At 42.7% G+C, this 71,894-nt stretch overlaps 5 protein-coding genes across 6 annotated transcripts in view; 3 read left to right on the forward strand and 2 right to left on the reverse strand.

Moving 5' to 3' along the window:
- Window positions 1-22,243: 22,243 nt before the first annotated feature.
- Window positions 22,244-23,290, reverse strand: LOC105055142 (uncharacterized protein At1g76070). The gene has a single exon (XM_010936879.4). It carries the CDS (start codon window positions 23,078-23,080, stop codon window positions 22,385-22,387), a length of 696 nt encoding a protein of 231 aa, XP_010935181.1. The 5' UTR covers window positions 23,081-23,290; the 3' UTR covers window positions 22,244-22,384.
- A 1,557-nt stretch (window positions 23,291-24,847) lies between these two features.
- On the reverse strand, window positions 24,848-34,927 carry LOC105055141 (DNA-directed RNA polymerase II subunit RPB1). The gene is made up of 14 exons (XM_010936878.3): window positions 34,648-34,927; window positions 34,272-34,535; window positions 32,463-32,765; window positions 32,210-32,368; window positions 31,928-32,089; window positions 31,632-31,852; window positions 31,386-31,527; window positions 30,973-31,308; window positions 30,578-30,864; window positions 30,231-30,489; window positions 27,060-30,142; window positions 26,801-26,872; window positions 25,357-25,410; window positions 24,848-25,270 (listed from the first exon to the last, which is right to left on the reverse strand). The coding sequence occupies exons 1-14, from the start codon at window positions 34,729-34,731 to the stop codon at window positions 25,168-25,170; spliced, it is 5,529 nt and encodes a 1,842-aa protein (XP_010935180.1). The 5' UTR covers window positions 34,732-34,927; the 3' UTR covers window positions 24,848-25,167.
- A 17,720-nt stretch (window positions 34,928-52,647) lies between these two features.
- LOC105055139 (uncharacterized) lies at window positions 52,648-54,539 on the forward strand. 2 transcript variants are annotated; one of them, XM_073246738.1, is made up of 2 exons: window positions 52,648-54,299; window positions 54,450-54,539. In XM_073246738.1, exon 1 carries the CDS (start codon window positions 52,690-52,692, stop codon window positions 54,286-54,288), a length of 1,599 nt encoding a protein of 532 aa, XP_073102839.1. In that variant the 5' UTR covers window positions 52,648-52,689; the 3' UTR covers window positions 54,289-54,299; window positions 54,450-54,539. The 2 variants fall into 2 exon arrangements, with proteins under 2 accessions (XP_073102839.1, XP_029123443.1); XM_029267610.2 differs by having other exon boundaries at window positions 54,475-54,539.
- An 8,681-nt stretch (window positions 54,540-63,220) lies between these two features.
- Window positions 63,221-66,159, forward strand: LOC105055140 (serine/threonine protein phosphatase 2A 57 kDa regulatory subunit B' beta isoform). The gene is made up of 2 exons (XM_010936877.4): window positions 63,221-64,589; window positions 65,642-66,159. The coding sequence occupies exons 1-2, from the start codon at window positions 63,543-63,545 to the stop codon at window positions 66,092-66,094; spliced, it is 1,500 nt and encodes a 499-aa protein (XP_010935179.1). The 5' UTR covers window positions 63,221-63,542; the 3' UTR covers window positions 66,095-66,159.
- A 3,326-nt stretch (window positions 66,160-69,485) lies between these two features.
- Window positions 69,486-71,894, forward strand: part of LOC105055138 (probable hexosyltransferase MUCI70) — a 6,232-nt gene continuing 3,823 nt past the window's right edge. Inside the window, exons 1-4 of the mRNA XM_010936874.3 lie at window positions 69,486-69,821; window positions 69,919-70,086; window positions 71,555-71,626; window positions 71,709-71,894. The exon at window positions 71,709-71,894 is cut by the window's right edge and continues 11 nt beyond it. Of these exons, the coding sequence (XP_010935176.1) occupies window positions 69,740-69,821; window positions 69,919-70,086; window positions 71,555-71,626; window positions 71,709-71,894 (508 nt within the window). The 5' untranslated portion in view covers window positions 69,486-69,739. The remainder of the gene's footprint in view (window positions 69,822-69,918; window positions 70,087-71,554; window positions 71,627-71,708) is intronic.

A 71,894-nucleotide genomic window follows, 5' to 3' on the forward strand; every position in this document is an offset into this window, starting at 1 on the left:
CCCGATCTTCGGCTTCCACCCGACTGTTCTCGTTTGGTTCGGTTCGGAGATTCTCCCAACGGACAGGGAACCCCCAAGGAGTGGAAGAGGATGCGAAGAAGAACTGGTTCTTCCATCCGTGAATAGACGACGGAAGATCAGTAATGAAAGAGAGCCCCTTCCGAGGATTGAAGTACCACCACCCTCGGACTTTAGGGTGGGGTCGGAGGACGAAGAAAGCTCGAAAGAGGGAGATCCGAGGATCAGTCGGCAAAAGCCGACACAGAAGAGCAAAACTAACTATTAGCCGAACTGAGTTCGGCGCGAGTTGCACCGGGCACAGCCCGTAATAGTCAAGCACATTTCGGACGAACTCCGGGATCGGGAAGCGAAGGCCGGCCTGAAGGTCCTCAACGTAGAAGGCCACCTGGCCCTCAGGCGGGCTGTTAATCCGACCGTCGGCACCAGGGGCGAACAGCCGAAACTGCCCCGGGATGCGATATTGCTCCCGGAGCCGATCGACGTTCGGCCCCGAAAGTGAAGAGACCTCCACCTCCGGGGTCGACCGAGTGTCGTCAGTCGGCTCTCCCGACCGACTTCCTCGGGGGGATGTTCTGGCCATGGATTAAAACAAAAGAAGAAGAAGAAGTAGATTGCGAGAAGGCAAAGGAGAAGACGGTGAAAGCGGTGGTGGCCCTCAGAAGGAGAAGAGAGAACCCCTAAGGAGAAAGGAAGCGAAAAAGAGTACCTGGAATGAGGGATTACGCGGGCAGAGTCTCGACAGCAAAGTGAGGGGGGATAAAAACTGAATATGGACGACCCTGTATATATAGTACCCCCCGACGGTCGAGATGAAGACACGACCAACGAGGAATCCCCAGATCTCACCACGTGGCATCATCCGGGCCGTCCATCGGCCCGACGGTTCGACACACCTATCCTCAGATCGAGCCACATCACCTCCATCCACTCCAACGGACCCGTCCCAATGGCCACACGCCACGTGGCGCAGAGGCCGTGACGTTTCGTATCCCCGAAGGGGCGGCGGGAACGACGGTTTTCCTTCCCGATGGGACGAGACGTCTGGCGCCGACAGGACGTCCGACACCGACAGGACGTCCGACACCGACATGACACCTGACACCGACAGGACGTCCGACACTGACAGGACATCCGACATTGACATGACACCTGACGCCGACAAGACGTCTGTCACCGACGAGACGTCTGACACCGACTAGACATCTGACGCTAGCGAATCGCCCGGCATTCATGAGACGCCTGACATCATATCAACCCATGGTACGGTCGGAACTTGATACACAGAGGATCCACTCCTTTTCGCCCGATGCTACTGCCCAAATGAAGACATCGGCCAGCGCGCCGTCCGACTCAGGAGTGGAGGGGGCAACTATTGGGGAATACCGACCGACCCCGTTCATGCCGACTTATGATCGGGCATACACGACCGACCGATCGATCGTCGGGTGCCGTTACCGACCGATCGACGGCTGTCTACCGACCGAGGATATGTCGGTCGGACAGACCTTTTCCGCCCTCCTGACCGACTGCACCAGGGGGTCCGATGCCCGACTCCCGCGACGTGCCCGACTGACCGTCGGAGGGGTCCGAATCTCCACCCGACGCCCCTCAGCTGGCCACCGATCTAAGGTCGGTCGACTCCTCCAATCACCGTACTACTGTCAGAGACTGTCAATCCTGACAACAGCATGCGGCATTGCCGCCTAGGGGCATTATCCCGCCTATGGCATTGTCAACCCTAGTGATTTGACGGTCCCACGGTAATTTGACACCTTTACGGCGACTCTGACAGTCTACAGTGAGTTGATAATTCTTCAATTATCCGCGCCATTAATGACGGCGCCATACCATGCTCCACTATATATATCGGGGAAGGCAACAGTGCTAGGGGTCTTTTTCCGAAAACTCTCAGGCCTGCTCCCTCTCTCTCTCTTTCCCTTTCTCGTTGAGCTCCTTGTTTTCTTCTCACTGTTGCCTAGTCTCCTCTCTGACTTGACCGTCGGAGGGTCCCCGCCGGAGCTGCCTCCGGTCAGTGCGGACTTTCTTTTACAGGCGCTCGTTCCCGACGACCAGACGACGAGGGGATTGGCCGCAACAACTTCCTTCTCTTTCCCTAAAAATTCTTCTCTTTTCCTAAAAATCCACATATCAACCAGAGGCCTCTTCATCAAAAAATCTCTATTTTAATATATATATATATTATATTAATTTACGTGTGGTAAATGCATGGATATGGTGGTATGATTTGGATGCCGCGAACGAGTTTCCCCAGCATTAGCCAAATAAAAATGTATCCATGCGTTCATGAATTGTATCATGTAAATTTACAAATTTGCCGCCAGAGAGAGAGAGAGAGAGAGCACGCTAATGCTGCCGTAGCGTTGCACATTTTTTGAGCAATCCAAAAAGAAATGCAGATTCTTCGTCAAACAAACATAGTAATTAAATAAAAAAGTGACGCAAAGCATTAAGATAAGAAAAGCTTTGCAACTCGAAGATTCTTTTGTTAAATTATGTATTATTACATTAGGATAAGTAAAGCTTTCCATTCGATGATTCGTTTATTAAATGATCTACTATAACATAGCAGTGACTCTTCGGTCAGCTCGCTCCGAGGTTTCTTAGATTATATTTGGGTTGGTATTATAAACCAACATGCAGCCCTACCCCTTTTTTTTTCCCCTACCAAATAGGGCATAAAATCTTACCAAAAAAAATAGGGCATAGAATAAAAGTAAAATCACCTGCAATTAGAAAATTATCGCATCCTAGTATTACTCTAAAGTCAAACAAAAACTTCGCTGTTGCAGATCCTAAACTGCCGACACCAGGAGCAAAAGCGCCCAACAGATTTGTTGAATCTGTAGGCCGATGTGAAAGCTCTGCTGTTGTTAATGGACTCGTCAAAATCTCATTTGGAGCATCAAAAGAAGATAAAAACAGGTTTATGTACATATACCTGGAGGATTTTTTAGGGTTGTTGAGGTATAATGGGCATCAAAAGCCTATAAGCACAAGACCCGATTTGGTAACAGATCAGGCTAGGTCTTTAGTTCTTCCATCAAATTATACCCTCAGGCATGGCTTGGTATCATTCATAGATCCGCATGGGTACTTTCTATCTGATCTTTTGAATGAAATTCTAGGTTATCACACGAAAACTGAAAGAATTAATGAAAAATTTTGACGATGGATGAGCAAAGAGCATAAAAAAGTGAGCGGAAAACCACCACTCCATGGTATATAAATGACTACTTCTGAGATACAGGAGACTGGACCCGTGTTCTTTATTGTGCATCACACGGTGCAGTGCACAGCACACCGTCCATCGCACGATGGATGGCCACGCATGGATGCGTATTCGTTGCACACGGTCGTGTGCGCCGTCTATCGCACGATGGACGGTGTGTGCTGTGCACCACACCGTACGGTGCACTGCAGACGATCCGTGCTCCCGGAGACTCCAATGCAACTAGAATAGGACGTGAACTATTTTAATCCATTCTAAAACCGTAACATAATCATCTCCCATTTTGGTTCAAGTAATTCTTCTTCGTGAGAAGATGTAAAAGTTATAAAGAAGTTACATGTGATTTTATAAAGTTTATATTCTTACAAAGCTCAAAATAATATGTAGGGCTTTTAGCACCCTCCAAGCAAGGGCAACTAAGAACGCATGTGCTATTTCATTCCTTAAAAGGGAGAAACGGACATCGAACAAATTATTGTTTAAGCTTCAATCAAAACTCGCTATTGATGAATTACGAATGCATAAATCCAAACACTCCACATGGTTTTCTTTGAAGGGAATATGTTTGTAAGGGAGCTAAGGGCATGTGTGATATAATGAGAGGAGATGCCCAAGTTAACCTTATAGAATGAATATATTATTATGAATAAAATTTATCTTAGCTGTAAGCCTTAAAGCTCTCAAAGCTCTCACGTAAAGCGCATGATATTGCATGAAGGTTTATGTGTGTTTAGCATATACGGTGCAACAGAAGCATCGGTGTACAACACTCAATACTGCCAGCTCCCGGGTTCGTGGGTGAGGGAGGTAATTATAACATGTAAGTAGAGAAGGATCTTGGAAGCTTGTTTTCTAACTAGTCGAAAAGCCAATTACCAAGTCTTAGTTTTGCCCAATCTTTTATTCTGGTCATGGATAGATTATCCAAGTTCAGGTGCAAAGTAGTGACAATTACCCTATAAAGATGCACTTTTATTGTGGCTTTGATAGTCCTTGTCTATGAATCGTACGCTCATTTTTCAACAGATATGTGATCAGAGATGATATTTTCCTTCTACTACTTGTGAGCTCATGATTTTATGTTCTATTTCATTCTCCGATGGAGATTCTTTTTATCTTTCCCTCTGAGTGTTATTTCGCTGTCGATTACCTAATGGTATCTAGCTTTGTAAGATGATTCTTGTTAATTCACACAGGATTCCACATGCTTTATTGCTTGAGTCAGGTTATAAGCTAGTGATGCTTTCGACCGGTGGACCATGCATTGAGCTGTCCTCTTGTGTTGGGTGAAAAAATTTCTTCGATGATAAGGATTGCTGATGACATACCAAGGAATGAGGAGGTGAAACCATACAAGCTGATGACAAGATCCAAGAGTTTGGAATGAGAATGCACCAAGGGATTTGTCCAAGATGAGTCATATACGGGTCATCTATTGGTTGGGTGGGGTCGAGGAAATTTGAGCCAAATTCAGCCTGGCATCGGTTAGAAGGAAACAAACATTATAATTGGATCAGGTACAGGCTAGGTTGGATTGCTTAGGCCTTCATCCTGAACTCAATCCAACTTCAATTCAAGTTGGTATTTGCCGGCCAACGCTTAGTCCATTTGACAAATCTTTAGACTTAATCCAATAAAAATTTATACCTTAGATGGGCGTCGTTTCAGCTTAACCCATCCCAACTTGCACTTCCAGCAATATCTTTATTATTATTATTATTATTATTATTATTATTATTATTATTATTATTATTATTATTATTATTATTATTATTATTATTATTATTATTATTGTTGCGGCCAATCGCCTCGTCGCCCGATCGCCGGGAAGCGTGCACCTGCAAAAGGAAGTCCGCACTGACCGGAGGCGGCTCCGGCGGGGACCCTCCGACGGTCAAGTCAGAGAGGTGACTGGGCAACAGTGAAATGCAGACAGAGAGCTCTGAGAAGGAGAGAGGGAGAGAGAGAGAGAGGAGCGAGCCTGCGTATGTGGGAGAGACGAGCGGATCCCCCCTGCACTGTTGCCTTCCTCGGTATATATAGTGGAGCACGGTATGGCGCCATCATTAATGGCGCGGACAAGTGAGGAACTGTCAACTCACTGTAGGCTGTCAGAGCCGCCGTGAAAATGTCATGTCGCCGTGTAGCCGTCTAATCACCAGGGTTGACCCGGCTCTCGGCGGGACAATGCCCCTAGGTAACTGTGCCGCATGTCCGTGTCAGAGCTGACAACGTCTGGCGGCCGTACGGCGGTTGGTGGAGTCGGCCGACCCAGGGTCGGTGGCCAGCAGAGTGGCGTCGGACTCCTCCGTCGGTCGGCGAGCTTCATGTGGGTCGGCTACCGGACATCTGGGTTTAGTCGGTCGGGAATGGACCGTGGAATGGCCGCAGTTAGCCGCTGATGGCGTCCGTCGGCCTGTCGCTCGACTTACGATCGGCCAGTCAGAGTCGTCCGTCGGGCCGTTGGTTAGTCGGTCGGGCTGCCAGCCGGTCGAGCCCTCCGATAGCCGGTCGGTCGGTCGGGCCGCCAGCCGGTCGGGCCCTCCGATAGTCGGTCGGTCGGTCGGGCCGCCAGCCGGTCGGGCCCTCCGATAGTCGGTCGGTCGGTCGGTGGGTATCCCCCAACAGTTGCCCCCCTCCACTCCTAGGTCGGGTGGAGAGCTGGCCGATGCCTTCATTCGGGTAGCAAGGCCGGACGACTGGGAGTGGATTTGTCGCATGTGCAGATCCGACCGTACCGTCGGCTGATCCGCTGTCAGACATCTCACGAATCCCAGCGATCCGAACGTCTAGTCGATGCCGGAAGTCGCGCCGGCGTCAGGTGTCAGACGCCACGCCTTGTCGTTGTCAGCCGTCACGTCGGTGTCAGAAGATCGGGTTCCGGACGATACGGCGTCAGTCGATCGGATATTCGGCGCCGATTGCGGGTGGAGCGTCTCATCGGGAACGTGGACCGGCGCGGGCGGCCGACTGCGGAGCCAACCCCCGCGCGCCGCGTGTCATGGTGGTTGGCCGGCGTCCGCTCCGGCATTTAATGAGGGCGGTGCGGGCGTCCCGGGACGAAGCGCGCCGAATCCCCGGCCAACCGGCGGGCGCCACGCGTCGCGCATCTGGAGGTCTTCGGTCGGCGCGGAAGGATCTCGGCCGTCGGTCGGTCCTATATATATAGGAGCTCCCGGACCTCGACCTACATTTGCCATTTGCTGGGGGAAACTCTGTCCGGGCGATTTCTCGGTCGTCGCGGGCAGAGCTCTTCTCTTCTTCCGGAGGGTCCATCGGGTTCATGGTCCTCCTTCCCCTTCTTGCTTTCTTCTCTTCTTTCTCTTCTTTCGGTCCCTGCACAATGACCAGGAAACCGACTCAGGGAGCTCGGTCGGGGAACCCGACCGACGACACCCGATCGGCTCCGGAAGATGAGGCCTCCTCGCTTTCGGGGCCGAACGTCGATCAGCTTCGGGAGCACTATCGCATCCCGGAGCAGTTTCGGCTCTCCGCCCCAAGGGCCGGCGGTCGGGTCAACAACCCTCCGCCTGGCGACCTGGCGCTGTATGTTGAGGACCTTCGTGCGGGTCTTCGACTTCCGATTCCGGAGTTCGTCCGGAATCTGCTGGATTACTACGGACTCTGTCCGGCGCAACTGGCGCCGAACTCTGTCCGGTTAATCATTTCTTTCGCGCTGTTGTGTCAGCTCTTGCCGACCAACCCTCGCGTTTCCCTCTTCCGGGCATTTTTTGTGCTCCGACCCCACCCTAAAGCCCGAGGGTGGTGGCTCTTCAACCCCCGGAAGGGTCTTGCCTTCATAACCGGTCTTCCATCGTCCATTCATGGATGGAAGAACCAGTTTTTCTTTGTTTCCTCTTCCTCCTCTTGGGGCTTTCCTTCTCGCTGGGGTGTACCCCGAACTGAGGCCAACGACAACAGTCGGGTCGACGTGGACGACCGGGAGGACTTCCACCGACTCAAAGATATGTCGGTCCCGAAGCAGAGGGAGCTTGTTACCGAGCAAGCTCTCTATGATGCCGGCCTGAGTCTGGTCCCCCGAATAGGTATCGCCCGATCCCCTAGCTTTTCTTTTTGTTCGGCTTTAGGGCAGTTCTGGTCCGGCCTTTGACACTGGTTGGTTTTGCAGGGACACCGCCGAGGATGAGGCCGACCGATGCCGAAATTCGCCAATTTGCCGCCGCGAGGAAGAGGCCAGCGCCGAGGGCAGGCCCTTCGCGCCCTTCCAAGAGACCGGCCCCAGTCCCGCCGACCGTGGAAGCGTCGGCGACCGAGGGGTCGGAGCCGGTCATAGCCCTCGCGGCTCTGACCGTCCGAGTCGAGGAGAGGCCGACCGAGGAAGTGGCCGAAGGAGTGTCGGCGGTTTTGCCGCCGCGGGTGGAGCCGGATGTCGTTCGGGAAGCCGAACATCGTCCGGAGGTGTCCGCTGGCGCAACGGGGGGCGCCGGGTCGAACTCCAGCGTCCCATCGCTGCCAGCCCCGTCGGTCGGGGCAGCTGATCGGGGGAAAGCCCCGATGGAGCCCTCGGAGGAGGAGAGATCAATGCCCCCCAGCGCATACTACCCTGAGGGTGCGTCGGCCTTGGCCGACCACAACCTTGCGAGGAGGTTGTGCCAGGGGATCCTCCTCCCTACCGACGTTCAGTCGTTGCGGTCTCGGCAAGTGACCGAAATGCTGTCGCGGTTCTACCCGACAATGGTGGAGGTAAGCTTCGCGTCACCTTTTTCCTTAGAAAAATTTTTGCTTGCCACATAATTCTGACAAAGCTTTTTTCCGTCGGCAGCTGATCTTCACCATGTCCGAGTTGGAGGCCGGATACCGAAGGTTCGGCGACGTTCGGGCAGCCTTCAAGGAAAGGTCGGCGGCGGCCGAGGCCGAAAGAGGGAGGCTGGTCGACCAACTGCAGGAGTCGGTCGACCGGGAGGCCAAGTTGACGGACGAGGTCTCCCGGCTTATGGCCGAACTAAAGTCGGCCAAGAAGGAGGCCAAGCACAAAGGTCGGGTCGTGCGTCGTCTTCGACGCGAACGGGACGGTGCCACCTCCGAACTCCAAGGGGAACGCGAGCAACTTCGGGCCAGCCTGGGGAAGCTCGCGGAAACCGAAGAGGATTTGTCCATCGCCCAAATCGACGCCGAAATTGCCAGGGCCGAGGCGGAGTTGGCGAGGGAGGAGCTGGCCCACACTGAGGACGAGGCACGGTCGGCGAGGGAGTCGGCCGATCGTGCGGTTGAGGACTTCCGGGCCTCCGACCGGTACAAGGAGGAGATGCTCGGGTCGGGCTTCGCCTCCTACCGGGTCGGGTTCGAGGATGGTCGGGATGCCGTCCATGCCTTGTACCCGGAGGTGGACGTCAGCCGAGTCGTCCCGCCGTTCGCCGAGGAAGGAGCCGAAGAAGAAGGAACGGAAGAGATGGCCGACCAGCCGTCGGGAGGCGTCATCGTGGTGGAGGAAGCCGTCCCGGAGCAGGTGCCGACCGAAGTTCCTTTATCGACCGAAGCCCATCTCTCGGCGACCGATCAATCGTTGCTTATGGCCGAGACGCCGATCATCCCCGATCCTCCGTCGGTCGAAGAGATCGATCAGGACGGGTGATCGGCCCTGCCGACCATCTTTATTTTTGTCTTTTTGAAAATACATGTAATCGGGCTTCGGCCCAACTTTGTAATGTTTTTTGATCAATGAATGAAATTGTCTTCTCTTTTGCTTCTTGTTTGTAACGTTTCTTATCGCTGTAATGTCGAACCCTAGTCGCCAACTTAGAGAAGTCGCCAACTTGGGTAAGTCGGTAGGACTTAACCGGCTTGCACAGCTCCGAAGTAGCTTGTGTCCCGACTTTAGGTCGGTTTCCAAAAATTGTAATCGCCGTTCGGGCGCATCTGTCAAGTAGGGAGCCGACCGAACCTAGTGAAGGTTCGGCGGCCGGACCTCCGTAGATGCACTTAGCCGGTCATCATCCGGCGCAGTGTCGGGGGCATGATAGTAAGTCGGGTCCCCATGCTCTTGCGTCGGGTTTCGTGTCTTTTGACAGACGGTGGCAAGCCGAGTGTCGTTCAGCCGGCCGTAGGTCGGTCGGCGAGTAGTGGGTGCGACTAAGGTCGCGTCATGTGATAGACGGTGGTGAGCCGAATATCCCTCGACCGGCCGTAGCCTGGTCGGAATGTCGCGGCGACAGCCGCGTGGGCTTTTAGCCTTTCTTCGGTCGGGGCCCGATCGACCAGTCGGCCGATGGATTCTGCCCGAAAATTCGACCGTAGAAGGAGTATAAACTCCCGTCATCGTAGATGCATCGGTCCGTGTAAGGGGCCGATGTGTCGTCGGTTCCAGATCCGCGTCGATGCGTCGGGGCTGAGCGCCGATCAGTAGTCGAAGTGTTAGAACTCCGATTTTTCAAACTGAACTTGTATTCCGATGATTGAATTACAGAATTCACTGGTAATACAGCTTCAAGTTGTCGGCGTTCCAAGTCCGGGGAATGGTTTTTCCCTCAAGGGTTTCCAGCCGATAGGCTCTCGGCCCGAAGGTGTCAGCAACCTTGTAGGGTCCTTCCCAGTTGGGAGCCATCTTCCCTTGGTCCAAGGGCTTCGACACCTCCGCCTTCCTCAAGACTAGGTCGCCAGGTTTAAAGAGCTTTGGTCTGACCTTGGCGTTGTAGTACCGGGCGACCCTCTGCCGGTATGAGGCCATTCGGATTTGAGCCTCATCTCGCAGTTCGGGGAGGAGGTCTAGGTCGGCCCTCCGGCTTTCGGAGTTGTCCGGCTCGCGGTACTGCTCGACCCTTGAAGATGGCAGGCCAATCTCGAGCGGGATCATAGCTTCTGTCCCGTAGGCCAAACTGAACGGCGACTCTCCGGTCGGGACACGGGGGGTCGTTCGGTAAGCCCATAGGATGGAGCCCAGCTCGTCGACCCAGAGACCTTTGGCTTCGTTCAGTCGGGTCTTGAGTCCATGGAGCAGGGTTCGGTTCGTCACTTCAACCTCGCCGTTGGACTGTGGGTGCCCGACTGAAGTTAGTCGATGACGGATGTGGAACCTGGCGCAGAAGTCTTTGAAGCCTTGGTTGTCGAATTGCCGTCCGTTGTCGGTGATGATGGTGTGCGGCAATCCGAACCTGAAGATGATGGACTTTTGGACGAAGTCCTCCATCTTACGCTCGGTGATCTGCGCCAAGGGCTCGGCCTCGACCCACTTCGTGAAGTAGTCGATGGCGACAACGATGAACTTCCTCTGGCCTGACGCCGGTGGGAAGGGGCCGAGGATATCGACTCCCCACTGAGCGAAGGGCCACGGAGCGACAATGGGAGCGATTTGGCTGGCCGGTTGGTGCTGAATATTGGCATACTTCTGGCATGGCTCGCACCTTCGGACCAACTCGGCCGCATCCTTCCTCATGGTCGGCCAGTAGTAGCCCTATCGTAAGACTTTGAAGGCTAAGGACTTGCCCCCCAAGTGATTCCCACAAATTCCCTCGTGAACCTCTCGGAGGGCGTAGTCAGCGTCGGTCGGTCCCAAGCACCTAAGCAGAGGGAGGGAGAACGACCTCTTGTAGAGTCGGCCGTCCATGATCACATATTGCGACGCCGACCATCGGAGTTGCTTGGCCTCCGCGGGATCTTCGGGACTGGTCCCGTCGGACAGGTACCGGACGATCGGGTCCATCCAACTTGGTTCGGACGTTAGCTGCTGCACTTCTTCGACCCGATCGATGCTCGGCTGCTGGAGGTTTTCGACAAACGTCCGACCCAAAGAATCATAGGCCGACGTTGCCAATCTAGAGAGAGCGTCGGCACGGGCGTTCTCCGTCCTGGGGATGTGGGAGATCTCGAAATGCTCGAGGCGGGCCACGAGATCCTTTACCTTCTGAAGATACTTGATCATGGTCAGATCTCGCGCCTCGAAGTCGCCCTTGACCTGCCCCACGATCAGCTGAGAGTCGGAGAATGCCCGGAGGCTGTCGACGCCCAGTTCCTTCGCCATCCTCAAGCCCGCGAGGAGTGCCTCGTATTCAGCTTGATTGTTGGAGGCCTTGAAGTCGAACCGGAGGGCGTATTCGGTGACTACCCCATCCGAATTCGTGAGCAGGAGCCCGGCCCCGCTTCCCTGAGCGTTGGAGGCTCCGTCTATGTGAAGTACCCAGGTGGAGATCGGGTTTGGCTCAGAGATCGAATCTCGTCCCGGGCCTTCAGCTCCCGACGGTAGGTCGGTCGTCGGGCATTCAGCGATGAAGTCGGCCAGGACCTGAGCCTTCAAGGCAGGCCTCGGTCGGTACTGAATGTCCAACTCGCTAAGCTTCATTGCCCACTTAGCGAGTCGTCCGGATGTGTCGGGTCGGCGCAGTACGGCCCTCAGGGGCCGGTTGGTGAGTACCACGATGGCGTGGGCCTGGAAGTATGGTCGGAGCCGTTGTGCGGAGACGGTCAGGGCGAAAACCATCTTTTCCGTCTCCGAGTATCTGGCTTCGGCGCCGTGGAGCACTTTGCTGGTGTAGTAGATGGGCTGATGGGTTCGGCACTCGTTTTCCCGAACGAGCACCGAACTGATCGCCTCAGAAGATGTGGCCAAGTAGAGATACAAGGTCTCCCCGACCTGCGGCTTTACGAGCAGCGGCGGGGAAGCCAAGTACTTTTTCAGGTCTTCGAAGGCCTGTTCGCACTCATCCGACCAAGAGAAACCGTTCGCCTGGTGCAGGGTCTTGAAGAACGGGAGGCACCTTTCAGCTGATCGGGAAATGAATCGGCTAAGAGCGACGATTCTTCCGTTCAGCTGTTGGACCTCCTTCTTGGTGTTCGGATGACGCATGTCGAGGATCGCCTTAATCTTCTCAGGGTTGGCCTCGATCCCTCTCTGAGAAACGAGGAATCCGAGGAACTTCCCCGAAGTCACCCCGAAGGCGCATTTGGTCGGGTTGAGCTTCATTCGGTGTCGTCGAAGGGTGCGGAAGGCCTCCTCGAGATCCTGAACATGGTCCGGGATCTGCGTGCTTTTCACCAGCATGTCGTCCACATACACTTCCATGTTACGCCCGATCTGATCTTTGAAGACCTTATTGACGAGTCGCTGGTAGGTGGCGCCGGCATTCTTCAATCCAAAGGGCATCACCCGATAACAGTAGAGGCCCTTGGGGGTCACGAACGCGGTGTGCTCCTCGTCTTCAGGCACCATCCGGATCTGATTGTACCCGGCGAAGGCGTCCATAAAGCTGAGCAGTCGAAATTCGGACGTCGCATCCACCAGCTGGTCGATCTTCGGGAGTGGAAAGCTATCCTTCGGGCATGCTCGGTTGAGGTCGGTATAGTCGATGCAGATCCTCCACTTCCCGTTGGCTTTCTTGACCATGACGATATTGGCGAGCCAATCGGGATACGTGGATTCCCGAATGAAGCCCGCTTCGAGCAGCTTGTCCACTTCCTCGTCGATGGCCTTCTGCCTTTCTGGGGCGAAGGACCTTTTCTTCTGCCTCACCGGTTTCATCGTCGGGTCAATGTTGAGTCGGTGAGTCATTATTTCCGGAGGGATGCCCGACATATCTGCTGCCGACCATGCGAATATGTCGGCGTTGGCCGTCAGCAGCTCCGTCAGTCGGCGGCGTTCGGTGTCGGGCAGTTGAGACCCGATCCAAACTTTTCTGTCGGGATTTTCTCCTATCGGGATCGCCTCGAGCTGCTCGGCCGGCGAACCCCGCTCTTCCTCCTCCCGTTGATCCAGCTTGTCGATTGTCAGGGGATCCTTTGTCTCGTCGCTTTGGGCGGAGATTTGGAAGCATCATCGGGCGAGCTGTTGATCTCCGTGCATCTCTCCGACTCCGTTTTTGGTCGGGAATCGAACAAGGAGATGGTACGTCGAGACGACCGCAAAAATGAGGGAGACTGTGCTTTGCCGTGGTTCGGTACCGACCGTCACGGGCAGGGTGATTTCTCCTTCTGTCGTGACGGTATCTCCGGCAAAGCCGATCAAGGGTGTGGAGACCCCACTAAGTCGATCAGTCGGTAGTCGCATTCGGGAGAAGGTCGAGTAAAACAAAACATTTGTCGAACTTCCATTATCAACAAAAATTCGTTTTACATCGTAATTGGCTATTGTCGCCGACACAACAACAGCGTCGTCGTGGGGAGTCTGGATGCCCCGAACGTCGTCTTCCGCAAAGGTGATTACGTCGTTCGGTCGTGGCTTTTTCGTCGGCTCCCCCCCTGTAGACGTCCCCGATCCCAGCCGCTTGGAGATCATATTGATGACTCCAGCCGTCGGCTGGTTAGTCGGCGCCTTTTCAGTCGGCTGGGGGCGTCGATCGGCAGTCGGTCGGGTCGGCGGACCCTTTCGAAATTTGCCGAGATACCCCCGGCGGATGAGATTTTCGATCTCATCCTTCAACTGGATGCATCGCTCGGTGTCGTGGCCGTGGCTCCGATGGAACCGGCAGTACTTCCGATGGTCGAGGCCCTTTGCCTTCAGAGGCGGAGGCCGTCGCAGGTATTCTTCCCCTTCGATCTCCATCAAGATCTGCGTACGGGGAGCGGAGAGAGGAGTGTAGGAGTCATACCTGGGACGCACTGACCTCGGAGTCTGTCGGTGGGGTGATTTTTGGATCCGTCGGGGTGGAGAAAGCCGACTATCGGTCGGGGGCCTGCTTGGTTCGGCGGGCTCCCGACCTTTTCTTCGCTTCTCCTTCGGACCCCTGGGCTCGACCAAGCGTCGGTCGGACGCTCCTTCGTCCGCGCGCATATACTTGTATGCGCGCTCCAGTAGCTCGGCGTATGTTCGGGGGAGGGTCTTGTCCAGAGAATAAGTAAATCGGGACGACCTCAGGCCCCGCTTCATGGCTGAAACCGCCATGTCCTCGTTGAGGTCCCGGACCTCGAGCGTGGCCGCATTGAATCGCGCCACGAAGTGTCGGAGCGTCTCGTTTTTCCCCTGTTTGAGGGAGAAAAGGCTATCCGACGTTCGCGGCGGCTTTCGGCTGGTGCTGAAATGGGCCACGAACGAGTGCTCGAGCTGCGCGAAGGAATGAATACTACCCGATCGGAGACCGGAGTACCAAGCCCTGGCAGCCTTGCGAAGTGTGGCGGGGAAGCCGATGCAAAAAAGAGCGTCGGTTGTCCCCTGAATTGTCATGAGAGCTTTATAGCTCTCGAGGTGGTCGACTGGGTCGGTGGAGCCGTCGTATGGCTCCACGTTCGGCATTTTGAACCGACTGGGAATCGGCTCATCGAGGACCAGTCGAGAGAGAGGCTGGGCGGTCTGGAAGTCGACGTCGTTCGAAGACTTCTGGCCGTCCATCTGCAGTTGGGCGAGTCGGCGGTCGATCTCCTCGAACCGTCGCTCGTAGTCGTCCGCTCGTCGATGCTGGGAGACCCCGGGAGTGGAGCCTCCGGAGGATTCTGAAAGAGAGGCCGACGGTGTGCGCGGCCGCTTTTCCTTCCTCGCCCGTTCCAACGGGGAAGGAGAGGGCCGCTGGGACCGTCGGTCGTCGCGCCGAGGTCGCCCCTCCTCCTCTCCGTGGGAGCGATGTTGAGAGCGCTCGCTTGGAGGCGACAGGGGTCGGCGCGGCCGTCGGCGGCTGCTCCTGGAAGGCATAGGTCGGGCCGCCGGTTGTTGCTGGAGGCTTTTGACTGCGTCGGTCAGTACGGTCATCTGCCGTACGATGGCCGCAATCTGGGCCTCCGTGGTCACTGCAGGGCGCGGAGAGCTAGGCTCCGCCGCCGGTGGGGGCGGGGAGGCTTCTTCCCGGCGGGAAGAACGCCTTGCCGACCCAGTGATTCTCGATCGTTGAGCTCTTGTCTTTGTCATGCTGTCCCCTTCCTGGCGCGCCAATCTGTTGCGGCCAATCGCCTCGTCGCCCGATCGCCGGGAAGCGTGCACCTGCAAAAAGAAGTCCGCACTGACCGGAGGCGGCTCCGACGGGGACCCTCCGACGGTCAAGTCAGAGAGGTGACTGGGCAACAGTGAAATGCAGACAGAGAGCTCTGAGAAGGAGAGAGGGAGAGAGAGAGAGAGGAGCGAGCCTGCGTATGTGGGAGAGACGAGCGGATCCCCCCTGCACTGTTGCCTTCCTCGGTATATATAGTGGAGCACGGTATGGCGCCATCATTAATGGCGCGGACAAGTGAGGAACTGTCAACTCACTGTAGGCTGTCAGAGCCGCCGTGAAAATGTCATGTCGCCGTGTAGCCGTCTAATCACCAGGGTTGACCCGGCTCTCGGCGGGACAATGCCCCTAGGTAACTGTGCCGCATGTCCGTGTCAGAGCTGACAACGTCTGGCGGCCGTACGGCGGTTGGTGGAGTCGGCCGACCCAGGGTCGGTGGCCAGCAGAGTGGCGTCGGACTCCTCCGTCGGTCGGCGAGCTTCATGTGGGTCGGCTACCGGACCTCTGGGTTTAGTCGGTCGGGAATGGACTGTGGAATGACCGCAGTTAGCCGCTGATGGCGTCCGTCGGCCTGTCGCCCGACTTACGATCGGCCAGTCAGAGTCGTCCGTCGGGCCGTTGGTTAGTCGGTCGGGCTGCCAGCCGGTCGAGCCCTCCGATAGCCGGTCGGGTGGTCGGGCCGCCAGCCGGTCGGGCCCTCCGATAGTCGGTCGGTCGGTCGGACCGCCAGCCGGTCGGGCCCTTCGATAGTCGGTCGGTCGGTCGGGCCGCCAGCCGGTCGGGCCCTCCGATAGTCGGTCGGTCGGTCGGTGGGTATCCCCCAATAATTATTATTATTATTATTATTATTATTATTATTATTATTATTATTATTATTATAAAGTAAAATGGAGGGTGAACCCACCACACATTCAATAAAAAATGAATGATGGGATACCGATATTCTTCCCATGCCAAGCATACGGGCTTATTCTTGGATGGCATGATCAATCTTTGTGACCATGGCAAGAGGAGGTGTTGATCAGGCATGGAGTCAGCGTGGGACACTTGCAATTAATAAGATGTGACACTGAAGTAGCCCATTTGAAAGCATCCCCCAACCACTTGTTCTTGCTGGGCCAAGGTAGCGATGGGCTGCCATGGTCATGATCATTAGGACATTAAAGTCTTTGTGCACTGCATGCCTTATAATAAATTTGATGTGAAACACATCATCTAATTATTTTAAAATAAATAATATATTTAATAATAAAATATATATTTAATATTATTTAATTTTTTTATTAATTTTTAATCATAAAAATATTTTTTTCTATATAATAAAAAAGAAAAAATATTATTATTTTTTAATATCTTGCATGACTTTTCGTGAATATATATGACGTTCTGAACCATATATATATATAACGTTCTGTATATTTATAATATCCTGAATAATATATATGACTTTATGGTGTCTTGTATGACTTTCTATAAATATATATGATATCTCGAATAATATATATGACATCCTGTGAATATATATGACATACTGAATAATATATATGGTTTTCTAACATCTTATATGCTTCCTGTGAGTATATATAATATTTTGAACAATATATATGACTTTATATGAATAGATATGACATCATGAATAATATATATAGCTTTCTAACGCCTTATATGACTTCGTGTGTATATATATGATTTTTTATAAATATATATAATATCCTAAACAATATATATGACTTCCTGATATTATATAAGATATTAAGAAGAAAGTCATATATATTGTTCGGAATATCATATATATTCATACGAAGCCATATAAGATATTACGAAGCAATATATGTTGTCCAAGATGTCATATATATTTATATCATATATATTTACAGAAAGTCATATATATTATTCAAAATATCATATATACTCACAGAAAGTTATATAAGGTATTAGAAAGCCATATATATTGTTCAGGATGTCATATATATTCACAAAATGTCATATATATTATTCGGGATATCACATATATTCACAGAAAATCATATAAGATGTTAGGATGACATATATATATTGTTCAGGATATCATATATATTCATAAGAAGTCATACAAAACATCAGGAAGCCATATATATTATTCAAGATATCATAAATATATAAAAAGTCATATATATAGTTCAGAACGTCATATATATTTATAAAAAATCATGTAAGGTATTAAAAAATAATAATATTTTTTTTTTATTGTATAGAGGAAAAAATATTTTTATTATTAAAAATTAGAGAAAAAAAAATCTGAACGGCATTAAATATCTGTTCCATCTAAATATATTACATGCCCTAATATTATTAAGTGGTACATTATTATTGCACTGCATAAACCCAAAAAAAAATTGAGCAAGCTTGACTTGTTGGTGCTTGAAGAGTTTGGGCTTGACCCTTGCTAGATTCAGTACCAACAAGACAAAGAATGAAAGATTCGGTTTGGGTGTGACCCCTGCTCTTTAGAAGAAGAAGGCAAGCTAGATTCACTTTCCTTGGAGGACCAAAACTTTATCTAAATTACATGTGCAGCTGTACCGGGTCGACACTTGATGCAGATGGGAAATATAGTTAGCCATTTGGAATATATTTCAACAGATCTACTTGGCAGAATTTTTGTAACAATTATTTTCTTGAGCTGGTTTAACCAAAAATTTGATACACAATAAAATAAATCGTGAACCCATTCTAAATGGAAAAGTAACATGCTTGGATTCGATCTTTAGCTCGATTCAAATACAGATTAAGCTCACGTCGTATGAAACCCAATCGGAAAAAAAAAATGAAATGAGAAAAAAAATGAAAAAACAAACTCCAAAATCAACAATCCGAACAAATCAAGATGACCAATTCTCCAATGGAAATGACATATTACTCACCAAGTTACACAAAAAAGCAACTAACCCATGCATCACTACGTGCCTCTAGAAAATAAAACAAAATATGCACCATCTGACGCACATGAACACACAATTTTGATACATCAAACGAAGACCATAGTCAATGGGGTTAACAAAAACTTCAATTACCAGAGGCATGGCTTATTCTCACTTTGAAGGTATTGTAATTAAGGATTTAAGTCTTATAGGAAATTGGGGTAGGATACTATCCCATATATAAGGCTGTAAATGGGTCGGTTGCTTGTGACTCGATCCAACCTAACTCACTTGGATCCAATCGATCTATTCTAAAGGATATATGGGGTTAAGTTCGAAAATTGAATTTGTTCCATTTTTTAGATTGGATATCGGTTTACTGAATTTGAATATGATTTTATCGAAATAGTTTAATTTTTGGATCAATTTTGGATCTTTTATTCTGTGACCTGAGCCAACCCGAATTTAGTAAACATAATTGGCTATGTTTGACCTAGATCTAATCTCGATCCAATCTAGACTTGAATTTTTTGAATTGAGATTAGGTTATACATAGGCTCAACCCAATCCGAATGACTCATTAGTTTAAAAATTTGGATCATGGACCCAATCCAATCATCTATTAGGTTGGATTTGGATCCAACATTATGAACCAATAAAAGAACTAGATCGAATCGGAGTTACTTATGACTTCGTCCGACTCGATCCATTTGCATCCCTACCTATATATTGGGTAGGACTATCCCGCTATCATTTCAGCATTTCAATTACTATGATTTGGGATGTCTCCTATTTCAAGTGTTGAGATGAAGTAGGATAATGACATATCTCATTTCATAGAAAAACCCGGATAATCCCATTTTTTTGGAATTTAAACCTAGATTGTGACCATCCAAGCTTAAGCCACTATGGTCCAGTAAGGTATGAAACTTTTTGAACCCCATGAGAACCTTGTGCTACGATCCTTTGATATATTTTTATATTTTGCAATGTATATCTAAGTTAATATACGATAAGTCACATGTTTTCCAAGACCACCGTCCTGCTACTAAATCATCCCTAAAATTTAGGGGTGAGGTTCCTTTCCATGTGCTCAAACATGGTATTAAAAATTTAAAGGTGTTTGGTAAGGTCATATCCAGGCACATGTTGCTCAAGAGGTCCCACCAACAGATAGCCAGCACCCAAAATAGACTTGACAGTTGAAATCTACATTTGTATCTTGGTGATGTGTCCAAGTAGAGCGGTGCAGTGCACTACATCAAGTAGAGCGGTGCGGTGCACCGTTGAAGATCCACGCTCATCCAAATCCATTCCCAAAGAGGTCCTTCGCTTATTACTATTAGTAATTTTACTAATAATACTTTAAAGGAGTAGCAAACGAGAACATGGCACAGCTAGAGATGCATCAATCTGGACTATTCAGCTGTAATGATGGAGAATTAGGGGAAAAAAAAATCAGAATATTCGTCAAAAATTTGGATAACAAAGAATTAAGAGAAAATAAAAACAAAATGTGGGTTTCGAAACATTTTTAAGTATGGGAGAGGTGAAAAAAAGAATAAAAAACATCATTGCTAGCAATGGAACATGGTATCCTGAAATTGTCATACACAAAAATTTCTAAACTTAGTTTTAATAATTCATAAATAAATTGTAAAATTTATGATTGCTCAAGAATAATTAAATAGTCCTAAATCAATTTGCTTTTGGAGAATATTGGGAGAATCACTTGCTCAAGAGAATAATCGAGAATAGATCTAGAAATTTCTGAATGATTTGAAGAATGTTGTAACAATGGAATACGGCAAAGCTTATGTTGCATTCAAAGTATATCAATGATGGTGGCTTATCAAACCTAATAAGCTAATCACAAACATCTAAATGCATCTGATTATGAGTAAACAAGCATTAATCTTTTGACATTTCAATATTCAGAAATCCTATTAAAAGAAGAAAAAAAAGATCAAGAATAAATTATTATATTTCAGTTCCTTATTAACAAAGAAAATCGCAAATGGAGAAACCAAAATAATCATGAATACCATGTACAATTCTTTACATATCTTATTTCAATAGCATCGTGTTACACGGGGACTTCACACATATTCCTTATAAGACTACACGTTACCTACTTCAGCTCTTTGTTTAAATGAGAGAAACAAGAGAAGTGTGCCACTAGAGATAGAAATGCATTTATCAAATAAATAATCACAGCCATTGTGCTTCCACTTAAGGGATAATATCTATTTATATTACCTCTAATGTGCATTAGATAGGTCCAATGCCAATCTCTGGTAAATATAGCGCTGGCCGAGCACTAGATCATAGGTGACAACATAGGCTGGAGCCACTTGTGATGCGTGCCAAATGGATAGAAGACTGGAATCCATTAGCTCACAGCCTCACATGAATCAATTTCTGATACAGATTGGGGCAATTAAGGCAAGCCTGTTCACACAACACTACCAGCTGCTGATTTACTTGCTTGACAGGCTCAGAACTAGTCAATTCTCAGTTCAAATGCTTGAACTTTCAGCAATTATGATGAGAAACCCTCTTTTCCTGTGCCTCCTTCGCCATCCAAATAAATCCTTTTGCTAGTTTCAAATTACTTGTAGCAATTAAATGCCATAAAGCTTTCGTAACCAGCTTGAATTCTGACCATTTAGCAAAAGACCAGATACGTGAGTGAGACAAAACATGAGCCTGCCGGCCGAACACATTGCCCACAGAATGGTCAGAGAGAACTAAAGCACACTCCGTATCTTTTCTAAAGTTTGAACAACACTGAGGAATTGAGCACGAGCAAGAAACACCAAGCCACGCGCCAAGTGGAGGGTTGGTGAGAGTTGAGGCAAAGATGAGCATTATAAATTATTCTTCCAGTATGGTTCACTCAAAAGCTCTGTCCTACCACCAAATTATTTGTTTCAAACGCTCACTTGCTTGTTCTTTTCAAGAAAATTAAAAAAGAAACAAAAGAAGCTCATTTGTTTGTGGGTATGTAGTTGTTCGAGTTGTGCATCCTTTAGCATGGGGCAGGGGAGTGTTGGTTTTGAGCATGTGTGATGCATGTAAGATAACACTTACCTCCACCAAGTTTTGTACATGGCTCGAGCTGATGCTAATTGTGTTTCCTTTCCTAGAATTTGTATTTGTACAAAGAAAAACAGAATCAAAAAGACAAAATGAAGAACAAAAGAAAGAAGGAGAAAATGGAATAGGGGAAACAATTAAAGATGGGAGAGAACAGAGCTAGAGGATGTTGTGTGTCTTCTTTCAGCATCTGGAATACTTCCCCACATTCCTCCTGGATTTGGGATTGCACATGGAGCTCCATTCTTCGAAATATACTGCAGCATTTTTCAGAAGCACATTCACAAAAAACATGCTTCCTAACAAAGATTCATAGCCATCCATCTCCCTCTCACATGATCGCCATGCTCATACTGAAGCATTAGTTTAAGGTGCAGGCTAAAAGCTTGTGGCATTTTAGAGTCCTTGCTAGCCTCTTGGGGCAGCTCTCTCTCTCTCTCTCTCTCTCTCTCTCTCTCTCTCTCTCTCGTAAAAGGAAACAATGGAAAACAATCAGCTTCTAGTTCATGGAGAATCTTTCATATATTTTTTTTTGATAGTGGTAAAGTTTATATCTGCGTAAGTGGTTAGGAGGGATCCCCTCATGCACTCCCTCATTTTTTCCTCTTTAACGAAAAGACCTTCTTATAACAAAAGGAATTTGATCAGTGAAACAAAATATAGATCATAGTATCTACAGAGAAGGAACTACAAACTTTGATATTATTAATTCTACAGGTCCAGGATTTTTATATGATTACTTTTTTTTACGGGTTCCTTGTAGAATAATTCTTTGTATCAATCTCATGATATTATATTATCTTACAAAGTCAAGATAATACTGCCAAATTAAATAACATCCTCTTCCTCATGTGGTGATATCCTCCAAGGTTGAATTCATTTTGCAAAGACTAGCTTGCCTGCTGAATAAAGAATCCATCTAATGGTGCCAAAACCTTTAACATATTCAATCTCAAGGTATCAAAAACCTTGGGATGAAAAAAGTGGGCTACCAGAGAAATCAATGGCAATCCTGCCTTTAAGATCTTTGCAAGTTCTTCGCCTGACTTCTACCAAACCAAAAACCACTCTCATCATCTGCCAATCAACACAATCCCACTTGCATATTTACATTCAACAACATAAGCTATCAATACGTCCATTAGAATATTCTGGACAAACTTACATGCACTTTAATTATATTTCTATCCCACCTCATGTTAAGATTCAAACATGAGCAGCAGCAAAGCATCAAAATGAAGAAACGGAAACCTTCATTTGAATTGAAGAGGAGCAGGGGGAGCCAAGGTCCTTCTCTTCCAAAGGTTCACCTCCTTCCTTGGCTCCATACCCACCACTCCACCACCCACCATAAGTGGTGCAGAGTGGTAAATGGCCACATCATGCTCCTCATCACTCTCTTCGTCGGAGGAAGGACACTTCTCTGGATCCCCGGTAGCTGCCTCCTGCTTCATCTCCACCTTCCTCCAATCGAAATCACGTAGCGTCTCCCGCCCGCTCGTGAAGCGCTGCATCTGGCCTAATGATGGCGCTCTACCAACGACTGCCGGCCTCCCTTCGCTGCTCTCCGCCGCGTCCATTCTCCGGCCTGGCCTCGCCTTGCGTTGAAACATCTTGCGGATGATAAAATTAGCCGGCTTCCTCTCCTGTCGGGGTGGCGAGGACCGCTTCGGGCGGCAAGGTTTCTTGTGCTTGACTTGGCCGATGCATGAAACCTTCGGGGAGGTCGGCTCTTGGGCATCAAAACCACCTCCATTCTTCTCCTTACGTCGAGCTTCCACCGGGATGATCGATATGATAGGGCCCGAGAAGGTCTTGTGGAGAGCCTTCGACTTCGCAGGATTCTCGCGGCCAGGGCTGTAGGCAGGGGGGTGAGGGATAGAGAAGGAGGTTGGCTTTGGAAGGAAACTGAAGATTTTGGTGGCCTTTGCTCTAGTTGGTTTCTCCATGGAAGCACCAATGAGGATATACGGATAGAAATAATCCTATATGGCTTGATAGAAGGATGTTGGGCTATGGAAGAAGAACAAGAGAAGGAAAGAGGTGTAGTTGGGAATGATGAGGAGAAAGTAGGAGAGAGGAAGGAAGGAAGGAGGTGAGAGGAAAGGGAAGGGTGGAGGTGGGAAGAGAATTGGTTTGGTCAAAGAGGTGGGGGGAAGCTATAATACTTGCCCACCATATTTTAATAGTCATAGAATAGAGGGTTTCCGAGGCCTTGCCGGGAGTGGATTTTGGTTATTAAAATGGAATTGTGTTCTCTCTGCGTGTAGTTTTTAATGCCGTGGTACACAGGCTGACAAGGTGTGGTAGATGGGTCTTGATATTGAAACGGCAACGCCGTCCTCGCCTTGTTGTTTTTGCCTTTCTGTGTTCAATGGCATGGCTTAATCTGGCCACGTTAGAACAAGGGAGAGTCGAGAACGCGGTGAGTTACTGTTTCAGCGGTGGGAATTGGGATGGTTTGGTTCTGGTCCCGGCCGACTCTCTTAGATTACCTGTAATTGGCTCTAGGCTTGGCATCGTTCTGGTCAATCAAGTACGCACTGAATCCAATGTAGGCTTCGGAAAGTTGATATTTATTTATTTTGGTAAAGTAAAGTTGATATTTAGTTCAGTTCAGGTTTAGGACAAGCATTAGAAACCCGAATTTTAAGCAGGTCAGATTCAATACAAAGCTATAACCCATTCTGGTTTTGGTTCGATAAACAGATCGACCAGACCAGACACTGCTTTGTCCGAAGCATGCACCAACTAACTAATTTCAGCAATTGACGACATCATATTTTATTTTATAGTAGGAGACAATATGATTAGTTTATACTATGAAGCCAATAATTCCTTATACAACGTCATAGTGATGCCCACTTTGAACTGCAGCTGTCTCTCTCAAATCCGATTATTTTGACACGGGAGATGCCAAATCAGCTAAAACTAATCCGGCTTCTTAGCTCAAAAGGCAACAAGTACCTAGAAACACATAATGCGACTCTGCAGTGCACATTAGAAATGTGATTTATCTTTAAAATACTCCTCTTCTTCTTGCTGATCCACGTGGTATTAGAAACGTAGTTCATCAATTAGGTGATCAGGTTCCATCAAAGTCCAGGTCACGCAGCATCACCCTGCGAGAAGGTATGAGCTGATTTCATGTCAATCTCGACCAAATCCGACCACAACTATATTGAAAGTTTGAAACCACGACCCGATGACCCCCTTTTTTTTTTCGGGAAACAGTGGTTCATGCAAAAGTATCCACACGCATTCGAAATAAGTAAAATAGCAAATAAGCGTCTCAACAACAAATAAACGGGCAAGACAATTTATGACCATCACAGCACACACGTAATTTCAGCAATTGGAGTTAAAGCTGCTCCGAAGTGTTGCCTTCCAGAAAATCCCGTGAAGTACGCAGCGAATGCTATGCACACAACAGACGGTATTCATTTCCACAACGACAGTTCTCAAATTTGGCTCCACAAATTTCATCAAAGCTTACTTCTCTGGCATCTAGAAAGCCATTCGAATAGAACATCCAACTTATAAAAAGCCTTTGTACATAATGATGGGACACCACTGTAAATCTTCAGCAAGCTGTTATACTTGGAAGGTGTTTCCAGGCTTCCTCATCCCTACCGCTGCAAGGAGAACATACGATCTTGCCTATCCAATGTAAATCATTCTTGGGAATAACACAGTCCCGCACAACCAGGGTCCGCTAGGAAAACACAACAGATTGATTTGATGTTACAAATATACGGGTCACCACTTAACAGTTCAATATTGTCCACTCACAAGTTGTTTTCCTCCAAGGACAAGTTACAGGAATCTACCAAAAAAAGAAAAAAAAAAAAAAGGACAAGTTACAGGATATAGATAACAAGAACCAACCCAAGTACAAGGGAGTCCCATCCTGAGGGTTGTCTCCGTTACGATCTTAAGATGTCTTAGCTATCACACTCGGATAGCCCAAATGAATTTATACAAGATCGTACTACAACCATTACGTCCAATTCAATATTAGTTTGACAAAGCCACTTCACCGAGTACTTTCCTCATCCTTGTTGCTCATTTGTGGAGTGTATTGACTGGTGGAAGATGGAGAGTAACCTGGTGCAGTTGGCGAATAGCCCGCACTTGGACTGATGATAGAAAAGATGATCAAACAGTTAATTTCTAAATCTTAATGGTAACAACACTATCCGATGAACCAAGCAAGAATAGTTACCTGTACTGAGGAGAACTTGGACTGTAATCTGGGCCTGGACCAGAATTGTATGGGCTAAAAGGAAAAACAGAAAAAAAAATTATTATAATTATATTTATATACCATAAAAGATGACATGGGAATACAATAGTACGAAAGCCAATTTTCTTTTTTCAAAAAAAAAAGGTACCAGATCTGACGCAATGCACATTAATATATTAGCTTTATCTTAAGTTGCAGCATTCTGCAGATATTTATCATTTAAAGTTTAATGATGCATAATAGCATAAAAATTGAAGAGCTAATCATGTCCCACTTTCTTAACCTCCTCCACCAGTAACGGCCACTTTGTTGTGTTTGATATCTTCAACTGATGATACATAATTCATCTTAAGATTCCAAGCAAAATTTTAGCAACCAACAATGAAAACAACCAAATCCTCCTACCACAGGCTTCACTAACTGGAAAAAACAATACAAAATTTTAATAACCTAAAATTGATAAAAGAAGCACAGATATTTCAAATGGCATGCTGTATCCATATCAAATATCCACACATAACAAACACTTCCATGATATGTCTATCACTTACTGTAAGTATACTATTTTCCAAAACTTCACAAACGGCATTGGACCTTTTCCAGATATCCGAGATACATCTCCAAATCTCTCGAGATGAGGAAGGGCTTTTTCTTTTATTTCTGGAAGACAGTTGAACCCCTTTTTTGTTCTACTGATGGATGCTTAATTTTGGATTTTTTTGATAATGATATAATCATAGTCTACTGATTGTCTATGGAATTAGATTATGACCACATGATGCAGTTCATGGATGCTAACGTTATTCTATAGAAAATGGACAATTATTTTGATAATTTACTATGCTATATAGATGAACATAAAAAGTATATATTTACTCATTTCCATGCCCCACCTGCACCATATCCTATTTTTTCAAAACTTCTTGCAGTGGCATATCCATACCGTTCTCTGTACCTGCATCAGTATCCCTGCTTCATAGAGACTAACACCTAATTTCCCTAAGAAATGGAACCAGATGTATCACTACAATCTCTCATGCCTTTGCGTCATACCAATTGTACCAATGAAAAGATAAAGAGGCAAGGTTCTCTCCAAAACATTGATTTCATCATGGTTTAATAACAAGGACCATACTGTCAACCATCTAAAAAGATGTATGGCTTCATCAATTGTGTCTGATAATCCATTAGTCACCGTTTAGAGAATCCGTGCCATCATCATCTGACCCTGAACTTGGAGATTTTATTTCTCACATATGTTAGTTGTAGCCTGATAAGTTTGTCTGAATTACCAATTGAATGACCGTAACTTGCACCGAATAAAAAGCATGAGTACACATTTACATGATGGAGGCAGACTGAACCCATGAATAAGAAATACAGGTACTATAGATGAAATTAACTTAACAGAATTGTAGTGTACCTGGTGGGACTGTATGTTGGACTTGGAGGGGAATATGATGGAGATGTAGATGAATATGATGGTGAAGTTGGGCTACAATAAAACAACAAAAATGTCAAGGATATAGCTTATAATAAAAGGAAAAAACATGCATGCAATTGATGCAACCGATATCAAGCTTATGATAGTAGATTCATGTAAACATCAAGTCATACATATCCCAGCCAGAAAAATTCCAATGTTCAATATGAAGCAAAAATAGAAGCATGCCTATGATTACCTGTAATTTGGAGATGACTGGCTGTAAGGACTGGATGGTGACAACCTTGGACTGCTTGGAGAATATGCAAGCGAAGGGCTGTACTTTGCCGAAGGAGGATTGTAACTTGGAGATGTAGGGCTATAGCTTGGGGAGGTGGGACTATAACTCGGGGAAGTTGGGCTGTAGCCAGGAGAAGTGGGGCTATAAGCAGGTGACGTGGGGCTGTATGAAGGAGAAGTTGGACTATATGAAGGTGATGTGGGGCTGTAGGAAGGTGATGTGGGGCTGTATGATGGTGAAGTTGGGCTGTACGCGGGAGAGGTTGGGCTATAGGCTGGAGAAGTGGGACTGTAGACTGGAGATGTGGGACTGTAACTAGGTGAAGTAGGACTGTAACTGGGGGAAGTGGGGCTGTAGCTAGGAGAAGTAGGACTGTAAGTGGGAGATGTAGGGCTATAGCTCGGGGATGTGGGGCTGTAACTGGGAGAAGTAGGAGAGTAAGATGGACTTGTTGGAGAATAAGCAGGACTAGTAGGACTATATCCAGGAGAGCTGGGGCTATATGTTGGAGAAGTGGGACTGTAACCCGGTGATGTAGGACTGTATCCTGGAGAGGTGGGGCTATAACCTGGAGATGTTGGACTGTATCCTGGAGACGATGGGCTGTAGCCAGGAGATGATGGGCTGTAGCCGGGTGAAGAACTGGGAGAAAAAGTCATCCCACCAACATAAGGAGAAAATTGCGCATCTGTAATTGGCGAAGAGCGAACATTTGGGCTCAGCAAATAACTAGGTGACATCATCCCTTCATGATATGGCGTCCCTGAGATGGGCGATCGTGAAGGTGTCATCCCGAACTCCAAACCCTCCATGTAACTAGGAAGCTGAAGTTCAATTGCCTGTTGCAACATCTGATCATTCAAATACAATGCACAGTCTCCTGTACCAATCGGAGCAAGCTGACCAAGCATAATGTTCTCAGTAACACCCCTAAGGTGGTCTGTTTCAGCAAATACAGCTGCATCAAGAAGTATGTCGACAGTCTCCTCGAATGAACATCTCATCATTGGACCAGTATCATTACGATTGATGCCATGCCGGGTGATGGCCATTAAGTGACCTCTATAGGTCATTGTATCGCAAAGAATAGCCAAATGCCGGTAGTTGACATAAGATCCATCAAAAGATATAACCACGCGCAACTCATCCAGAAGAGAGCGTCGAACAGCCTCGATTCCAAGAACTTCAATCACTTCGATCAAGTGGTTACTTGTTGTCCTAGTGGCATCAACGTCTTCATGACACATAACAGCCAACAGATTGACACCTTCTGTGTCAAGCATCCACTCCACATCTGCTTTGAACCCTTCATTCTCATCAAATCTGTTAACTTTTCCTGATTTGATAAAAACCTTGTTTATATCAGGAATGCCTCGAAGAGCCATTTCTGTCAACATGTTACTTTCAATCCTTTTGAGGAAAACATCATCTTCAGCAGATTCGTCTTGCAATTCCCCCTTGGGAGCTTCGTCATTCATGATGCGGATCCGAAGTATGAGTTTGTCAGCATTATCATCATTGAAGATACATGTTAGATCATCGGCAAACTCATGATTAATCTTTTCTGCAATGTCTGCCATGCTCAGCTTCTTATCAACCATCATCTCACGATTCAGTTCAATACGAAGCAGCCAAGGAGATATCTTTTCTGGGGCAATATCTTCATCTGGCATTTCATAATATGACTTGACAAATTCAACATCTTCTTCAATAATAGTGCTCATAGGGTCGGGATCATACCATATCTCGGTTGCATGTGTTACACTTCGCAATGTAGTGTACTCCAAAGCACACTGAACATTCTTGGCCAGTTCTTTCTTTTTGTTGACTTCAGGCTTCAAGTAAACAGACAGAGAAGGAGTCTTGATTTTCTTGGCAACATTAATAATTTCCCTCAACCTGGGAACACCAAGAGTAACATTCTTTGCACTAACACCAGCATAGTGGAAAGTATTCAGGGTCATCTGAGTTGCTGGTTCACCAATGGATTGGGCAGCTATGCAACCAATCATCTCACCTGGTGCTACAAGTGACTGCAGGAAACGGGACTCGATTTCACCAATAACCCACTCAAATGCTTCGCGAGTGAGCCTATACTCTTTCAACACCCGCTTGCTGGCAAATGTGCTACGAAGTAAGATATTGAAAAACAAAGTTGCATTTTTCTGAGCTTCCATGCTAAGAAAATCATCACCAGGGACAACTTTCAGCCTTTCTTGAAGCTTATCAATAGCTTCTACAATCTCCATTGGATGCATATCTGATGGCCTTCTCAAATCAATCTTAAATGTCTTCTGTGCATTCCAGATTAGTCTCTTGAGGTTAACAGGCAAAGGCCACGTATTATCACCAGTAGTCGCAATTTCTGTACCAAGCTGGTAACGATCTGCTTCTAATTTCTGAACCTCAGCATCAAACACATTTCTGAACTCACGGATGGTTTTCAGATCCTCAACATGCTCCGGTAACATGTAGCTAGGGTTCCAATTGTCGTCATCAATCTCATACTTAAAAACCCTGTCAAAATCTGATTTTTTCATCTTCAAGGAATCCAACTTCTGTGATTCAATCCAAACAGCGTCCATACCATCCTCTCCATATAGGAACTGTATGACATCCCCAAGAGAATTTCTAACAGTACCATCATATTTGACCATAATGTCCTCCATAGCCTTCACAAGGCGCCGCTGAATATATCCCGTCTCAGAAGTTTTCACAGCAGTATCGATTAAACCTTCCCTACCACCCATAGCATGGAAGAAGAATTCCTGTGGTGTTAACCCACGAAGGTAGGAGTTCTCCACAAAACCACGACTTTCAGGCCCATAGTCATCTTTTGTGAAGTGAGGTAATGTTCGATCAATGAACCCATAAGGAATCCGTTTGCCCTCAACATTCTGCTGTCCCACACAAGCAGTCATCTGAGAAATGTTAATAAAACTACCCTTTGATCCTGCAGTAACCATTGCCTTCAGATTGTTACTCTCAGATAAGCTCTTCTGAGCACTACTCCCTGCATCATCACGAGCCTTATTCAACACCTGCAAAGCAAAGTGCCTTTGAGTAAATACGCATGAGATCTGAAACTAGATTAATGGCTAAAGTAGCCAAACAAAATACTATTCAGACCTGGTTTACTCTGTTCTCAAATGATTCCATCATAGTTCTCCCAGGCTCAGCTTCCAACTGCTTTTCTTGTGCCAGCTTGATAAGTTCTTTAACATCATTTTTAGCTTTTGATATTGTTTCATTAATTTTCTCCATGGTTGCTGCATCTGCGATTGTATCCCCAATTCCAATACTAAAACCATTCTGCAAAAGCCAATAGTTTACGAGCCACTGTGTATGGCCCAAAAACTTGCGAGCTGCATCTGGACCAACCTCTTCCCTGCGTACAAAAATGTAGATTTCTGTAAAGAAAAGGAAATAAGATAAGCCACAAATATTATAGTCAAAACTGCTTGCTCCATGAGTACCAGATCACATGGATAAGACTTCCAGTAGATGTTCCAAGAGTTTTTTTGCAAAGGGTGCCCGATAGAAGCTCCCCTTTCTCTATTCGAACTAAAGTATCCCCTGGAGTGATAAATCCTGTTTCTGCTTCGGAGTGCCATGCTGAAGTCCTGATAAGATTTATTTGCTTTGGAATGATAAGGTTGAACACCTGTTTTCCAGTCCATAGAGGCCTAGGTTTCAAAATGGCTGGAGCAGGTATCTTCCCATCAAAATCTTCCCACCACATCAAAATGTTCATAAAAACATCCTGCAAGAGTTAACATAAGGTCATTTTTTTAAGATAACAGCAAGAATTATAGTGATGATAATTTATGAGATAAAACATAACAAAAGACAATCAAAAGCAAGCAATTACCTTTTCTATAAATGTATCTCTTTTAGTAATCTTCCGACATCCTAGCAGTGTATCCTGGACAATGCCCATAACAGGCCGATTAGATTGAGGTGAGACAATGCATTTAGGTACCATCATTAGTTCCAAAACTTCTGCTCTAGTCTCAAATGATTGGGGAACATGCATGTTCATCTCATCACCATCAAAATCAGCATTGTATGGAGAAGTCACAGACAAGTTTAAGCGAAAAGTCGAGTATGGCATGATTTTAATTCGGTGACCCATGATGGACATTTTATGAAGACTAGGCTGCCGATTGAAAAGAACATAATCCCCATCCATCAAGTGTCGCTCCACCTGTTGACAAGAGAGCACATAGTAAGCCATAAATGTATAAAAAGGAGAAAATGGTAAGAAATCTAAAGAAAACCAACCTTGTATCCAAGCTCCAGATGGTGATCACTACTTTTCTTCAAGTAGCGAAGATCAAGCCTCTGCCCATCTTCCCTTATAATGTATTTTGCACCAGTCTTACCAGGGGGAGGATGCGGCCCATATTCCACAAGTTCTTTCAGTCTAAATTTTACCAAATAAACTTTTAATAAAAGCTCCAACACATTATATAAAGAGAATAAAGAAAGCCTTGGTAGCACACCAACAAAACCACTATAAGTTATTACCTTTCAATGTTATATGGAGTCACAGTTTCTGGGTATGTTAGATTCAGAGCTATGCTCCATGGCACTCCCAGCTCATCAATGTTTATTGTTGGGTCAGGAGTGATGACTGTTCGTGCTGAAAAATCAACACGCTTCCCCATCAAGTTACCTCTAATTCGACCTTCTTTGGCCTTAAGTCTACTGCATATGGATTTGATGGGTCGTCCAGATCGCTGCGTAGCCTGCACATTGGGAGAAATAAGTTGGACAATTAATCAATAAGAACTAGAAGGAAAATAGAATGTGCCATCACATACCCTTGGCTGACCAGGAAGCTCGTTATCAAAATATGTTGCAATGTGGAATTGCAATAACTGGGCAAACTCTGTGATGATGTGAGCTGGAGCTCCATTCCTCTCTTGCCGCCTCAAATTCTCATTATGTCTGATTATCATAGCCAGTTGATGAGTCAGATCATCCTGTACATAAACAAAGATGCAATGCATTAGAACACATGATCATAATACAAGCCATATTTGAACAGGCCCAACTAAACAAGGCAACAGATCACAATATGCTTCATTTGAGAATAAACCCACCTCACTCCTAGAAGAGGTATCCATCATCACAGAGGGTCTTACTGGAGGTGGGGGAATTGGAAGAACTTGTAATATCATCCAATCTGGACGGGCATATTTAGGGCTCAAACCCAATAACAGACAGTCCTCATCACTTATCCGCTTAAGAACGCTAAGAACCTGAAAAGTATTCCAGCATTAAGTCGTGAATTTATTCCAAATGGAAGTTATGTTGATACAAAAGAACGAGAGGAGAAAAAGACACTAAGGCTACCCTCTCTGCAGAAAGGACTTGCTTTCTTTCAACAGGTTCAGGAAGCTGTTCTTGGTCATCAGATTTCTTCTTTGGAGCTTTGTATTCTGCAATCATTTTCATCCCATCTATGGTAATATTTGGCTGTTGAGCACCACAACCACCTCGGCTCTTCTTTATTGGTTCTTCTGAATCTTGTTGAGCCTGGACGTCAATATCATCACCACCAGCACATTTCTTCTTGGTTTTGCAGGCATCATAAATTCTTTTCAACCTATGCTTTGGGTTTCTAATTTTCAAAGCTTGTTTGAATCGAGCATCATCCTAAAATAAAGAACTTGTAAGATAAGAATACATTTGTACTAGAAACAAATCAGTAAAATTCATGCCTGAGAAAGCAAGCATGATGAAATAGTAGGAGGTAAGACTAGAAAGCAAGTATGCACAGCAGCATATTTACGGTTGGCCATGTTATAAACACGAATGACAAATGCAAGTCCACACAACATCATGCCCCCATGTCCATCACAGGAAGAATAAGAAAGACCTAAAAGATTACTAAATCAAAGAAAGCTTATTTGTAAACCAGCAGACTCCTAACAATGATGAGATCAAATTAAGATGCATAATGCAATAGAGTTCAAATCTTAGTAGCTGAAATCTTCTATCTAGGATAATGCATTCACTTTAAGATCTTTCCAGAACCTTGAACCCACACGCACTTCTTAAACACTTACTGAAAGTGTTTCTAAAATATCTGCTTCCTTGCAGCCATCCACACCTACACTCTAAGCACTTCCCTGTTAAATTTGTTTCTATGATATCCGCTCCCTGCACCTGCTCCCAAGACACTTTCGTCACTAAATATCTGCTTCCCTGAACACACTTTTGCACCCGCTTTCAAATCTGGTAATGAAGGTTTAAATGCAGTCTTGACCTTCATAGCAGGAATCTTCTGTTTAGGTTGGAGAACCCACTTCTGGAACTCCTCAGAAACTCATCCCTACACCAGCTTTCTAAAACATTTCTTACTAATGTTTTCTAAAAGACCCTCCTCCCACCACTCAAACCTGACCCATTTCCAGTAAACAAGGTGTTGACACACACATGCATACACAAACCTAAAGAGGGCAGATCAATTCCATTGGCAAAAGCGCAACATATACTTAAGATTGTCTACACTAGTTACTGAGATCTGACTTAAAAATTGATTTCCAGATTATCTTTAGCATTTTGACTTGCAGTGCACCATACCCTGATAAGAAGATCCACCCTCTCCCATCTCATTAAAAAGAAGAGGGGCAAGGGGGTCCACTGGGCTAGTGAATAAAGTTCACAGACATTACATTAGAGTAAAAGTACTGCAGGCTGTACACTTTGAAAATAGTTGGCAGTAGAATAACTATTCAGGCCAGTGACTGCATATTGTGGCTCTCTGGCCAAATGGAAGCTAACAACCTTTAAAATTTGCAAGCAGTCTTCTGATTAAGTAAATAAAACCTTATACTAATGGTGTTGTACCAATCCCATAACTCAGTGCCCACATCACACAATCATCGGTCAACTGCTCAAGTAAGCATCTTTTACAAGCCATTGCAGTGATAACACCTCGCAAAGGATTCACTTTTCAAAGAGAAAAAGTTTTAATGTCATTTAACATCATAAAATAGAATTCTGTAATTGCTTCTACTATCTGACAGACAGGCCATCTTATTCTATCTTCAGCTAGAAATCTTTTTTTCTTTATTTCCATTCTTGTTGATTGTATCAAATAATCTAGAACAATCTCTCCTGTTAGAACAATTTAAGGACCAGACTGGAAAAGAGTACCTCATCGGCGAGGATCTTGGAGCAATTGAAGCAGACGCACCGCATGATAGCAAGCACAGTCTTGAGAAATCCAATATGAAACATAGGCTTCGCGAGCTCGAGATGGCCGAAGTGGCCGGGGCACTCGGCCATGTTGGCCATGCAAGTCTCGCACTTCATCTTCCGATCGATGGTCCCGAGCCGGGGGTCGCTTAGCCCCCCGGGCTTCGGCTTTCCCCGTTCCATCGTCTCGCTGTGCTCGATCTGCACCACCGACATTTGCCGCTGCCACCCAAAACCAAAAGAACCACAAAAACCCGTCGATCAAAGGAAGAATCCGACACTGGGAGCGAAACTCTAGAGTGGAGTAAAAGGAGAAGAGGGAAAGAGGGATTACGATCTCATCGGGGCTGAGGATGCCGAACTGGACGCAACGGACCTTGGCGACCTCCGCCGGCGAGTAGGGGAAGCGCATGTCCATGGCTGGACCTGGGAGATTCGATCAAGAACTAGGGTTTCAGATAATTAGGGTTTTGAAATCGGAGATGGAGGGAATTTAGATCGTCGTATGAGTTTAATTTTCGCGTCAGATTGCTGTATTTATTCGGTTTTTTGGGGGATTTAGAGAGGAAAACAAAGATAGAAGAAGGGAACGAACGCTCCCCTCTCGAGCCCGCGAGACCCAGAGAGTCTTAGGAGGAGGCGAGAGAAGGGGGGTGGGGGCTTATTTATAGACGAGAAGGGGAGCCGACCTAGGGCAGGCTACTAGCGTGCGCATGAAGGATTCCGCTGAGAGGTTGGCACGGTTAATCTGCGCCGTCTGATCTAGATCCGCTTTTCACCGATTGATGCTGTATAACCGACTCTAGATTAGCATCATTCTATAGCCTCTTGCTCAATAATAACAAGATAAATCATTTCTACCGAAAAAAACAAGATAATCATTACTATGATCATTACTGTTGAAATGATTATTATAAAAGTATTTGAGCATGGCTTGTGAATCACATTGTGAGAGGCACTTTGAGTGAATTAGTGGCGCATACTTATTTTGGATGCAAATATATATAAATGAAGAACTTTTGGGATATAAACGGTGTGTATTTTCAAGAATCTTCTCTTAGAGTGTTCATTAGGTCGATAAATAGAAAATTAAAATTAATGCATGCTTACAAGGATTTAGCACGTGCAATCACATATAGAAGTATATCCAATTTAAAGTCTATATATCTTGATATAGAAAGTACATATTTCATGTTTTTTAAAGTAAATTAAAAAAAAAGAAAAGAAAGAGATGGTATAGATCAATAATGCTTTAATAGATATGTTTGTAGTCTCTTTAAGGATCACAAGTCCCAAGCATAACTGAGATTTCAATGGCCATCACGTTTTTAATATATGACATCCATGAATAGAGCCAAATGCTTAGGACAAACTCAGTGGTGTGGTGGGTGTATTTAGTCTCATATTACAAATGCATTGATGAGATCTTGGATACAAGTAGAGTTGAGTATCTTAAATTAATAATACTTTTAACTAGTTTCTTTAGATAAAATCTCAGGCATCTCAATTAATAATACTTTTAACTAGTTTCTTTGAATAAAATCTTGGAGTTTTATAGATGGTATCATGACTGATGTAACTAGACCATATAGCTAAGAGCGATAAAACATTGGCCATTTTTAGATGATAGTCGTAGTATTTGAGATTGGACTTGCCACTAATGTCTAATCTTAAATCCAATGTTCTGGATCATTATAAATGCTCAAGGTCATTAGAGCTAACTGCACGTATCCTATTTTGATCAAAACATAAAATTATTCAATTTATATTTGGACCCATCCTAAAATGTTAAGGCTCAAACTTGAGTCCCAAGTCTTTATAAGTGCTCATGATGGCTAGACATATCTACACCTATCCCAATTTGGTTAAAAAGCCTAGAGCTAAGTGCACCTAACCCAATTTCACTAGGAAGCTTAAAGTTGTTTGACATGGATTTATTATCGGATCAATCTAAGTAATTGGGCCCTTCCTCTTACATTGAGGCTTTTGAGGTCCTAGCTTGCTCTAGATGTAAGTGTTGTTAAAGCTAAATGGACCTATCCTGATTTAATTAAAAAGCCTAAAGTCATTTGATATGGACTATTATCGATCCAATTGGATTGAGTTGATTGAGCTTTAATATGCTAAGTTTGAGATAGAGTTTGATCTTTCTTGGGCAAAAAGCAGAAACTAATATCTAGATATTCATACTTCTTTTATTTTGATAGTTTTAGTCAAAGAATGGATTAATGTACTTACCACTTGTCATAATTTTTTAAAATTTTAAATTAGATTATTGAAATGTTAATTCTTTTCTTTTTAAATTATATTGTTGAAATGGCAATCTAAATTAAATTATTCAAATTTGATTTCCTTACATTGAATCAACGATATTATGGAGTTTGGTATGACATTCCACATGCTTAATGGGGGTTGTTGCTTATATGATACTTGGTCTCGATATGAGGCCTTACTGCTTGTTGAACCATGCGGTCGCTACTCAACCATTAGAGATGTCTCCTTTTATAGTTTGCAAGAGTTGTATTATGGATTTCTCCTCCCTAAGTTAGAGTTGTTAGAAATGCCAGATAGTTGCATGCATAAATTTCAAAACAAATTTTGAATGCAATGGAAACTGGATTAGACCCCTTTAACCCTATCATGCATTAGATTAGATCTAAGAACTACCCGTGCCTAGATCCATGACATGTAGAAACTGAAAAAGAAATACATAGACACATCTATGTAGCAGATCATATCTACTATACGATTGAGATCAGATATTACCTTGCATGGGTCGAAATACATCGCAGTCGATGATCTATAAATTTGACGAGATTTCTCGAGCCATGCAAATATCCGACCTCCATAGATATCCACATGAGATTCGTTATCCGATCAGAGATCTGTCGAAGTCCCCAAGTGCTAGCCCCCTTATAGACTTTTTCTCTTGATGGCTGATCTGAAGTCTTCTTCGAATCTCGTAGATGCTCTAAAGTCAAAAAAGAAATGGAGGATAAAGAAATGGTGGAAGACAAGAGAATTTTTTCTCTCACAAACCCCCATGCCTAGGTCTAGAAACCCTAGAACTTCCTCACATGCCAGGGATAGGATGCCTCACTCAAAGCCTTAAGCCCAAGCAGCCCCTCTTTCTCTCTTGTTCGATGGTGTAGCAGGTTGCACGCACAAAGAGATAAGAGTTCTTATGGTTGGCATTAAGGGTGGTTAAGATGAGATCATATCTCATCAAGATAAGACTTGATTTTGAACTTACATTCAAAACCAATTTAAATTCAAATTAAAATCTAGCTCTATACATATCTAGAAGGGGCGACAAGGGACTTTTGGCGTGGATATTTTTGAAGAAAAGTATGGCGGTTTTGTGCATATATTTTTAAAATTTTATAGTAAAATATATATAAATTAAATAATTTAATCTACAATGCATGCATAGATCAAATCTAAAACTACCATACAGAATTTATGACATGAACTAATATGCATGTATGTAAATCTGAAATCTAAAATTCAGCAAATATAGATCTTATCTATATTATATTTAGATCAATCTAAATATAAATTAAGTTCAAAACTCAACCTAAGCACAGGTAGCAGATCACATCCGAAATCCATAGTAGTTAATTTTTCATGATGCTCAGTAGCCACACATACGTTCGATCTCTACGAATATCCATATAAAGTCCTTATGCTGACTGGTATCTCCGAGAGTGCTAGCTCGTGAAGACACCTTTTGTTGGTTGATCTAAGAGGAACATGAAGAAGATAAAGAATAAGGAGATCTTCTCTTTTTCTTCTTAGATTTATGCATCAAATCTCTTTGATAGAGATCAAGAGAAGAATTCTTTCTTCTCAATTCTCTCACGCACAAGAGAGAACCTTTTTCCCTTCCTTTCATGCCTTCAAAAAAAAAAAAATTTCTTTGATTTTTTACGATAAAAATCAGATCTAATCTAATTTCTCATACAGAAAATAATATTAAATCTAAGTCCTATAAGAACCAAAAAAGAATGATTCAAGAAAAGAACTGTTCTCCTCTTTTCTTCATGATTTAGAGCCCTAGGAAGCCCCCAATGCCCAATCAGATTTTTTTGATATTTCTTCTCTAAATCTTTATGTTAAAAATTAGATCTAATTTAATTTTTATAATAAAAAAATTTAAAAAAAAAATTAGAGAGAAGAACTCCTCCTTCAAGGCACGCACTAGAAAGAAGACTCTTTCTTCTTTTTTCTCTTCCTCTTGTCAGGAAGAATTTTTCTTCCTTATTTTTCTACAATAAAATCAGCAAAGGAGACCCTCTTTGACGTCTAAGAATCAGCAAGCAAAGTCATAAAAAATTTCTTCCAAAGGGGCTTGAACTAAAGGCTTCATGTAGGAGGATATGGGGCGTCCAACCCTTGGACGCCCCTCTCCCAAAAACTTGGCGACAAGAAAGAGGGAGGGGGCACTATTTTTCTCATGAGATCACAAAGGGGGCGTGGCATCTTCTTTGGGCGTGGGTTCTCACAATGAAAGGAGAGAAGGTATGGAGAATTTAATACCATATGGGGTTGTTAAGAGTTGGTTAAGTCCTATTCCAAATAGGACTCATGATTCTTGATTAAACTCTAACTAATTCTAGGATCAATCCTAACTAATTTAGGAATTAGTTATAATAAACTAACTAATTAGGTCTTAGCCCAATTAGAAAATCAAATAGGTCTTAATCCAATTAAAAAATTAGTTAGATTAAAACTCCATCTGTGGAAGTATTTTTTTTTGTCTTATTGGATATCAAAGAAGCTTTTGATCAATAGGGCTTGATCCAATCAAGCCTATTATCTAATAGAATTTGATCCAATCAAACCTAAATCAAATTAAATTGAATCCTTTTCAATTAAATCTAATTTGCATCCTTAAGATCAATTGGAACAAATCTTATTATCCATTAAGACTTAATCCAATCAATTAAAATTAAACCTAATTGAATCCAATTCAATTAGATTTGATCCTATTCCCATTGCTCAATCAAATTGAATCAATTAACAATCAAATTATTAATTAATTATAATTTATTACAATCTTTACATAGGATTAATCATCAATCACATTGATAATTAAATCTTTCAACGATTCATCATCATCGATCAATCATTTGATCAGATAGGTACTTTTATGTGTGTGACCCCATAAGTTTGAATCTAAGTCGGTAGCGTAAGAATAATTTCTATATTAATCGATATAACCATCTAGCAATGGGATCTGACATCCAAATAGACCGAATGTATGTCCAGCAACACTCAAGAACCTATATGGATATAGTTATCGTATAATTCATCTCTTTGACTCTCGATGCTCAATGATGATTTAGAATTAAACTGTCAACTCTAGATAAATGATCCACATTATGCCTCAATCTCAAAAATTCTGTAACTTCTCACTAGGACTACTTTGACTAGAGTTTTGCTGAATTAAAATACAGTGATGCATCATCTCTAATTTTACTTAAAGCGATCAATCCCATCTTGACTCATACTCAGACTTCACAAGTACTTGATTGTTCCCAAAAATCTTTCATCATCAAATTAAAAATTCAGATATCTGGATCAAAGTACAGTGAGTTGCTTACAAGTCACTAAGGCAGTCTTAAGTCAGAGAAATACTTATACCCATATCTCATCAGAGCAATCCTTGATAGCAGAGTGCTCCAGAGTTGATCACACTTAATGAAATATACTCTTATATTTTATCCGTATGTCATACCTGTGTCACCATACATCTTGGTTAAGAGAACAACCAACTAATATGACATACAATGACATACACTCGATGTAATTATCGTCTTTGTCATAATTGTATCATTTGATCACGAGCATGATTTAAGAATTACATAATAAATCCTCCTTTATCATTTTGAAAATAGCTCTAAGGACTATATCATAATACATGAGTTATTTTTAGAAAGATGTATTCCTTATGATGAATCTATCAAATAATATTTATCAATATATAATTCATATACATGCATGGAGCATAATTATTTACAACCTAGATGATTGACTTTATGACATATTTTTTAACAACTCTCACTTAGACTAAAGTCAATCAGATTTATATCAAATATCCATCTTCTATTTGTGATCATCGAACTCCTTAAATCTGATTGCTTTGGTCAATGGGTTGGTCAAGTTCTCCTTTCAGTCGATCTTTCTAAGGTCGACTTTACCTCAATCTTTTTAGATAAGATAATTGTGATGCAGAAAGTATTTAGTTCTCTGATGGAACATCGGTTTTTTAGCTTGAGCTATAGCTCCAGTGCTGCTGTCAATACAGAAGAACTAGACCATCAATAAAGGGTGCCACTCCAAGCTTGCTAATGAACTTTCATTAATCAAACAACTTCTTTACCAGCATCAAATACTGTAAAGAATTTCATATCACAATCAAAATTAGCTACTAAATACTGTATAAAATTTTTTCAGCATGTCGCTCATCTTTTTAGGATAAAAGGATAATCTGACACAACTTTATCATTTCGATCCAACTAGAAACTGAAATCTATATTTTATAAGTTTTAAATCAGATTCTCCATAACTGAGCTACTTATCCTTAGTATTTTATAAATACTTAAGGATGGTTCTCATAACCTTTCAAAAATTTATGGAGAATAGAGATGACAATCAAGCTTTTATTTTTTGTAATATAAGGTATCATTTTTCATTAAAAAAATTTCATCCACAAATAATAGAAAGAATAATATTATAGAACTATCAGCCCATTTGTACATACGGGATTCTTCTTCGTTTTCAATGAAACCATACGTTCAAAACGTATGTTCCAACTCCGAGAAGTTTAATTTAATTCGAATGGACTTAAGGATTGTCACAAGAAAAATATCTCATTATAATCAACACTATAACTTTGATGAAATCTCTTGGCAATCAAACAAAATTTTATGAGTCTCCATCTTTCCGTCTACGCTTCTTATCCATTTAAAAATTCATCTACACCCTATGAGTCTTGCTCCTTCAGGTGAATCAATGAATGTCCATACATCATCAATCTTCATGGACTTTATTTCAGATTTAATAGCTCCAGCCACTTCTCAAAGTTAGATCCCTATATAGCATCCGTATGGAAGATCAAATCTCCATTCCGAACTTAGAAACTGAAGTATCTATCCACCTGACACGGTACTTTACCGTATCTTTTCAAGGATACCTTTACATCGGGCTTCAGATTTTATCTAATCAAATCTGATTTTGTTGGTTTATGTATCAGAGTCGATTCCTCTATCTATCAAGCTTCACCAAGCTTGTTCTTGACGATATCAGTTCCTTCACTAAAGAATTTTTTTTCAAAAAGAATGCCTTAAGATTCACGAACATCTAATATCCATTAAGAAGGTAGAAGAAATATCCCTATTTTCTTTAGGATACTCTAAAATAATATTTATCAGATCAAAATTCAAGCTAGTCAGTTTGTGAATATTTCACATAAGTCCGACATCCAAAATCTTAAGGTAAGAGAGCATCGAATTACCCAAGTCCATATCTCATATAAAAATTTGGTGACTGATTTGCTCAGAATATTCTTGAGCACATATCAAGTAGTCTCTATTCTATAACCTCAAGCAGACTAACAAACTCACAGTGGATCGAACCATATCTAACAATGTTCGATTCTTCTTTTCAGACACCCTTTTAAATTATGATATCCTAAGAGATGTCCATTGAGAGAGAATCCAATTCTCTCCTAGATATATCTATAACTTACTGTAAAGATATTCACTTTATCAATCAAATCGATGAGTTCTAATACTCTTTGCAGTTTACTTTTCTATCTCATTACGAAATTGTTTGAACATTTTAACTGATTCAAACTTATGCTTCATAAACAAGATGCATCCATACCAAGATAGGTCATCTAAGATTTTAATATAGTAAAATCCTTTTCTGGCACTTATATTCATGAGTGCAAATACATCAATATGTACCAAACTCGGAATATCACTAGCTTATTCATCCTTTTCAATAAAAGATGACTAAATCAACTATACCAAAAGTAAGCTTCAGTGATATTATCTAATCTAGGATGCTAGTTAGATGTGTACATTATACTAACAGACTATGGTACTGAGTATATATCATTTTCAATTATCCACTCATTATTGCAGTATCATTCACAATGATATCACAATAATCATTCTTATTGACACAATCAGTAAGATTGGACAGTAGTGACAATCACTTAAAATGACATTGTCAGGGTTGAAAACAAGCTCAATAATTTCTAATGTTAGGACTAGAACAAACTTCCATCTCTTATATTTAGGAGTCTCTCATCATTTTCAAATCTCCTACTATCCTGAAATCTTTGCAACTAATTACAAATATGATTTGTACTGTTGGTATCTAATATCTAGGTAGTAATATTACTAATAAAAAAAATTTAAGAAGTTATCATATAACTATTTTGACCAACCACATTTGTTGATTTCTCTTTTAGGTCTGTTTGGGTTAGTCTTAGACTTCTTGATCAATTCAGCTCAAAAATTATATTCAACTTCTGATACTGACTACCGAAGTTAGGTCCGATAACGTTGTCACTATCTAATAGTGAGCAGAGCGATAATTTTTTAGTCATTTTTGAAAAGAGAATAATTAGCCTATTTGTATATGAACTATTTTAAGCCTAAAGACTTAGACTTTAGTCTAAAGATTCTTTCACTATTTTATATGAATTGTCAGCTTCTACTTTCAATTCAAAAAATTACTTTAATTTTTTAGCGGATACTAGAATCCACACAGTTACACATGAGTCCGACTTTGGTCGGCTCACCCATGTACATCATATGGGTAGGTTTTTAGCTAATTATTTCACCAAATAATTTTTAATAGGTAATTTTATCCCAAGTTTTATTTCAGTAGGTGATGGACCTCTATTGAAAGTTCCGATTAGGGCAAACCATTAACATAAACCTACTCAGTGATTCTAACTAATGAATGATCAGGCCCAAAGAAGGTTCGGCCAACCTGACCATCATCAAAGAAACTCAACTAAATCAGCATATGATGAATAATAATTCTATCATTCAGAGAAATACCAGACTGATGGCGCCTGCAATGTTAATCTGAAGTAATTGACCCATTATCATTCACCTTAATGGGAGGCTATGATCTAATTATCCTCGTAACTTGCTCATTTTATGAATTTAATAATTTAAAAAATTTGGTTAATATATTTTATAAGATATCAGTCGACCTACAAGTCATAAATCCTTCTACTGACTTCACCAAATCATGAAAAGGACTAGTGACTAGCTGATCCAATCGGTAAATCATAAATCCTCCCGCTAACTTCACCAAGTCATGAGAAGGACTAGAGATAAGTTGATCCAGAATACCTAAATCAGTCATACTGATTAACCTTAATGTCATGGGTCAATTCGAATCATTCAGTAATCTAATCAACTTAATGACTCGGACTCAACCATCGAGCCATAATCAAGATCCATATGGTTTAATCAAAGATATGGACTCGACCTTCTACAATTATTATATTAGATCTAGAGTACCCTTGATCTAATCTAAGTCAACCATTGGTTAGATCAAATTAGCTACGCTTTTAGTCCATTAAGTTTTTGACTTTTAACCTTAGGTCTAACCCAATTAAAAGGGTCTGATTTGAGCTAACCTATATCCCATATTTTATACAATATCATTAGATCTTTAATCATAATTCTAGATCTAAAATATATTTCTTAATTCTTAATTAAATATAGTATTAACATGAGTTAAGATTATTAATTGAACTATTTTAATTTTATAAAATAATTTTACATCATTTTTATGTAAAATTTTTTGTTCTGAAAATTAAGTCGGCTCACCCCTGAACTGAGTCGGCTTACTTCAGTGGATCGACTAAGTCTGATACTTAGTCGACCAACTGATCATAAACAGTAACTATTACTATTCGGCTTGAGACAACTGAATTGGGTCAGTCAGTACTAAGCCGACTAAATCAGGAGACTAGATCGATTAAGTTCAAAACTAAGTCGGCTCAGTTGGCATGTCAACAGATATGATATAGTTTCAGATCTGAAAATTCTCACATAAACTGAAATAAAATCAATCATAAACAAATTTTTAGATCATATCTAAATATTTTATGATTTTAAATTTTATTTTTTATGATCAAAATAATTTTAATCATATAGATTAGATGTTTTACTTTTCATACAACTCAAGCTTTGTATCATATACAATAAATCTTAGGGTTTCAACATCTAAGATTTTGCAAAAAAATAAGTTCTTCATTTTGTATTCTTTTTCATGGGATTAAATCACATGGCACCCCTACACACCATAAGAGTACCCTATTGAATAGGAAGAGAGAACTTTTAAATCTTTTTTACTCCGATGATCGGATGACTTAGTGATCAACCCAATCCAAGTACTTACTAATCGGATCATCTAATCTGCTCATATATCATATATACAAAAATTTAGATCTAATCTAAATTATATCAGATCTAATTTTTACATTAGATCATATTTAAAATCAAATTATAACACATTCCATACATTACTAAATCTAGATTTTAACTCTACATGCATATATGTTCATATCATAACGAACCTTCGCTTTGATACTATTTGAAGAGAAGCATGACAGTTTTATATATGTATTTTTAAAATTTTACAGCAGAACATACATAGATTAAATAATTTAATCTATAATGTATGTATAGATCAAATCTAAAATTACCATACAAGATCTATAATATGAACTAATATACATGTATGTAAATCTAAAATTTAAAATTCAGCAAACATAGATCTTATTTATATTATATTTAGATCATATCTAAATATAAATTGAGTTTAAAACTCGATATCTGAGTACAAATAATAGATCACCGCATCCAAAATCTATGGTAGTTGGTTCTTCATGATGCTTAGTATACGCGTCTGATCTCTACAGATATCCACACGAAGCCCTTATGCTGATCGATATCTCCGAAAGTACTAGCTCGTGAGACATCTTTTATTAGCTGATTTAAGAGAAACATGAAGAAGATAAAGAATAAAAAGATTCTCTCCTTTTTTTTCTTAAATTCACACATCAGATATTTACAATAGAGATCAAGAGAAGAATCTTTTTTTCTTAATTCTCCCACGCACAAGAGAAAATCTTTCTCTCTTCCTTTCACGCCTTCAGAAAGAACTTTTCTTCTTTGATTTATCGTGATAAAAATTAGATCTAATCTTATTTTTTATACAAAAAATAATATGACATTCTAAGCTCTAAAAGAACCAAAAAGGAATGATCCAAGAGAAAAATCGTTCTCCTCTTTTTTTCTCCCTTTTCTTCATGATTTAGAGCCCTGGGAAGCCCCCAACGCCCAACCAGATTTTTTTGATATTTTTTCTCTAAATTTTTATGTTAAAAATTAAATTTAATCTAATTTTTATATTAAAAAATAAAAAAAATCAAAGAGAAGAACTTCTTTTTCTCTAAGGCTACGCACTAGAAAGAAGACTCTTTCTTCTTTCTTATCTTCCTTTTGTTAGGAAAAACTTTTCTTCCTTATTTTTCTACTGTAAAACCAGCAAAGGAGATCCTCTTTGACACCTAAGAACAAGTAAAGAAAGTCATAAAAAATTCTTTCCAATGGGGCTTGAACCAGGGGCTTCATATAGGAGGATATGGGTTGGACGTCCGTCTCCTAAAAACTTGGTGACAAGAAAGAAGGAGGAGGCGCTATTTTTCTCATAGGATAACAAAGGGCATGCGGCATCTTCTTTGGGTGGGGGTTCTCATGGTGAAAGGAGAGGAGGCGTGGAGAATTTAATACCATATGGGTTTGTTAAGAGTTGGTTAAGTCCTATTCCAAATAGGACTCATAATTCTTAGTCAAACTCTAACTAATTTTAGGATCAATCCTAATCAATTTAGAAATTAATTATAACAAACTAAGTAATTAGATCCTAATCGAATTAGAAAATCAAATAGGCTCTAATCCAATTAGAAAATTAGTTAGATTAAAATCTCATCTATGAGAAGCATTTTTCTCTCATCTTATTGGATATCAGGAAAGCTTTTGATCAATAGGGCTTGATCCGATCAAACCTATTATCCTATAAGATTTGATCTAATCAAAGTTAAATCAAATTAAATTAAATTATTTTCAATTAAATCTGATTTGTATCCCTAAGATCAATTAGAATAAACCATGTTATCCATTAGGGCTTGATCCAATCAATTAAAATTAAACTTAATTGAATCCAATTCAATTAGATTTGATCCAATCTCTATTGTTTAATCAAATAGAGCCAATTAACAATCAAATTGTTAACTAATTATTTTTCTAATTTATCAATCCTTAGTAAATAATTTATTGCAATCTTTGCACAGGATTAATTATTAATCACATTGATAATTAAATCCTTCAATGATTTATAATCGTCAATCAGCCATTTGATCAGACAGGTACTTTTATGTGTGTGACCCCATAGGTTTGAACCTAAGCCTGTAGCATAAGAATAATTTTTATACTAATCGATATAACCATCTAGTAATAGAATCCGACGTCCGGATAGACCGAATATATGTCCAGCAACACTCAAGAACCTATATGGATATAGTTACCATATAATTCATCTCTTTAACTCTCAATGCTCAAAGACGACTTAGGGTTAAATTGTCAATCCTAGATGAGTGGTCCATATTGTGTCTCAATCTCAAAAATCCTATAACTTCTCACTATGACTATTTTGGTTAGAGTTTTGCTGAATTGAAATACAGTGATGCATCATCTCTAATTTTATTTGGTGCGGTTAATCTCATCTTGACTCGTACTCAGACTTCACAAGTACTTGACTGTACCTAAAAATCTTCCATCATTGAATTAAAAATTTAGATAGTCCAGTATCAAAGTACAATGAGTTGCTTGCAAGTCACCGAGGTAGCCTCAGGTCAGAGGGATACTTATACCCATATCCCATCAAAGCAACCCTTGACAGCAGAGTGCTCTGAAGTTGGTCATGCTCAATAAAACATACTTTTATACTTCATCCGTATGTCATACCCATATTACCACATATCTTGGTTAAGAGAATAACTAACTAATATAGTACATAACGGTCTACACTCGATGCAATTATCGTTCTTGTCATAATTATATTATTTAATCATGAGTAGGATTTAAGAACAACATGATAAATCTTTCTTTATCATTTTGAAAGTAACTCTAAAAACTTTATCATAACATATGAGTTTTTTTTAAGAAGATATATTCTTTATGATGAATCTGTCAGATAATATTTATCAATTTATAATTCATATACATGTATGGAGCACAATTATCTACAACCTAGATGATTGGCTTTAGGATATATTTTTCAATAATTTCTTTATGCAAAAGTGAATTAGTATGAAAAGTAATCGACGTGGGAGTAAGGTGGTGCATGGGGAGATGTCCAACTTACTATGGACTCTTAGGTTATTTCAATTTAAACTCTATCCAAATCTTATTTGGTTAAGCCCAACTAGATTAGTAACCCAATCATATAAGGCTCCCAAACTCTCAATTAAATCTTAATCAAATTAAAAATTAATTGAATCCAAATCCTGATTAAATCAAAAATTAATCTTTCTAAGCAATTAGGTCATCTCATAACCTAATTAGGTCAAACCTAATTGAATCCAATTCAATTAGACTTGATGCAAACCTCATTGTTCAATCAAATTGAGTCAATTAGCAATCGAATTATCAGTTAATCTTTCAATAATTCACTAACCATTAGTAAATTATTTTATTATAATTTATGCATAAAATTAATCATCGATCACATTGAAGATTTTATCCTTTAACGATTCATAATCGTTAATCAGCCATCTAATCAGACAGAAATTTTTTTTGTATGTGATCCCGTAGGTTCTATTTTATCTGATAGTGAGATATATTATGATCTCTATCACAATATCATCGAAATTTCTTTCGATGGATTGAAATAATTTCAATTTTATCTTTCGAGGATCATCAATCATCAAGACGATATGATGATCGACGAGTCTCACAATCCATCATTGACACCTAGCAGCATGTAGTGGTAACCCAGCAGAATAAAAGTATTAAACTTTTAGGTGCAGTTACTATGTGATTTAATCTTTCTATCATGAGTGTCAACTTGACGGAGGCCATGAAGAACTCGTCAAGCCCCAATATCAGTTCTATGTCAGATTGGCTCAACTCAAGTTTACTTGTGAATCTCATAAATTTTTTTTTTCAATATTTACACTTGCTTTGATCAAAAACTTTCTAAACTCTATTTTACGAATCACATAAGGCTACTCCTTTTATACCAAGATTAATAAATTTCATCTAGATACATTCTACTCCTAACAGCGAATCTGAATCCATTGAAGTCAATATACACTGCAAGGATCCGAATGGCTAGGGATCAAGTTTAAGTACAGTCAAACCCAACAGCCTTACTGCAAATAGCCAATGCACCATAAATCAAAGGACCATTCACACTACTGCAATATCGAAAAGACCACTGACGGGTGAGTAGACATCCAAGTAATTTTTTATATTGATCATGCTCAGGATAAATTATTCTCTAACAATCACCTGCACTCTCATCCCAATGTCTTTACACCGTAGACTCAAGACTCATCTACTCAGAAGGGAGGTGATCCGTGCACCGATCTTAAATAAATTGATCACTATCTATCATGATGATCTTTCGATTGGAAGTATTTAAAAATTAACCACTAATAATGTATGTCTCAAATTTTAATATTTTAAAAATATATAAAATCATCTTTGTTAATTTCAAAGGTAAATTATGGATATCAAAACATGATTGAAAATAAAAATATCTTTTATTATTAAAAAATATTTTATAAGTATAAAATTAGATCTTGAAATTATAAAATATGTCAGCCAACAATTGATTTCTAGGACATACATCTAACAAGAGTATGCTTAGCTTAGAGGTTTTCGTAGAATGATTGCAAAAAACAATAACAAAATGGAGAGAAATTAGTTTATATAATGAAGCAAATTATTTAATACATGCATGAAAGATTGACAAAAATATAAAAGAAACATAGCTTGGGGATTGGAAGAGGAGGAAGCAGATGGAGGCCACAATTCCTCCTCTATTAAAAATACCAAATGAAAAATAGGATTGAAAAATGAATGACATATAATACAAGAATCAACTATGAAGCATGCTTGAAATTAAAATAAAAAAAATAATTAAAAAAGAAAAAAAGGGTGTGTGAGAAAGAGGGAGAGGGAAAGAAAGAGCCAAATTATGGAGAAGATCGAAGAAACTTTTTTGGTTTGTCATTGCTCTAGCACCCAGCTGCACTCTAGAGAGGACTATTGGGGATCCTTTACTCTTCCCCAAACAAAGCTCATATCGCTCACTCTTTAAGAAGGAATTTTCTAGGTGGAGGAAATGATGCTTGGAGTGGTGGAGTAGGGGATTTTTTTGGTAGGCATTTCTGAGGATGGATGAGCTAAAAAACCTAGTCAAAATTAGAATATTTGAAATCAGGATGACATAAGGTGGTTACTCCTACCTAATCTATGCAAAAGAGGTTATGGCAATAGAAATTTGCCATTGAAACCCTCAAATAGCAGGAAGTTGCATTGGAGCAATTAAAACTCATCTTAAGTTTAATTAGGATAAGATTTATTGAAAATTTTGAATTTGATGACAAATTTCTGCTATTAGAATGATCTGATTTGAAATTAGGTTCGCTTTATCGTCCTAAATCAGTCAATTCGAGGCACACCAAACTATACGAAGAGAAGATCAGGATGGTTCTACCTCACATTTCTAGACATTAGTGAGAGAGGGATAGAGGAAAAAGGGGAGAGAGAGAGAGATAGAGGAAGGGAGAGAGATACAGAGGGAGGGGAGAGAGCATTCGAGCCCCCCTGTCCTCTAGCAAGGCATAAATTATATATATATATATATATATATATATATATATATATATATATATATATATATATATATATATATATAAAGAGCATGAAATCCATATCTCAAAATAAAATAGGGGCTTCGCCCTATTGCACCTCGTTGGAGGAGAAGAGCTCTCGAAAGCCTCTCTCTCCCCTCGCTTCCCTCTCCCTCCCTCTCTCTTTTTCTCTCTCTTTAAATGAAATAGGGGTCAAACCTTTGGTACATAGTGCTAGAGGAGCCTCTCTCCTCCCTCTCTGTCTCCCAAATCCTCTCTATCATTCTCTTCATCTCTCTCCCTCCCTCACCTCTCTCTCTCTTCTCTTATCCCTCTCCTATGATCTCTTTTTGTCAGTACATACCAAAATGATATAGCATGGTATCATATCATACCATATTGCTGTCTTACTAACATAGATATCACTTCTGGTATCATGGACCTTTATTCAAAAGCTCTAAAATGGATATAAAAAATTTCACAGCAAGTTCCCATTATTAGGTGACTCTAATAAGAAGGAACTATCAACTAAATGCTTAAAAAGGATTTTGACGACATGCTTTTTACCATTAGAACCATCTCATTGTAGAATTCTACCTTGGGAACAATATGCTAAGCATAGCATTCAGAAAAAATCAGCTATAACTTGTAAGTTAGATCTCAAACTTGAGTTCTGTAAAATGAATTGGACTCCTTGCTCGATGCACCCAAACAGTGTAATATTGGCCATATTTATATACATAAAATAATAACTAAAAATTTGAAAGTGGAATCATGTGTCAAGCAACCTTATTTCAACCATAATCTCTGCACAACTTTCAATAATTTGAGCATAACTTTCTAACCCAAACTACACTTTAGTTCTATGACTTACACCGGATTACTTGAGTCAATGAACTTTACGAGATATATATATATATATATATATATATATATATATATATTGACCATATCCAAACTCAACAGAAAATATAAAATTTTCAAAAAATAAGATAATTATAATGTTCCATGCATATAAGCTTTGTATGATACTAGATATATGGGTATCACTGTTGGGTAGATGTCTGATCAGGACATAACCTCCTAAGATCTTTTCGGTACTGTACGATGCAGCAGGAAGAAAGAAAAAATAAAATAAAAAATAATTAAATACGTGGATCAGTCAAAAAAGACTCACCTCCACGAGGCATGCAAACTTCACTATGAAAAAAGAAATATTACAAAAGGAGATCTCACCCTCAACTTTCGTACATCCAATTTCTCCCTCACAAGAAATTTTTCCTCGCAAAAGCTCTTTCTAGGAAGACCCTCCTGAACTCCTGAAGTGACCCGGGCCAAGCGTGCACCCGCGCCTGGGCCACGCGCCCTACGCCAGGCCGCACCCTGTGCTCCTGGCCAGTGCTGCTGCACGCTGGGCGGCATCCCGCCACCTACCGCCACTCCACTGGCCCGCCGCCGGCCGCCGGCAATCCGTCGCCGTCTCGAGTTCCGTACCGACTTCTCTTGCACGTATCTCCTCCGTTCGAGCTCCGTTTAAGGTGATCTTGATCTCGTTGGACTCCATTTTTCATCGCAGATCTCGTTGTGGATTCAATGTGGATCGAATCTTGAGACATCAAATCCTAACATATCACATATATAAACATGTATTTTTCTTAGTAGATTGCAAGAAGTAGTGCGCATATAAATACATATAGAATAAGAAAAGAAGAAACACAACCTTGCCTGTTGAAGGAATGAAACTAGATTGATAATGGGAAGATGATGATGATTAAAAAAAAAGACAAAAAATCCATTGCCTTCGTTGGCATAGAGGATCCATATACCTTGGTGCAATGAAATTTTCTTCCTCCTTTTGACATTGTTAGTCTCGTATCATGATGTAGACCAATTAAGAACAAAAATGGAGAGCATTGCCTTCATTGGTCTAGAGCTTCAATACGCATCAGTGTAATGAAATTTTCTTCATCATTTTGACATTGATAGCATCGTATCCTGATCTCGACCAATTAAGAACAAAAGAAAAATGGAGAGAAATACCAACCAAGAAACTCATTAACTAATAACTAGCCACGATACAAGATTCGAAATTTGGCAATGCCTTTATATAGCGTAGCCAAGAGGCACTATTAACTCAAGGAATCCCACTCAAATCATAATCAAGGTGTGTTTGGACTTTCAGCATCATCCCAACTTAGGAGATTGCACCAATCATAAGGTGGGCATAACAAAATCAGACCACTTACAGGATTGAAATCTTATTTGATCAAAATAGACCATATTAGGCCTTAACCCAAAGCCCAAACCTGAGCATGGTTCGAGCCAACCATCATCCATCACCTGTGGACTTCTACTAAAACCCTCCAAGACAAAACCCCTACTCCTCTTCGACCCCCGGCAGCGCCAGCCATGGCTTTCCTCAAACCCAAGCCGCCTTCCTCTTCCTCTATTCTCCTGCGCCTCATCACACCTCTCTCCACCTGCTCTTCTCTCCCCGACTTCGACCGAACCCCAAGTCCCGCCACCACAGCCGCCGCCGCCGCCGCCGCCCCCCTCTCCGCCGCGGAGGCCAACCTCCTCGAGAAGCTCCATGCCCTTATCAAAGACCACTACCGGGCCAACCCCAACCCCGATCCCACCTTTGCCCCTCCCTCGGAGCTCACGATCCCCTCCCTCTCCTCCTCCTTCTCCCTACTCTCACCCTTCTGTCCCCCCTCCCTCGCCCTCGCCTGCGCCCTTCTCGACCGCCTCTCCTCCCTCCGCCACGGCGTTCCCTTCCGCCAAGCACTCGCCTTCTTCAACTGGTGGCTTTCCTCCATTCCCCCCTCCCCCTCCCTCTGCCCCGCCTTCGCCGAGCTCATCGACCTGGCGGGCAAGCTCCACCACTTCGACATTGCCTGGCACCAGCTCGACAGAATGCGCTCCCTCGAAATCCCCATCCAAAAACAGATTTTCATGAGCCTCATCCGCCGCTACGTCCGCGCCGGCCTCCCCGAGGACGCCGCCCGCGCCTTCAGCCGCATGCCCGACTATGGCGTCGACCCCGACCCCCAAACTTTCGCCTCCCTCCTTGCTGTCCTTGCCAAGAAGCGACTTGCAGCTGAGGCCCAGTCCCTCTTCGACTCCTTCAGGCACCGCTTTCCCCCAGACGTCGTCCTCTATACCGCTCTTGTCCACGCCTGGTGCCGCGCCGGCCGGCTCGACGAGGCCGAGCGCGTCTTCGCCGAGATGCGGAGCAACGGCATCACCCCCAATGTGTACACGTACACTGCCGTGATTGACGCCATGTGCCGAGCCGGCCAGTTACCTCGCGCCCACGAGCTCTTCTGCCAGATGATTGACGCCGGGTGCTCGCCCAATGCTGCCACGTTCAACAGCCTGATGCAGGCCCACGTCAAGGCCGGGCGAATGGAGCAGGCATTGCAGGTGCATAACCAGATGAAGCAGCTAGCTTGCGAGCCGGATGTCATCACCTACAACCTCCTCATCGAGGCCCACTGCCGCAAGGGCCAGAAGAACCTCCATGCTGCACTTAAAGTCCTCAACCAGATGGCTGCCAAGGGGTGCACCCCAAACTGCCACACTTTCAATGCCATTTTCCGCTGTGTTCTTAGTCTTGGGAATATAAACACCGCACACAAACTCTATAACAGAATGAGGGAGCTCGGTTGTCGGCCGAACACTGTCACATATAATCTGCTAATGCAGCTGTTTAGCAAGGAGAAGTCGATGGATATGATGCTGAGGATGAAGCAGGAGATGGAGGAGGAGGGGATCGAGCCGAATGTGAACACGTATGGGGTGCTTATTTTGGAATTCTGTGGGAGAGGGCACTGGAAGCAGGCGTACAAGATGATGAGGGAGATGGTGGAGGAGAAGTGCCTCAAGCCTACAGAGCCTGTATATGAGGCGTTGCTGGCGCTACTAAGAAGGGCAGGTCAGCTGAGGAGGCATGAGGAGCTCATGGAGAAGATGGCAGAGAGAGGTTTCATCTCCAGGCCTTTGTAGGGTCTAATTTGGTAGTGACTGTTGCTTCTGTTTTCTCCCCAGTTTAATGTATGTGTTGCATCCCTTAGTTACAAAGTCAAACTTATAGAGAGAATCATTCTTTGTGAATTTAATGAGCAGCATTGGTCTTTGGGTTTTAATGTATCTATATCCCAATTAAGGTACCATAATTCCATATTCTCCCAGCTGAAGTTACAATTATACGAAGGGAAAAGGAAGAAAAGATTGGATTTGCTAATGTTATATCATAACCTCTATCTATATGGAAGGGAAAAGGTAATTTTTGCTGATCTAAGACATTGTTTTGTGGCTGCTACCTGAATAAATGATGCACTGTCTTGTGTGATATGTCCACATCTAGCTGGAAACCCATTTCATTAGTGTATTCTCTTGAATATTCTGCCTCTGCTTAAGTATTATTTTTTGTACTATTTAGATGATGGATGCAGCTTCACTTTTTAACTGCTACCACCTATGCAATGTAGAATTTTATGCACAATTATGCCCACTTCCTGCAAAATATCTTCTTATAAGTATTTTTCCAGTGATCGCTTGCTAACGATCTTTAGTTGAATGTGAGAATATGCTGATATAATATGTTTGGCAGTTTAAGACAATCATGTCCGGTAAAGGTCATGTCGCTGATTTTTTAAAGAAGGAAATCATATCTATTTTAACGTTATATATGACTCAATAACCATATTGCAGTACCTAATATAGAAACATGGAAGATACTAAGTTGATTCATGCCTTTTAACAAAAGTAACATTTGATTCTATACCACATTCATCCCTTAAGCTTTTGTACATAATGCAAACCCAAATCAAGGCTTGAATTATGGTTGACCTCTGCAGATTCCAAATACTCTGGAGTCAATGGTTCACTAAGATGACTATCACCATCAGCATACACGCATATATGAGTAAAGGCACTGCAACATCCATCAATGCACGACGGACTCAGAGTTCATTAGATTGACGAACCAAAAAGAAAGAAACTTTAGTTCGGAATTCACCTTTAACATTCACAAGGCATTATCAAAACTTTGTGTTGATGTTACATGATCTAATTACTTTCTAGTATGATCTGTTTTGATGTCTATGAGTGATGATTTAATAAAGGGATTTGTCAGCAAAGATGTTTAGGTCTCGAGAGTTGGTCAGAAATTACATGTATATTTTAGATCTCAAGAGTTGGTCAGAAATTCCATAATTGTTGCATTTAAGGAAGTAATAATGTTTCCTTGGGCATGAAGTAGTGATTAACTCGAAAGCCTACAGATAGACTTGCAGAAAGATATGTGGCAAATGCTATAATATGCAAAAAAAAAAAAAAGAAAAGAAAAAGAAAAAGGACACTTGGAAAGCACAATCTCTATTCAATTAAGAAAGCTAAAATATTTAGATGAGCTTTACTAATATAAGCATTTCATTCATATCTTAGCATAATTTTTTATTCATCTAAACTGAAGCTTGAAGTGGGCAAAGATCATGGTTCGCGGGATTCAAGTGCCTCGAGAAAAATTTTTTGTTTCAGATTTTCTCCTTCCCTTAGAAGCAGGTAAGATAATATATGTTGTGGGGATCTTGACCTTCTTCAAAGAACTGATAATTGTGCTTTGGGAACTCTCTACTTGGTTTGCTTTATGCTAAGGAACTATACTGTTAGGTGGATGTCTGGTCAGGACATCACCTCTCAAAATTTTTTCAGTACCACGCGATGCAGCAGAAAGAAAGAAAAAACAAAATAAAACAATCAAAATACGTGGATCAGCCACAAAAGGACTCGCCTCCACGGAACATGCAAACTTCACTATGAAAAAAAAAAATTACAAGAGAAGATCTCATCCTCAATCTTCGTACACTCAATTTCTCTCTCATTAGAAGTTTTCTCACAAAAGCTCTCTCTTTCGAAAGATCCCCTGAACTCCTAAAGTGCCTAGCATCCGCTGTCTAGGAGCTCTGCTCCTTCTCTCTTAGCAACGCGCACTTCTTTCTCTCTTCACGGATTCCGTACGTCCACAGCATCCTGCGGCAAAACAGCAGACCACACAAAAAACCCACTGTTTCTGACCTTTTATAGGCTTAAAACATGGCTTAGATTAGGTTTAGAACTCCTTAATCAAGCCCAATTAAGCCTCAAACTGCTGGATCAACACTGGGAAGCATCTGGGCCCTCCGATCGCGCTCCGGTCCACGAAATAATGCCGTGGACCTCGAGAAACGCATGAAAAACGCCGACGCGGTCCACAGGCCCAGTGGTGGACTGCTCGATCCACGGTGGATCGAGGTACAGGCCTAGGCAGGGTGCCTGGGCCGGCCCGCGCGCGTGGGCTTGTGCATAGGTTGGGCCGCGCGCTTGGGTCGCGTGTCCTGTGCGTTGGCCCCGCCTGCGGCCACGCCGCCACTGCTTCGCCGGCCCGCCACCAGCTGCCGGCGGTCCTCCGCTGCCTCGGATCTCGTGTCAACTTCAAAAGCTCGTATCTTCTTCATCCAAGCTCCGTTTGGGGTGATCTTGATCTCGTTGGACTCCGTTTTTCGCCATGAATCTTGCTGTGGGCTCAATATGGGCTGAATCTCGAGGCGTCAAATCCTAACAATCTCCACCTCGACTCGATATTCAGCCTCCTCTAAACTCCGAGAGCTTCTGGATCTCCTCGCCCCCATGCCCTGGGACAATCGCCTGCTGATCATGGATAGGCAAACATGAGAGTCGAGCCAGGCTGCTCGATCCCATCTCCGTCGTATGCTGTGCTCCTCCTGACCTGAGATCTGCTCGGGGCATCGTCCTGCAGCAATAAGAATCTCACCTTGCGACGTCGCCTCTCATCCTCCCGAGTCTTCTGTCTCATGCCCGATCTACTTTTAGGAGCTCCACCTCGCTCTGGACTCCACCTGGCTCCCGAAGCTCCACCTCGCACTGGGCTCTCCGTCAGGTAATAATATCCTCTGCTCCCTTTTTTTCTCCTCCAGCATAATCCTATCGCCACGTAGCATCCTCAGGATTCCTCCACCAGCTACCATCCTGTAGCCTCTCGAATCCAGTCTGCTAAGTGAGATAATATTCCGCCTGAAATTGAGTATGTATCGGACCTCTCCCAATCTCCTCACTGCACCGTCATGTATCCTCCAATTGACCGTCCCAATGCCTCTGATCACACAGCTCGATCCATCCGGCAGATATACAGTGCCCTCACTGTTCTACAGGGAGTCAAATTGCTTCTCTCTGCAACATACATGATAGGGGCATGCAGAATCTAATATCCACTGCTGGAAAAAAGTAGATACTTCATCAGATATCTCCAGGACATCTCCATCTGAATCGCTGCCGGCTGTCGCTACAGCAGCCACCGTCCGATTTTTGAGTTGAGGGCAATCTCTGGCTAGATGCCCCAACTCCTCACACCGGTAACACCTGATTTTGCTCAAGTCCCTCCTGGACTTGGACCGCCCTCGTTGCGATCTCCTGTCGCTCCGTCTACCGCCTCCTGCTCCTTCAGAAGCCACCAAAATTGAGCTATCGCTACCTGAGCTCGAAGCTGGGTTCTCCCTCCTGAGAACCTCGTTCTAGAGTATCGCCGTGGTAACCTCGTCCATCTTGATAGTGCTCTTCCCCACTAGAAGAGCAGTCACCAAGGACTCGTACGAAGGAAGAAGCGACGCCAGCAAAACCAGTGCCCTAGTCTTCTCCTCAACATTCTCGCTAACGCTGAGGAGGTCGGTGAGGATCTTCTGGAAGTGGCTGAGATGCTCCTGCATGTTTTGTCTCTCAGCCATCCGCAGTTGGTAGAACTGCCTCCAGAGGAAAAGAGTGTTGGTGAGAGTTTTTGTCATGTACAACTCCTCGAGTTTCGACCACATCACCGTCAGAAAAATCTCGCTCAGCACATGGATCACCACCTCATCCGTCAGGTACATGCGGATGGTACTCACCGTCTACATCTGTAGCCGTTTTCAATCCCACACCTCCATGGTGGTCGGCTTCTCATCGCACAAGAGAGCATCGATCAATCCCTGTTGGATGAGCACGTCCTTCACCCTTGCCTGTCACAAGGAGAAAATGCTTTTACCATCAAACTTGTTGATCTTCATTTTGATTGTTCCTATCTTCTCCATCTTAGTCTTGCTCACTACCGCTGCAATCTGTGTCCTTGTACCGCCTTTCTTTGATACCACTTGTTAGGTGGATGTTTGATCAGGATACCACCTCCCAAGACTTTTTCAGTACCATGCGATGACCGGGATAAAGGGCCCAGGCAAGGCGCCTGGGCCTGGGCCGGCCCGCGCTCGCGGGCCTAGGCTGCCCCCGCGCGCGGACTGGGCTGCTCGCCTGGGTCGCGCATCCCGCGCGTTGGCCCCGCCTGGGCAGCGCGCCGCCTGCGGCCGCACCGCCCCCGCTCCGCCGGCCCGCCGCCGCGGTCCTCCGTCGCCTCGAGTCTCGTGCCGACTTCAAAAGCTCGTATCTCCTCCATCCGAGCTCCGTTTGGGATGATCTTGATCTCGTTGGACTTCATTTTTCGTCGCAAATCTCGTTGTGGGCTCAATGTGGGCTAAATCTCGAGGCGTCAAATCCTAACATATACAAAAGAATATCAAGTCCGGTTGTGAATGTTGATTTTCAACCTTTTTAGCAGTAAATACGCCATGGCAAGGGTTCTAAAAATAACCTGCTATCTTAATCAGGTATTGCAACCCCTGCACAACACCCCGCCGCCCCCCTCCGATCGCGCTCCGATCCACGAAATAATGTCGTGGACCTCGAGAAACGTGTGGAAAACACCGACGCGGTCTACAGGCCCAGTGGTGGACTGCTCGATCCACGGTGGATCGGGGTACAGGCCCAGGCAGGGTGCCTGGGCCGGCCCGCGCGTGTGGGCCCGTGCATAGGCTGGGCCGCGCGCTTGGGTCGCATGTCCTGTGCGTTGGCCCCGCCTGCGGCCGTGCCGCCACTGCTTCGCCGGCCCGCCACCAGCCGCCGGCGGTCCTCCGCTGCCTCGGATCTCGTGTCAACTTCAAAAGCTCGTATCTCCTTCATCCAAGCTCCGTTTGGGGTGATCTTGATCTCGTTGGACTCCATTTTTTGTCATGAATCTTGCTGTGGGCTCAATATGGGCTGAATCTCGAGGCGTCAAATCCTAACAATCTCCACCTCGACTCGATATTCAGCCTCCTCTAAACTCCGAGAGCTTCTGGATCTCCTCGCCCCCATGCCCTGGGACAATCGCCTGCTGATCATGGATAGGCAAACATGAGAGTCAAGCCAGGCTGCTCGATCCCATCTCCGTCGTATGCTGTGCTCCTCCTGACCTGAGATCTGCTCGGGGCATCGTCCTGCAGCAATAAGAATCTCACCTTGCGACGTCGCCTCTCATCCTCCCGAGTCTTCTGTCTCGTGCCCGATCTACTTTTAGGAGCTCCACCCGCTCTGGACTCCACCTGGCTCCCGAAGCTCCACCTCGCACTGGGCTCTCCGTCAGGTAATAATATCCTCTGCTCCCTTTTTTTCTCCTCCAGCATAATCCTATCGCCACGTAGCATCCTCAAGATTCCTCCACCAGCTACCATCCTGTAGCCTCTCGAATCCAGTCTGCTAAGTGAGATAATATTCCGCCTGAAATTGAGTATGTATCGGACCTCCCCCAATCTCCTCACTGCACAGTCATGTATCCTCCAATTGACCGTCCCAATGCCTCTGATCATACAGCTCGATCCATCCGGCAGATATACAGTGCCCTCACTGTTCTACAGGGAGTCAAATTGCTTCTCTCTGCAACATACATGATAGGGACATGCAGAATCTAATATCCACTACTGGAAAAAAGTAGATACTTCATCAGATATCTCCAGGACATCTCCATCTAAATCGCTGCCGGCTGTCGCTACAGCAGCCACCGTCCGATTTTTGAGTTGAGGGCAATCTCTAGCTAGATGCCCCAACTCCTCACACCGGTAACACCTGATTTTGCTCAAGTCCCTCCTGGACTTGGACCGCCCTCGTTGCGATCTCCTGTCGCTCCGTCTACCGCCTCCTGCTCCTTCAGAAGCCACCAAAATTGAGCTATCGCTACCTGAGCTCGAAGCTGGGTTCTCCCTCCTGAGAACCTCGTTCTAGAGTATCGCCGTGGTAACCTCGTCCATCTTGATAGTGCTCTTCCCCACTAGAAGAGCAGTCACCAAGGACTCGTACGAAGGAAGAAGCGACGCCAGCAAAACCAGTGCCCTAGTCTTCTCCTCAACATTCTCGCTAACGCTGAGGAGGTCGGTGAGGATCTTCTGGAAGTGGCTGAGATGCTCCTGCATGTTTTGTCTCTCAGCCATCCGCAGTTGGTAGAACTGCCTCCAGAGGAAAAGAGTGTTGGTGAGAGATTTTGTCATGTACAACTCCTCGAGTTTCGACCACATCACCGTCAGAAAAATCTCGCTCAGCACATGGATCACCACCTCATCCGTCAGGTACATGCGGATGGTACTCACCGTCTACATCTGTAGCCGTTTTCAATCCCACACCTCCATGGTGGTCGGCTTCTCATCGCACAAGAGAGCATCGATCAATCCCTGTTGGATGAGCACGTCCTTCACCCTTGCCTGCCACAAGGAGAAAATGCTTTTACCATCAAACTTGTTGATCTTCATTTTGATTGTTCCTATCTTCTCCATCTTAGTCTTGCTCACTACCGCTGCAATCTGTGTCCTTGTACCGCCTTTCTTTGATACCACTTGTTGGGTGGATGTTTGATCAGGATACCACCTCCCAAGACTTTTTCAGTACCATGCGATGACCGGGATAAAGGGCCCAGGCAAGGCGCCTGGGCCTGGGCCGGCCCGCGCTCGCGGGCCTGGGCTGCCCCCGCGCGCGGACTGGGCTGCTCGCCTGGGTCGCGCATCCCGCGCGTTGGCCCCGCCTGGGCCGCGCGCCGCCTGCAGCCGCACCGCCCCCGCTCCGCCGGCCCGCCGCCGCGGTCCTCCGTCGCCTCGAGTCTCGTGCCGACTTCAAAAGCTCGTATCTCCTCCATCCGAGCTCCGTTTAGGATGATCTTGATCTCGTTGGACTTCATTTTTCGTCGCAAATCTCGTTGTGGGCTCAATGTGGGCTAAATCTCGAGGCGTCAAATCCTAACATATACAAAAGAATATCAAGTCCGGTTGTGAATGTTGATTTTCAACCTTTTTAGCAGTAAATACGCCATGGCAAGGGTTCTAAAAATAACCTGCTATCTTAATCAGGTATTGCAACCCCTGCACAACACCCCGCCGCCCCCCCCCCCCCCCCCGCCAATTCTAGTTCCCTTCTGGATTTTATGAAATATTTATAACGTCCTTTAATTTTTTTGGGATGGATATTTTGACTTGGTGATGCATTTAGCTTTGCCTTTACAGCTGAAAGTGTATTGTCATTTTGTGTCATCCTTGATCCGTATAACTCAAAGTTTGCTTGTTGCTAGAATTGGGACAGTCATGTTGTTTAGATCCCTAGGCAATTGCTGCAATGTGCTGCATGTCTTGTGCATTTCTAGATGCCAGTAGTGAAATGTCCCAACTCTGTGTAGAACTCCTCTTTTTTTGTTTTCGGTCAATCAACTCTTTCATTCACGCCCTCCGTAAGTCCTTTTAACTTCTATACATCTTATACCACAAATGAACCTTCCATACTTGGTACTTAGGTCTGATCTGTCAATTACCTCCATGAAGATGATTTCTTGATGAATTTTCAGTACTCTCATTGTTCAAGCGGCTTGCTTTTACTGCCTTGTGTTCGGGAAAATAGGGAATCTCTAATCTCCCTTTCTGTTTTCCTTTGAATCAACTACTACTCTTAATCAGTTCAATTGTTTCATACTGCCACAAGATGCTAGAGACAGAGAAATAATACCTGTATAATTATTTATAAACACATACTTAACTATCACATTGCGGACAAATGATTAGATATTATGTGTAACTGACAGGAAAACTCCCTTGGATTTCTCCCTTTTCATTTGTGAACCGAAGCACTGTCTTTTTCCTCTAACTAGATTATGGCGACTGTGGATGTAATGCCCTATTTTTATGCACTCTATATACTTCTACTGATAAATATTCTGGAGAAGGAAAATCCATCATGTCTTAGGTTGTTATTCTTTAGTAGTAGTGGTTTGATCTTGTCGGCCATCTAATTATTTTGTTGGTTTATATTATATATTTTGGTCAGTACTATGATAATTACTGCATAATATGTACAAGAGGATGGCCAGGGGACAACATGTTCAGGTGGACCCAAGTGTTATGAATTGGCAGGGAAAATCACAAGCATGTGATAATTTGATGGCTATGAACAGATACATGGCACATTGTATTAGTTGGAAGTGGCTTAGAAACTGCGCAAGTTCCAATCAATCAAACACGAGCGAAGTACCAATATAATCAACTGAATGGCCAGTGGTATGCCTTGCATGTAGGAAGGTTCCCCTGAGTTATAGGGATGTCTCCTTCCACTCGTACAAACTTGCCCAGTTGGCTCAGATTGCAAGAATACTGAGTTTGGTTACGTCACTAGTATGTGGTTATGATCTCTCTGGTGTCTCTTGGATTTACCTTTCACATATAAATTGTGTTAAGTCTAATTAATATGCTGACTGATATTATTTCATTTTACCTTGTAGCTTATTTTTGCTTAAGTTGGCAATCTTCCAGGCCATGCCCTTACACCAACCTGTTTTGCGAGTTCTTATACCCAGCTGATTTGAATCTTAGCTTGGAGTCTATATTTTCAATGGAGTAGTCTCGCTTGATCCCATTCTAATGTTTGAGTTTTCCGGTTTATAGGTTGATCGCAGTTTCGCAAGCTCATTCCATCGGATGGAGGTGATAATATTATAGATTATAATGTCCGATGTTGTAGAAGATCTGACCAACCCGAATGACCACTTCCGGCGAGCTTGATTTAAAATTCTTCTATGTCCAAACACTCCAATCCAACCAATTTTTGTTTTGCCTACCAAAAACCTTGTTGTTTTGAGCCATAACAAAAGAGAGAGCCCAAAGGATCGCATGTGCCTTTGCCTTTAATAAAAGCTAGGTCCTCTCAACGGTCGGAATTTTCAATTCTCTTCCCAAAGCAAGTATCGCCCCATTTGGACGACTCTTCAAAACCCGCCAAGGAGTACCAATGCAAAGTGACAGCCCCTCCCAGCCTTTCTTTGGCTTCCCGTCCTCTTTCTCTTCACCTGAAAACCAGAGAGAAAACGAACCCAAGGCAAGGAATAGAGATCAGAGAAGATGGGTGCACCCAAGACTTCACCAAAGGCCGCTCCCAAGACGGAGGAATCGACCACCCTCGAATCCCTCTTTGACCTTGATTCCAAGGCCAACGACATCTCCGGCGCCACCTTGTTATCGCCAACTTCTTCTGAGTTCGCAAAGGATGAGCTCATCTCCAAGATCTCCTCCTGCACCCGTGTCTTCACCTTCACTGACCCTGCGGAGTCCCCATCACAGCAAGACCTCAAGAGATGCAGACTCGCTTGGATCCTCTCTGCCATTCGCTCTACCAAAAAACTGCTCGACGATCGGGTCCTGGCCTCCCTCATCTCCATGCTCTCTGCCAACCTCTTTCGCCAACTTCCCCTGCCATCCCTCCCATCCCTCCCATCCGATTTCCTTGACAATGACTGCCTTGCAATGGTGCTTGCCCCTTCATGGCCTCACCTGCACATTGTCTATGATATACTTGGAGCTCTTGTCACACACGCTAAGCCTAAGTCCCTTCCTGGTCACATTGACCATGCCTTCCTCCTGAACCTTTTAGGCCTCTTCCAATCGGAGGACCCACGGGAGCGTGACCGCCTCAAGAATGTGTACCACCAGTTGTACTCAAAGCTGACCGACGAGCGGTCGTTCATGAGGAGGTCGATGAGCAACGTGTTCCTACGCTTTGCCTCTGATGCAGAGCGGCACTCTGGCATCGGGGAGTTGCTGGAGATATGGGGAAGCATCATCAATGGGTTCGCGGTGCCCCTCAAGGAGGAGCATAGGGTATTCTTGGCACGGGTGTTGGTACCACTGCACAAGTCGAAGTGGATGCCGTCCTATTACCAACAGCTGTTCTACTGTGTTTCCCAGTTTGTTCAGAAGGAGCCTGAGCTGGGTGGGGTGGTGCTGAGGGGGATACTGAGGTATTGGCCTGTGACCAACTGCCATAAGGAGGTGCTGATAATTGGGGAGCTGGAGGACTTGGTGGAGAGCTTATGCCCCAGCGAGTTTGAGAAGCTAGCTGTGCCTCTCTGCTCTCAAATTGCCAAGTGCTTGAGCAGTTGTAACTCTCAGGTCAGTGGGAACTAAAAGGTTCATTTTGTTGCTTTTCTTGGAATTTTTTGAATTTTGCCCCTTCTATGATCATAAAACTTGAACATCCCAGAGAAATTGGTAGGAGCCTCAAATCCATTTGCTTTCATTTAAACATTATGAAGAAGTCGGATGATTGGTCCATCTGAAATTTTCGTCCACTGTGCGTTGTATGATACTAGCTTGTTTAAGTGTAGTAACTACTTTGGTGAAAATACATTCTGCAAGGAGCTCTGTTTGTAGGTATCCTTCCCAAGCTCTTTATGGGCAATGAATTATGCCAGCTCCAACCAGTTCTTTGTGATTAAAATAGGAGTAGTGCTAGAAAAAAACTTCTTCATGCAACTACTTCTTGTTGCGTCCTTTTTGTCATTATAATTGAGAAGCTCTTTTGATGTTGTGCTTACCTGTATGGATAACATGACTGCTGATTCCCCTTACCTGTACCTTATTTTAAATATATGGACATGATAATGTGGGAAAAGAAGGTCATGGCATTTCTTTGATCTCTTTTGCTTTGTTGAGCAGGAAACAGTCAACAGTAAACGGATTGAAACTCTTAAGACTTAAACCAATTTCTTTCACCCTTTTAATATTTCTGGAAATAGTTAATTATATGTTATACTGTGCTTGCCCGTTGTTTTCCCAGTATGCCAGGTTAATTATCAAGGGCCTGCCACTGAGATGCGAAATTGTATTCATTTCCAAGGGGAGTGTAGAGAAGGGGGCAAAATTCTTTTACTTCTTTCTTGTTTTCCTGTCTTTCTTTTGACTCCTAGATGGATGAAAAACTGCATGCATGATTAGTAGTCTTAACAAAGTCATAGACATGAAAATCTTCAATTTTATAGTTAAATAGATTTTGTTACATTGTTATCTTTATGAATAATTGTCATCTTATATCTTAAATAGACATTAGATTATCAGTGTTCCAATCAAGTTTTAAGATCTGGTATTATCTTAACAACTTACATAATTGACAGCAATTTTATTGTTTCATTGCTGACCTTTATTGTGGATTTTCATCTGTTTAGGTAGCCGAAAGAGCTCTCTATGTATGGAATAATGAACAGTTTGTGAGAATGGCATCAAGGTGTATGGAAAAAATTCTTCCTGCTATTGTCCAAGGCATCGAGAAGAACCTCAGCTGGCACTGGAGCAAGTCAGTCCAGGAGCTGACAATGAGTGTCAAGACTATGCTGGAAGAAATGGAGCCTGAGCTATACTCCAAGTGTCTCCAGGAGCTGGCCCATCGAGAATCAGTGGCTGAGCAGGAAGAGATCAAGAGGAAGGTGAGGTGGGAAAGGCTGGAAAGGGCTGCAGCTAATAACAATTGCTCCAACCTTCAAATTGTACATGTGTCTCCCAATAACAGAAGCAACCCTCACACAAGTTCTTTACTTGCATCGAGAGCTAGAAGAGTCATAGCTCCTGCATTCCACTCTTCAAGGAATTTTGGTTATGGAGAATCTAAACTCTTTAAGTGAACATTTGTACCCGATATTTCTGTTTCACTTAGAAAAAGAATCAACTGAAGGCATTTCCCCAGGTAGATTCACTGGGTTCTACTTTGTTCTTTTGGTAGCTTCATTGGATTCCACTTTGTTCTTTTTCTTGGAATTCACTTAAGACTTAGTCTATAGAAAACCATGCTTGTCTTCAATTCTTGCAAGATATTTTAAATTAAATTAAAAGAGGATGCCTTGCCTTCTTTACTTGCCCTTTATCTTTATACAAATTATCTGTTGGGAATTCAATAAACTTGTCTTTTTGGGTTGCTTGTAGCACCATGTGCTGCTCGAGCGGCCCCCCTGTTGACAAGATCCATGAACTTCTTTGGTGTGTCTTGAGAAATATGAATACTTGTTTTCTGTGAGTTGCTAAGGCTCTTATATTATCCTACACTATTTCCAAAGTCTTGCATGAATGTTTTAGGATTGACATTGATACTGCATGCATCGCGCCAAGCGACATGTCATGATCTATCTATTTATGAGGGCCGGCTGAGCTAAGTCTGATTGGTAACTCTTTCATTTTGTTTTTCTTGTACTGAACAGCTATCTTGACTAATTCAATCATCTGAAGCTACCAAAAATAATGATAATTTTTTTTATTTAAAAATATTGACAAGTTAGATCAATATGTTTGTTCAATCAAGAGTATCTTTTCTGAATTTACTTCATTTAGTTTCTCTCTCGATCAAAAAGATGATGGCGATGTTTCCAATCAGTCTCTTCTTAAAATGCTTCAGAGTTGTAGAACATGAGGGAGATTAGGATCCTTTTTCTTCTAGCCACTTTTTGAAACATAGCTTTTTTTCATGCCTTCTAAGTTCTTTTTTATGTCTAAACTTTTTCTTTCTCTCTCTTTGATGAAAAACATCTATCATTTTCCTTTTCACCTCTGTTTTTTAAAGCAATCTTAAGGCATCCAATGTTCATTGTTCCTTTATTTATTTGCAATTTGCATTCTCCCAAACACATCCCTCTCTCTTAATCCAGCTAAAACTTGTAGCATGTTCAAGAGGGGATTAATGTGTATCGAGAAGGTTTCATCCAATCTATCAGTACACTTTGTGAGTATGTTCTTTGTATATAGCATCATTGGCATAAGTTAATCAATTCCAACTCACTTTACCATAACGCACTGGGTAATCATCACCCCTTTCTTTCAACAAAATTATTTGTATGATAAGTTCCAACCATCTATTGTTAAAATAGTAGATTCATGAAAAATCAGCAGCCACATCCATCAGAATCAATGGCTAGTAATGCTGCCAAACGTGATGTTCAGTTTAAATAAATGAAAGTTTGCAGCCTAAATGATAAATAGAAATTGAAGGATGTTTAACCAAGAAGAAGATTACATGAAAGTTTTTTAACCTAGGACTTCGAGAGCTAGTTAAACAAAAATATAAGAAAACAAGAGGGTTCTTGATATGATAAGAGAAAACAAACTGGTATAAGGAAGATATAAAGGAAGAAGAGAAGGAAATGGAAGGATATATAGAGGCACAGAAGCTGATTGGCAGGAACACAAGTTAATATATTCTTATTTTGCAAGCACACATTAGCATATTCGAATACCGAATTCCATTGCGACACTTCTTATGCAAAATATTGTTATACTTGAATATTATTTAAATTTAGAGGTTGACCGCAAATTTGTATGTCTGAATTCCGCAATAGTTTTTAAACATATGTTACATGAAGTGAATGGATATGGGTCAAACAAGGCCTTGGAGACAAACTTTGATCCATGCCTGTCTCCATCAGGATCAGATTTTTCATTCCTGACTCATTCTAGGAGCATTCTGTTAGTTTCTTAATGGTCAGAAGAATCAGAAGATCCAACTTATCCAATTCTATCTAAATAACGAGAATATCCAAATCCCTTCCATCCTTGTAGTCTTTCAGACCACATCCAATTCCAGATTCAAAGTAATCCAAGATCTAAATTTAATCTATCATGTTCTTGGTTTTTGAGGTAACAAGATCATTCTATCCTTACCAATAATAGCAATGCTTAGATGTTGCCTGTCACTAATGTTTTATTTTTAATTTTTATTTTGCAATGAAGGATTCCAAAATCATCATCTCCCCCAACCCACCCCACCCCACCCCACCCCACCTAGGTTGGAGCCTATGCTTCCAAACATGTTAAACTTGAGCTTGCAGAATGAGGGTTAAAGTAAAGATTGACGACCCTTGGAATCAAATCTCTGTTCTCTTGTTTCTTACCATTCGAGCAAGAACCTCGTAAGTTAATATTTATGGAGTTATAGTCTAGCCTATTGATCGACTTAAAGTGAATTTTCAGCTAGGAAGTTGTTTTCTGGATCCAAACCCCCTAAATCATATTTAGCATCATAGCGATAGAGCTACAACGAAATAAATATTCTTTTATAATTCATTATCTCCGGCCAATCCCCACCTTTGGAACTATCCTCTACTCAAAAGTTTTAAAACTGACATACCATGACAAAGACCAAAATGATATGAAATCTAAGTTTATCATGGCTAACATGGAATGTTAGAGAATTTGGAAAGATGCAAAATCTTTTGTGATCTCAACTATTATTTTAAAAGATTGCAACTATTTTTAGACCTTAATCAAGATGTTAATTTAATTTCAGAGAATTAAAATATTGATCGAGAACATACCGGCCGATATGTTGATATCATTTTCAATGGACATTATAGGACACTAGCTATAATGCGCGCGTAGATTTATGTGAGTGATAAAGATTTTAAATTGCAAACATATTTATTGGGTCTTAATTATATAAAAAATTAATTATTCTATAAATAGTAATTTTCAATGCATCATATCTTATAGAAATAAGATATTTACTAACAGTTTTTGAGCTCTTTCTTTCTTGTCGAATAGGATTTCTTCTCATATAGCAGGCTTTTTAAAGCTTTTTGGGGGAGATTTAATTACAGTTATTATAGAAATATTTTGATATCTAAAATATAATTTGATTAGTGTTATTTTTTGGAATTGAAAAATGAAGAAATCAAGATATCTTTATATAGTTTGAGATTAAAAGATTTAAGAAAAGAATTTGGGGTTAGCTTGGAAGCCGAATTTTTCTATGACGTGTGGTTGGGACTTGAGAGCCCGATGCTGACAGAAATCGAGATCTGGGTTCTCGCAGCACGAACCCGACCCACTCAAACCCAGAACTGGTATCGGGTAATTGCTCCTGTTTCTATTCGGATGTGGATATTGGTCCGATCCGTCTACGCATTTAACTAGTCGCGCACCCCATATCGGATCGGAGCTCCGCGGAGCCAGTGATCAAGATCCGATCACCGATGTCGACACCAGGCTCTCGATTGCTTTCGTCCCTCTCCTCCTCCCAGATCTGGTGCTCTCTGTCGCGCCCCCCTCCGACGCTCTCTATCCCTCTTCGTTCTTAGATTCATTATTTTTTGCTCGAGTCAAGCAAAATAGTTTTCTTTCTCGAAAACCCGAACTTTGTTTCCATCTTTTTTTTCCATTTTTTGGGTTTGAAAAGATTTTGTTTTTACCACTCTTGATCTTGGAAATAGGTTCTGTGATTCTCTGATCCAAAATCTCTCAATTTCCTCTTGTTTGATCCTAAAGATGGGAGCCGGAAGATAGCAATGGAGTCCGAGGCCCAGCGATCGCTCTCTTTTAGGGTGGTCCGTAGAGCGGATCGGAGCAACCAGTATTCCCTCTCCAAAGGTGAGAAGAAAGTGGAGTCTTTTTTTTTTTTTTTTTTTTAAATCAGTTCTTGGAGCGATAGATTTGATGAGCTTTTTCTTTGGTTCGGTTGATGAAGGTGGCGACGATTCTCCGGGGAGGGCCGGGCAAGATCCTTTGAAGATGATTTGGAGGAGGGGTTTCATTCGGTTGGTTCTCGTGTCGGCTATCGTATGGATGATGCTTATTCTTGTGGCATTGCTGTTCCACCTCTGGTCGTGCCATTCTTCTATCAGTTTCCTATCAGGTACTATAATTTTGATGGAAGGTTTCTTTTCTCTGGATCAGGCGTTTTCTCATATAATTAATTTACAGTAATTATTTGGATGTTTTCTTTACTCATTTACGGCATGTAGGGTTTGTTCATATGTTTGACATGGTTTTGAGAGCTTATAGTGTGATTCTTGTAATTCAAGAATTCAACTTTCTTTCCCCTTTCCACCTTTTCCTTAAATCTTTTTGCCCTTTGTGTCCTTTTAGTAGTTTAATATTCTGTTTCTTATTAGGTTTCTAGGTTGGGGCAAATCAATATCGAAGACTATATTTTGCATTCAGTAGGTTATATCAAACCCTTTCATGGTGTAGGAGGAGAAGGAGTTGTTTTAGGTTTTTTACATGGTTTAACGTTTTGTTGGAACTCTCCGCATGCACTGGCGCCACTTTAAGGTTGGTCCAACCCAAACCCATTAAAGTCGGACAGTTTCATTCAGAACCAAATCTTTCAACTAAATCCCTTGCCGGTTCTCCTCGTCTGAAATATACTATCTTATGGCCTAATTAAGAAAATGCCTTGTATTGATGAAGTGTAACTAAATATACTATCTTTAGAAATCATTTTGTTTCATCTTATCTTGCTCCTTGTCTGGATAATGGTTCCACAGCTTCATAGTATGAATTGCAAGTTAAATTAAGTTTTGGTATTTAAATATAAATCAGTTTCACATGCTCTTGATCTGGACATTGATGTTAAATTTTAAGTTTGCCAATTCCATGTGAACAATTTAAATAGCAGTCATTAATTGCTTGAAGAGATATATCTTCTGAACAGAGTTAGGCTCAATTTTGATTAGCAATCTACATTTGTGGGGGTCAACCAAGTATATAACAATACTCTCTAGGGAAAGAGTCTAATATTTGCAATGACTTATTAAAGCTGCAATCACCTCAACATTTGCGGAGTATTTTTGTCTTTCGCGGTAACCATGTCCAGTTACTGCGACAATTAAGCTGCAGCTCATTTTTCATTCATTTGAATGATTCTGGAGTGCATGGACTAATTTTTTGACAGTGGAATGCAGATTGAAATAAATAAATTTGTTCTGATGTTCAATGTAAAAATAATTAACTATTCATTTCTTGACTAAGGTTCCCAGAAGGAGAAAGCTACCATACACTAAACATATTAAGACTTTTTGTTGCCTATTCTAAGTTTGACATTATTATTTTGTTTATATTTGATTTTTTTCCCTTGGTATCAAGCCATCACTGTTTTAATGTGGGCAAGTTCTCTTCTTTTCACCGTCATGACAGAATAAAACTTAGAATGTGATATACCCAATATAAGCACCAACTATCATTATCTAACATCTTCTGTATATTTTTTGTCTTTTAGTTTAGGGCTTTTAATTTACCATCACCTTCCTGATTAATCAGTTAAGCAACGATTTCCACTGTCTGATCTGAACTTGTTCACAATTGCTTTCATTTTTTTACAGCTCTTTGTAGAAAGGATAGCAAGGTTCTTGTCATATTAGACTCGATGGGTCTCACACCAAAACCACAGCATCGTAAGATTATGACTGCTCAAGTTCATTCCTATTCAGATTTGGTACTGCCAGTTGCCTAACTTTTTTACTGTTATGCAATTAGGTTGCCCAATTCCTCTTGCAGATGATCCTGATGCTGTAGTCATTCCAAAAAGAACCCCTAACACAATTCCAAAAAGTTTGTCATATATAATGGTCGATGAACAAGCAAATGAAGACTCTAAGTCTCCACCATTGTTTGGAGGACATCAGAGCTGGGAACAGAGAGAGAAAAGCTTCAAGCTGAATA

Source organism: Elaeis guineensis, chromosome 12, assembly GCF_000442705.2.
Source record: "Elaeis guineensis isolate ETL-2024a chromosome 12, EG11, whole genome shotgun sequence".
In the NCBI taxonomy this organism is placed as follows: Eukaryota; Viridiplantae; Streptophyta; class Magnoliopsida; order Arecales; family Arecaceae; genus Elaeis; species Elaeis guineensis.

Bases quoted from the DNA above. Each gene is read 5' to 3' on its own strand.
- LOC105055142 (XM_010936879.4), bottom strand. From the start codon at position 23,080: ATGGAGAAACCAACTAGAGCAAAGGCCACCAAAATCTTCAGTTTCCTT.
- LOC105055141 (XM_010936878.3), bottom strand. From the start codon at position 34,731: ATGGACATGCGCTTCCCCTACTCGCCGGCGGAGGTCGCCAAGGTCCGT. The intron at 32,766-34,271 runs GTACTCTTTTCC...TCTTTATTTTAG, and splicing joins CCAAGATCCTCGCCGATGAG to GATGATGCTCGATTCAAACA. The intron at 31,309-31,385 runs GTTGGTTTTCTT...TCTTGTCAACAG, and splicing joins ATCTGGAGCTTGGATACAAG to GTGGAGCGACACTTGATGGA.
- LOC105055140 (XM_010936877.4), top strand. From the start codon at position 63,543: ATGGGTGCACCCAAGACTTCACCAAAGGCCGCTCCCAAGACGGAGGAA. The intron at 64,590-65,641 runs GTCAGTGGGAAC...TCATCTGTTTAG, and splicing joins TGAGCAGTTGTAACTCTCAG to GTAGCCGAAAGAGCTCTCTA.
- LOC105055139 (XM_073246738.1), top strand. From the start codon at position 52,690: ATGGCTTTCCTCAAACCCAAGCCGCCTTCCTCTTCCTCTATTCTCCTG.